The 72,089-nt window shown below is 42.2% G+C and overlaps 1 protein-coding gene across 1 annotated transcript; it reads left to right on the top strand.

The window, feature by feature from the left end:
- The first annotated feature begins 15,568 nt into the window (after positions 1-15,568).
- On the top strand, positions 15,569-56,972 carry LOC123097083 (carotenoid 9,10(9',10')-cleavage dioxygenase 1-like). The gene is made up of 13 exons (XM_044518849.1): positions 15,569-15,628; positions 18,312-18,414; positions 18,758-19,017; positions 19,092-19,271; positions 20,779-20,857; positions 20,942-21,023; positions 23,721-23,783; positions 23,866-24,004; positions 55,047-55,302; positions 55,846-55,860; positions 56,186-56,250; positions 56,348-56,506; positions 56,862-56,972. The coding sequence occupies exons 1-13, from the start codon at positions 15,569-15,571 to the stop codon at positions 56,970-56,972; spliced, it is 1,572 nt and encodes a 523-aa protein (XP_044374784.1).
- The last annotated feature ends 15,117 nt before the right edge of the window (positions 56,973-72,089 follow it).

Raw genomic sequence — 72,089 nt, forward strand, 5'->3', positions numbered from 1 at the left:
AGGGCGGCGGACTCTTCAGCACTTCTTCGGTACTACGCATGAAGGAATGTGGAAGTTATATTTCGGGGAGCGAGAGCAATGGCCGGACACCACCGAAGACGTCGGCCTCGACTGCAATCATCTGGACACTCCGGTAAATATTCAATCCCCGCACACCTTTCATTCAAGCATCTCTTGAGAAGACACTAAACAACCTGCCATTATACAGGACTGGATAAAGAAAGCGGTGTTAATCTGGTGTCCGGCGCCCCTTCCCGAAGACCCTGCGTCCGCCCTACTGACGCGGATGTTGATCCCGACACTGTACCTGGTGTTTACAGAGGGGGGCGAGAGCGGGGAGCCCAGAGGAGATCCCCATCCTAAGGGCGATTTAGGCGCTGAGTTCGGGGAAACCGAAACCCTTTTGCCCAGGGGTAAAGGTGTGGAGGGAGCACTTCATGGCAAGAAGAGGGCCGCTTCTGGAGGTTAGGAGGGGAAGCCTTCCAAGAAAGGGAAATGCCATTGTCGGGCGGCTTGAGCCGGGAAAGCGATGGCGTCGTTGAGCTTGATGATGAGGACGAACCTCCGGCCAGACCATAAGTGGAGCAGGGCACTTTAACCCTACCTCATTCCTTTCTTATTACTGAAATAACCCTCCGACGTATGTGTATCCTCGCAGGTTAACGTCTGGTGTTTCTCAATCGTCCTCCTCCTCGGGAGACCTTCTTCCGGAGATGATGGAGAGTGACACGCCTTCTCCGGCCTCCTCGCCTAACAGGGCGGATGATCTCGAGGTATCGTCCCGGAGGGCTCCTCCCAACCGGCAAGTAGCGCAGGAAACGAGGAAGGAGCTACCCGAAGGTGGTGCCTCTGTCACTCAGGGTTCGGGGATCAAGAATGATGGCCCCGAACTGTCCGGTTTATAGCCGGAGACAATGCTGGAGGCGGGTACACGGATTCCTTCAAAGGAACGTCGTGCTCCGGCAGCGGTGTCCGAAGACCCAGGAGTGCCGGAGACGCTGACGGACATGCTGCGACGAGCGTCCATTTCAGAGGAGCACCGTGCCTTAATGGTTACGGTGGTCGAAAAAGTTGTATCCGCGAAGAGCGGGTTGAATGAGGCCTTTACGAGCCTTCTAAGAGGTTTTGAGGTTTGTGATGTAATGTTGCCAATTGAATAATATTGACAGAATGCACCTGTTGTGTACGCAGTAGCCCCTAAGACTCAGATCGCCTTCCAAAGGAAGTGATCAGAGGATCGAAAAGATATTTTCAGTTACTAACCTTGGTTTAATTTGGAATGCAGGCTGTCTCCCCTCCTGCCACTGCCCGAAATTCGGAGGTAACCGAACTGCAGCAAAAGCTGGATATTGCGGAGGATGACATTGCTTTGATCAACAGGCGTCTTGACGACTCGCAAGGTATATATTTCGAGCATTCCTTACACCAATATGCTTGTAATGTAAGCCTGACTCTGAAGAGAGGTTGATATGAAATGTGCATCAATGCAGATGGTGCTGCCGCCGTGGAAGCCCTTCGGGCGGAGCTAGCCCGGGCCAAGGAGCAGGCCCGGTTTAGTAATGCGGCTGCCGAAAAGGCATCGGCTGAATTGAAGGCCGAACAAGCCGCGCGGCGCCAGGACAAGGAGGCAATGTCCACCATGGCGCGCGAGTTAGAGAATGCGGCTGGCCGCTGTAAACTTCTTGAGAAGGAAAATGAAGCCAAAACGGCTGAACTTGACAAGGCCTTACGAGAGGCGAGAGAAGCGCGGTCTGAATCCAGAGCAGCCCGTGAGGAGATCCGGCAAGCTGGGGAGATTGTGGCTGGCAAGCCCTTTTTGCTACAGGCTAAGTTCGGCGATCCGAACTATGCTCAGCTTAACCAAGTATGGAGTTCTCCGGACAATTTTTTAGACTTGCCGAAGAGTTCTTCCGATGCGGCGCAGTTTTATCAGGCGCAAGAGGGGTATGCAACGGAGAAGCTTTTCTGGTCGCAATTTGGCGCGTCGAAGCGCCCTCTGTTGCTGAATGAACAGATGTCCCAGTGGGCCGAGCTGCATAGGATATCCGGCGCTGCCATGAAGAACGTCGTTGTCCGTTTGTGGCCGACTGAACCTGTTCCGAGTAGTTACTTCGGCCTGGTGCAGCGGCTTGCTGACGCGGTGCCGCGTATCGACGCTGTGAAGCGGTCGGCGTGCATTGAAGGTGCACGGATGGCCTTCGCCCGAGTCAAGACATTCTGGGGGAAGATGAAGGCCATCGATGTTGCGACGAAGAGTCCACCCAAAGGCAAGGACCGTCCGGAACCGGAGCATTATTTTGGAGACGTCCTAGAGGCCGCCCGCTTGATAGAGGGTCAATGCTCGAAAGACATAATATTCGAGTGATGTGTACAAGGGTTGTAACAGACAACTTTATAGTTAATCTATTTTTTGCTCGAAAGCTTGTATTCCTCCTGTGCGGCCGTTTTAATGTAATTTGAAAGTTTTCCAGTCGTCGGCTTCAGCCCCCTCGTAGGAAATACGGGGGTGTTCGGAAAAGCATTGAATCACTCTTTATCCAACGTCTTGGTCCATAAAGGAGGTGATAATGCGGCGAACCAGGCAATCGGACTATAGGGCGTTAACACTTTCACTTAGCCATAGGAGTTTTATGGTGGGGCTACGACATAGCCCCTGGTATGTATGCGGCGTATCGTAATATTGTGCCTTACATGTTTTGATCTGAAAAAGATCCTTCGTGTAACACGGAGAATCGCTAAAGATTCGAATAAGTCGTCAAGTGGTTGACCAGCTCTCGCCGCATCATGACAGTCAGTTTTCGGCTTTCTCTACTGAGGTGCTCATCCGGTCAAAGCCAGGGCACAATCGCAGTAGTTCTCCCTTTACTACCCTAGCCGATAGAGCGGAACGTAGGGTAGCAAGCACAGGAGCCGGGCAACCCAACTATTGACCAAAGACAATGATTCGGAGCTGATGCATATAAGGCCAAACTTGCGACGCCGAAGTACGCTGTAGAGCTGTTCGGACTTTTATTGGCGACTCATTTGTTCCCATACCGGGCCTCTGGCATGTTATGCCGAGACGCTTCTTGTGACACAGCCGTTGCGGCCGTACTCATTGTAGCAAGAGTATTTTAAGATTAGCTCGGATAAAATTTACTGGGAGTGGAGCAATATGCCAATGATAAATTCATATATAAAAAAGAAAAACCACAACCCGGCTATTTGACATGCTCGGGGTCGGGAACGGAGGAAAAAGGGCATAGTACAGGCTCAAAATAAAGAGTGCGGTCTACAAAAAGCTATTTTGGACCTCCTGTCGCACGTCTGCGCCGCCCGTCCTCTGGGAGGGGAATCCTTAACGGAAGTAGCCCCTTAGGTGAGTGTACGGATCCGAACTTTGATAGAGTCCGTTGTAGGTGTTGTCCTGTTGGTCACCTGTTTATAATAAAGAAAAGTGAAGAAAACGGATAAAAAACGTTACGGGAATTCTTGCAGGGGTGCCCGTACTGGGCTGCCGTCGATGCCCATGGTATCTTGAACGCGTAGTGATGTACGCGTGGTGTAAATCTTGCCAGCATAGTGGGTGGGTGGCGGAAGCCGAACTGCTATTTCCGCTCCGGTAGTGGTCGAACGTCGGAGGGAAACTGTTTCTGGCCCCTGGTGTTCGGCTGGCGAGCCGCTCCGTCGTCTTTATCGCTTGGTGGCTTCCTCCCCTTGTATTCGACGTTAAGTTTGCCTGCCTACTTAAAGACCCAACAGTTTCTGTTGGTGTGATTGGCTGGCTTATCAGGGTGATCGTGAATCTGACAAGGTCGGTCCAGTATCCTGTTGAGGGCGGATGGTCCATCCTGGCTGGCCTTAAATGGCTTCTCGGATTGTGAAATCCGGCGTTGACCGTTGTGTCGCGTAATCCTTCATTATTGTTGCGACTGTTGTGTTCTGTTAGTCGTGGCTTTCCGTTGCCCTCTCGGATTTCAGAAGTGCCCGGGTCGCTGGCGTTGTTGCTTTTACGAGCGAGCCAGTTGTCTTCTCCCGCACAAAAGCGAGTCATTAGAGCGGTAAGGGCGGTCATGGATTTAGGTCTTTCCTGGCCGAGGTGGCGTGCTAGCCATTCATCCCGGACGCTATGTTTGACGGCCGCGAGGGCTTCCACGTCCGGGCAGTCGACAATTTGGTTCTTTTTGACTAAGAACCTGGTCCAGAGCTCCCTGGCTGACTCGCCGGGCTGTTGGACAACATGAATTAAGTCGTCGGCATCTGGCGGCTGGACATATATTCCTTGGAAGTTGTCACGAAAGGTGTTTCCCAAATCTTCCCAGCTGCCAATAGAATTTTCTGACAAACTGTTTAGCAAGTACCGTGCGGGCCCCTTAAGCTTGAGAGGCAGGTATTTAATGGCATGAAGGTCGTCTCCGCGAGCCAGGTGGATATGGAGGAGATAGTCCTCAATCCATACTGCGGGATCTGTTGTTCCATTGTATGATTCGACGTTGATGGGTTTGAACCCGTCTGGAAATTCGTGCTCCATTACCTCGTTGGTGAAGCAAAGCGGGTGCGTGGCTCCTCTATGTTGGGCCGCACTGTGAAGCACCTCCTTTGGATGCCGTTGGCGGCTTCGGGCGTGGTTGGCTTGGTTGAGTCCGGCTGATTGATCATCGTAACCGGTCGGGGCATATCCCCACGATCTGTACGTCGATCTTGTCTGTCCTGCTCCGCCCACTAAACTTTGGCGGATGTCGCCATTGTCTTCCCGAACCGTCTTGTTTTTGTTCTCACGGCCGGATTGTTTCGTATGGTATTCTGCTTGGGCTGCTGCTTTATCCGGACCGAACTGTGGTCGACCTGCCGCATTATTCGATGGTGGAACGGGCTCCAGCGCCTTGCCATCATGTGGAGGGAGCCACCTGCACTTGGGGTGGCTTTTGTCCGGGCCACTAGGGCCGTACTCTATGGCGGCTAGGACCTCGGTCCATTTATCATTGAGCAGATCTTGACTTGCTTGAAGCTGCAGCTGCTTTATTCTTAGATTCCTTGTTGTGGCTATTAGCCAGCGTTTAAAGCGCTCCTGCTCGAGAGGTTTCTCCGGCACGATGAATTCTTCGTTGTCGAGGCTCTCCTCTTCCTCGGAGAGGGGAAGATAATTGCTATCCTCCGAGTCTCCATACATGACCTGTTCATCGGGGCTATCTTGCCCGCTTTCCTGGTCCTCCTGTTCGGATCCTACCTCAACAGGGTCTTTGTTGTCCGGAGTAGTATCACCTCCGTTGCTAGTATTGTTTTCTCTTGGGCAACATGACCTGGAGCGGCGCCGGGGGCGCCGGTGTTTGGATTCTGTACCAGGAGGTTTATCCTCAATTGGATCCTCCTTGTTATCGCCGATATCGTCGTTGGGTGTGTCTACCATACACACGTCATACCAGGAAGTGGTCGTCCTGCGTCTAGCGAATAGTGAGCTCTGGCCTTGCCCCACATCATCGTCCATGCCGTCGATGTCTTCGAGGCGGAGGTCAAGCATGTCGGTTGGGTCTTCGACAGTGGCTATGAAGTGGGTGGCGGGTGGGAAGCAAAATTCTCCGTCATCCGCCGTAAGGTCGAACCGGACATAGTTCGGCGACGAGCCATCTGCCAGGGATAGGTTTTTTAGTGAGCTTAGTAGATCGCCCATAGGCGAGTGCTGAAAGACATCTGCGGCGCTGAACTTGAATATCGATAAACGATCGAGTTCGGTATCCGCGAGCTCGCAGGGTTCGGAACTCGATATCGGAGACGAGTCCGGGGTTCCGTTGATGCAGGTATCGTACGAAGTGGGATCTACGCGCGGCTCCAACGCCGCAGACTCGGTAGCCCCCGTGATGGGGTTGAGTCTCCCATCTTCGGACGTCTTGATCTGCTCCGGATCTAATGCCGGAGTTTGTTACAGGAGCTATCTCCTGGATGCGGCCCGATGACAGGTTTAAGCCATGTTCAACGGGGCGAAGGGGAGCGGTTGCCGCGGTCTCAAATCCGTCGAAGATCAAGTCCCCGCGGATGTCCGCGACGTAGTTCAAACTTCCGAATCTGACCTGATGGCTAGGGGCGTAGCTATCGATCTGCTCCAGATGGCCGAGCGAGGTGGCCCGCGGTACGAAGCCGCCGAACACAAAGATTTGTCCGAGGAGAAAGGTTTCTCCCTGAACAATGCCACCACCGACGATTGAAGGGGCCATCGAGCCTTATGTCGACGGCACAGTGGAACTCTCAATGAAAGCACCAATGTCGGTGTCAAAACCGGCGGATCTCGGGTAGGGGGTCCCGAACTATGCGTCTAGGATCGATGGTAACAGGAGACGGGGGACACGATGTTTACCCAGGTTCGGGCCCTCTCTATGGAGGTAATACCCTACTTCCTGCTTGATTGATCTTGATGAATATGAGTGTTACAAGAGTTGATCTACCACGAGATCGTAATGGCTAAACCCTAGAAGTCTAGCCTATGAGTATATGGTCATGAATCTCTGTCCTATCCGGACTATGCTCTCCGGTTTATATAGACACCGGAGAGATCTAGGGTTACATGAGGTCGGTTACATAGGAGGAAATCTTCATAATAGGTCGCCTAGCTTGCCTTCCACACCAAGTAGAGTCCAGTCCGGACACGGACATAGTCTTCGGTCTTCATGTCTTCACGGCCCATCAGTCCGGCCCATGGATAACAGGCCGGACGCCCGAGGACCCCTTAGTCCAGGACTCCCTCAACGGGCAAGGAAATCGCCTACTTCGTGAAGATCTACCCTAGTGAGGCAAGTCCTTCATGGGCGATGGCCATGGTGGGATAGACAAGGTTGCTTCTTCGTGGACCCTTCGTGGGTGGAGCCCTCCGTGGACTCGCGCAGCCGTTACCCTCCGTGGGTTGAAGTCTCCATCAACGTGGATGTACGATAGCACCACCTATCGGAACCACGCCAAAAATCTCTGTGTCTACATTGCGTTTTCTCCCTCAAACTCCTCCCTTTACCTTCATATGCAATTGTTTTACATTCCGCTGCTATACTCTTAGAATTGCATGTGTAGATTGATTGCTTGACTTGTGCGAAATTGTTAAAATCTACCAAGACTTAAAATTGGGAAAAGGAGATATTTTTATTTGGTTAAGTAGTCTAATCACCCCCCCCCCCCCTCTAGACATACTTTCGATCCTACAATGGTTTTGGTAATTAATGAGAATCCCTATGGACTAATGATTTCATTGAGATATATTTGAAGGAATTTTCCATAGGCAATGCATCGAGAATATTTGATGAATTCAAGGTTGAAGCCATCAAGCTAAATGTATGCATTGAGATTTGGTAGTGAATGACAATTCCTATGGAGCAACAATTGTATCAAGCTATATATGAAGATATATTCCGTGTGAGATGGAGGAAGGGGATTGAATGAACTTGGAGTGAATGCCATTAAGATCCAAGATCTTCAAAGAATGTATTAAAGAGAAGAATTCAAGACATGACGCCAACTCGCCAAGATAAGGTCATAGTGTGCTCATATGTTGAGCCATGTCTGATCAAGTCTTGGTGCAAACATTGAAGTGAATTACTATCTCAAGTGACTGTTTTAAAGGATGAAAAAGATAGAGTGATGACCAAAATGATAAAAATGCGAACCTCAGCAAGGTCAATGCAGTCAAAGCCAAAGTTTTCAGTTGGCCAGAGTCGCCGAGCGACTCGAGCCGGAGAGAAAAAAAGCAGCGAAGTGGTCTTCTTCAGGAGGCCGGTATAACAAGGACTTTTGGCCTAGCGTAAAAGGTCAGGTAATTCAACACCGGTGCGACTGTTTTTTCTAACCGGTTCAACCGGCGTTTTCATACGTCCCCTCTTGGGCCAGAGCCGGTTACACCGACATTTCATTTGGTAGCTAATACGCCTCAAACGTATTTACAATTTTTAATTGTCCCATACTATTATATTATCATGTTTGTATGCTATTTATATCATTTTATATTATTTTTCTGGACTACTATTGATTTAGTGGTCATTGTCAGTTCCTGTTTTTCGCATGTTTTTGGTCCTAGAAACATGCCCAGTAACAAAGTAGAGAGCATCACAACCATACATCACGCCAGGATCAATACATGCCTGGAGAGACCAACGTGGTGTGACCATTAGGTACTTGAGCTCCTCGACACCTCAAAGAAGGTGACGAAGCAACCCGCTGCCACCGCCGAGTCCAAGAAGTCGAACTATGGTTTTCATCCGGAGCTCTGACATGGACAGGGGACCCACAACAATGCCCCTTATAAAACTTCCACATTATCAAAACAGCTAATAAGTCGGATCTTACTCTGTTACTTCTGAATTTATTGGATTTAGCTGCATTGCTCACATTCATGTAAAGCTTGATCAAAACAAGCAACTTTGGTCCTAGAAACCCCACAAACAGAGTAAGATCCGGCCTTTATTCAAGGGTTTACAGGGTACACACCAGGAAGGTTGAACAACTATCAATGCAACAACACAAATAAAGTCTTTTTTTTTTGCGGGGAACACGGTAGAGCCGTGGCTTCCATTCATTGAGACAAAAAGTCTGAAGAATTACAAGAGAGAGGTGAAACATTTACAACAACATGGCATATAGGTTCTGCAACAAGAGAGAGGTGAAACATTTACAACAACATTTACAACAAGTCTGAAGAATTACAGGGTGCCAACTCTTAGTTATGATTGTGCTACTACTCTTGCGTGCTCCCAGGAACAAAGCTCTTGAGTGATCCTAACAGACATCAGGCACGTTCCAGGCCACACACCTTGCTGAATGTTGATGCAAGAACTAGTCTTTAAATCCTCCTAGTTTTGTGACCCGTGTCTCTGCACACCTTAGTTTTATACATGGCAGCAATTGGTTGAATCTTTTGAACAAAGAAGCAGTGCAGGTTAGTTAACTAAGGGCAAAACAAACACCAAGCACTTGATAAACCAAAGAGCAGACTGCAACCTTGGTCTCAGAAAGTGTAGTGCGGTTTTCATGGCCGAATGGCTCAAAACTTATACCTTTTCACTTTCTCATCATCGGCACTGCAACTGCAAGCTTGTCAACAGAAACCATCTCCATTATCATCACCTCTACACGATGCAACTGAAAACGAAGTAAGAAGGACCAAAAGTATACAAACACTGAAAACAGCAACGAACAATTGCCAGCCATAGGTGCCTCAGATAACCTTACAGAACTTCCACATGATTGATGGAACCTTTGCAGAGGTCCATTTCAGAGCACAAATCAGAATTTCATCATCACCGGCACAAATAATCGACCGACACACCCGCGTACATCAAGAAACACCAAAAACTTGATAAACCAAAGAACAAACTGCTTCCTCTGCCTCAGCAAGATAGTGCAGTTTCAACGAACAAATTGATAACTCTTTTCACTTTCACATCATCGGCTCTGCAGTTTGTCATCTCAGATACAGGATATAACAGAGAACAAGAGAAAGTAGAGACAGAAAGAGCAAAGAAAAACCATAGTGGATCTGAGAACAGAGCAAGCAGAGAAACTGAAACCCAAGTGCAATCCCAGCATCCTTCCTAGAATCTAAAGTTGTGGCATGTACCTCCGGCCTGCCCTCTGTGCTAGAGATCTGCAGATACTAAATTTCGGAGGAACCTTCGTGACATTGGCCTCAGCAAGCCAATGTGCATTATCATGGCCGAACGGATAGGTTCCATGCATCGGCTCTGATTTGAACTGTGTTGTTTCACATCATCGGCCATAATGGATAGGAGCAGACAAATAATAGGGAGGAAATGGTAACAAGCAATTTGAAAAAAAAAAGGAGCAATGTGGCGCCTCGGATACTAGATAATAATTTGCTCGTCATTTGAATTTTTTATTATTATCTGAAAAGCAAGCAATGTCGTCATCGGCGCACGTCACCAAAATCAAAGAACCACCTGCCCTACATAGCTACAGTATCAACCATGCATGCATGGCAGATCAGTCAAGTCCAAGAGCACTAATAAATAGTAAATAAATATATGTGTCTTGAAATATAACTGGGTCTCAGATACTTTGAAGAAATAAATAAATTAGCTCTTGTCATCTGTGAATATATATATCACATCTCAAAAGCTGTTGATGTGTCATCATCGGCCCGAACTAAATGGTGAAATGGAAATAACATGTACTGAAATATTCTCGGACTAAGGTGAAAAGGCGTCGCAAAACAACCGTGCTAGCGTGTTAAAAAAAGGCGCTGGTTAGCTCCCGGCGTCTCAGAAATTGTTTTCACGGAACCTATGTATGCAGGAGAGAAACCATCACCGGCACCGGCCCCGTGAAACGCAGGAACAACAACACAGGTGCCTCAAAACGAAGGCGGAGATCGATTCATGACGTGCCTACCCAGCGTGCGTGCGTGCGTACTGCACGACTACTGGATCATCGGCTCGGACAAAACATGCACGAAGAAAACGATGGATCGAGAGAGATAGGCAGCCGCGAGTGCTGCAAAGAAAGGAAGATTCTGGCGCCTCACGAAAATATACATGTTGCTCGTCATCGGCCGGCGTGACTGCAAAGCACAGAAGATCCAAACCTCAAAAGGATGGACTCAAATGTGTGCCTCGGCATCTGCGAACGGAACCTCCACAGGCAGTGGAGTTGGTCCGGGAAAGATGCATCTCATCGGCAGGCACGTCAAAAACACCAGAGGAGGATGCAATGCAAAGAAGAAACGAACGAAACCAACAAGACGGAGACAAGACCAGAGAAGTTCATCACAGCAAAGCAAGCGAAAACCAAGAAGGAAGGAGTCATGGCCATGGGAGAGGGCCAGATCCAAGAAACGCCAACTCTGCCACAAACTACACTGCACTGCTAGCTTGGGTAGTTGGGTGGATCGGACCGGAGAAGAGAAGCTAAAGAATGGCAAGAGCCGAGGGCGAGGCGCCCCCGTATAAATAGCCGGGGTGGCAGGGCCACGGACGGCTGCCCTCCGTGCTCATCCCCAACCGACGGCCCAGATGCCTCCCTGCACAGTCCGAGGCCGGGAAGGTTCTTTCCTTTCCACGCAAGGCAGGATGGAGAGCTGGAGGGATCCGCTCTCTCTTTTCAGTCTCTGATTCCTCTGTCAGGGAAGCGGTTACGCTACCCGACGGGCTGCCACATAGCTGGGCGCGCCTTGATGGAGTAATTAAAAATTTAACCATATGGTTTACTGCTGCTTTTCTGGTGCTTTGTTTTGAAACTGCATCATATGGGCATATTTTGAAAGCAAGGAGAAGGTACTACCTCGGTCCTGGTTTATAAATCCCCTTTGTATTTTGTGTCAAATTTTAATTAAAGATGTAACTAAAAAAACATTAATTCCCTTTGTATTTGAGCATATTTTCAAATTATATTTTTTTATGACATGCATTTACATTTTAATAGTTAAATTTAAGGTTAAATTTTGGCATGGAATACAAATGGGACTAATAAACCAGGACATAGGTAGTGTGCTGGTTAATTACTACTGTAGTTGTAATATGTAAAACGGCAAAGTTAATTTGTGGTAAGGACAGGGCATTGCATTCTGGGGTACGATTTGCAGCCTGCGTGTAAAAAGAGAGGGCAGGAAAAAGGATGGGTTGAACAAGTTCAAAACTAAAGCTTAATTTCTCTTTTTCGTTTCAAAACCTCAAGACCAAATTTTAACGTTGTGGATGCACGCATCCAGTCTCCGGAATTCAACATCAGCCCCGTCGAGCATGCTGCAAAACCTGCACTTCAATTTGAACATCATTTCCTCTCTTTTTTTTTGTTTACCGGAAATCCCATTCTCATGTAAAGCTTCTATAAAATCTGTGCGAACTTGTGTATTCCGATACACTAACAGCTCCCATGATTTAACCTAACCACCGCTAGAATAAACTTGTACGTAAAACTTTTTGTGGAACCCGTACGCTAGGACTATCATTGCTCATAGTACATGCATGTTATGCAAGCGCAGGGGCTCATTTTCGCCCGCTTTTACTCAAATGTGACATGTTCTTAGCCTCAACATGAAACCTCTTATTTGATGATCTTTCTGTCAAATTATTGAGCTAACACACATAGCCCTTGGTTTTGGGTACCCTCGCCTCAGCGTTCCATCGGCCATTCGGCCACATGGTGCAATCATCAGAGAAATCAAGTCCCACGCGTAGGAATTCAGACTTTCTAATTTCATCCATGAAGGCAGAAAAGCACGAATTTTGAAGCAGATATTTACCAAAGTTTTCCTTTTCTCTAGATTTTGGTAGACATGTCGCACTAATTTAGCCGCATGGAAATATACCCATTCCTTTGGACCTCATTGATCAATAAACCAATGTAGTTTTCCCTAAAATAAAATAAACATGGACAAAACTTAGCTGGGGCCGAACTGGGCTATAGCCCGCCTATGTTGTTGCACTTTTTGGCCTATGCTTTGGAGCCAACCCAGCCCACTACCGGCAGGCTGCAGTCCACTAAGCACAAATCACTGTGCCTTCATCGACACACCAATTCATAAATCGGTTCTTGGCCGATCTAAAGCTCCTTTCGAAGAAACGAGAATAGCTTCCATCTACGACAAGAGTAAGGACAACGCGCCCCAAAGCGCCACCATCCGAGTTTGCAAAAGTCCATGTAGATGCAATAGTGTCAAAGATACATAATTGAGGTGTGGCGATGGCTGTTTGCAGAGATACCACAAGCAATTTTGTGGGCAGTTCAGTGTTGGTGCTGCATGGAATAACAAATGCAACAAATTTGGAGGCAATTGCATGTCGCGAAGGTCTATCTCTCGCTCAAGATTTGATGCTGCAAAATTTTGTTATTACTTCTGACTCCAAGCAGGTGGTCAACGACATCGAGAGAGCAAACCGTGGAGGCTATGGTGCTGTCATCATAGAGATTAGACAGTGTTTATTAGCATTTAATTGTATTATAACTTTCAAGGGCACAACTGCTAATAATGATGCCGATATGTTAGCCAAGTTTGCTCATTCTTTAGGTCATGGCCATCATGTATGGCTAGACGCTCCCCATGATCCATTATGTATCCCACACCATGTGGACTTTGAGTAATGAAGCTTGGTTAGCCACTAAAAAAAAATTGCATCACTGCACCTCATCCCCTTTATACACATGATTGATGCAAGCATATGCATCACATGTAAATTTCATTTCCACACAAAATTACCATTATCAGTCGATGCCAATTTTCCAATAGGCTGTTGGCTATAACACTGCGAATAGTTTGAAAATTCCATCATTTGACCAATAAATGTGATCATATGCACCGACTAATTCCTACTGAAACTTATAGTAAGTTGAGAAATAATAAAAATTGGTTTACTCCTGTGGGCTGGCCCACCCAATTTTTCCTGCCACTTCCATTCCAGTGAAAGTTGTTTTCTCTGAAAAACCATTGCTGCATTTGAAGTGACAGATTAAGAAAAATATTATTTTAAGCTCAAAACAATGTTCAATAATTTAAACATTCACAAAATTTAGAAAATGTTACTGGATATTAAAATATATTCATGAATTTTAATTGTTCACAAATTGTATAAAATATACATGAATTGTTAAAAAAGGATCCAATATAAAAATGAATCCGAATTTATCTTAAATATTAAAAAGTTAATGTATTGTTAAAAATATTTTCATATTTAAAATATTCATGTATTTAAAGATCCTGAATTTTCAAAATTATTCTGGAATTCTAAGAATGTTCATTCATTTTAAAATAGATTCACTAATTTAAATAAATTATATGGTTTATCAATATTTTTCTGTTGTTTAAATAATTTTATATGATTTTTAAAAATTATCGTGCATTTAAAATTTATTCTGGTATTTTAAATTTTTTCATGAATTTTTAAAAGGTGGACAGGGACGAAAAAGGAAAAAGTACAAGAAAAAATCAAAACTAAAAACAAGTGAAAGAAAAGAACCTCCCCAGAAGAAAAAGACCGAAGTGGAAAACCTGACAAAACCAAAGACTAAAAATTACAATTAATAAACAGTACATTCCCTGTTAATAATAGAGGAAACCGAAAAAGATGTTTACACATGCACGGTAAATGGGTCTGGTCCATAGACCTTGTTCTCTGGGATTGCTCGAGAGAAAACATCGCAGTAGGCGTGAAATAAGGAACTCCTCGAGAACATGTGTAACTCCCTTGATGCATGTTGTAAGACGCGGTTTCCTATTTGTTGCATTATGCGGCAAACTGCCGTTGAATCGCACAGGAGCGACCGAGCTGGGCTGGCCCATTTAAAGCTAGGAAAGGTGGACGTTACTTCCGGTTTTGGGGATGTTCCAGAAGGTTCTTAACTGCTTCAAATCTTGTTTTTTCTTCTTATCCTGTCGTTTCTAGTGTCGGTTTTCTTTCCATTTTTTCTTTCTTTTTCTTTTTTTTTTTAGAAAATTTACCTTGTTAAAAAATTGTTTGCAATATCAAAATTTGTTCGCGTTTAAAGGAAAGAAGAAGGTTTTGTGGTTTTCAAACGTTTGTGACATTGTTAAATGGTGCGGGAGTTAGATGTGACATTGTGAACTCTTATCTATTAAATAAATGGGAGCTGGTCAGACCCAACATTTGCTTACACAATCCTAGAATATTTATATCCCGTTGCAACGCATGAGAAATAATAAAAAATAAAACAAAAATTGACAGTAAGCGGCCGAGACCAACGAAGTCAAGAAAGATAATGCTGGTAAACAGCCAAGACCAACGGAAGTCGTCTTGTGCAACCAATCAGCGACCAGCCGCACACGCACGCATCTCCATAGCCGTACGTCATGCATGAGCCTCATGGCAGGCCGCAACCGAGGACGTCAATCGATTTGCGCCTGGAAACCAACATGGTTTGCTTTTCTTCATTCATTCATTCGCATCGTAGAAGAGAGGCAGCTGGTTCAGCAACACATTATTTTAGCAGACCGACAGTCAGCAGTCGGGTAGCAGCTGTTTACACGTTCCTGCATTGCTGGTACTGCTGCCATTTTTTCACATCACCATGTGCCTAGCTAGTCTACCACGAAGACGCAACCGGAACCGGTCTATTTACGCTGCAGAGAATATGATGGATGTGCCTGGTGGATAAAACTACAACAAATGCCGGCAGGAAGCGTAGCTAAGTCCTGTATGTAGCAGAAAACACCAGAGGGACGACGATCCAAGCTCCAGAAATGAGGACCTCCATCCATGGCTGCTCTCTTCGTCAGCCAAACATGCGCGCCGGCCGACGGCAGCCCTCCTCCGTCTCCGCGAGCGCCACTCCTCTCCCTCGGCAGATCATATCGGCTGCAAAGGTTTCTCGCCTCTCTCTGAGCCCCACTACTTGATCAGGACGCACCGAAAGATATATATAGGCCTATATTGTTATGTCTTGTGTGTTTCAAGGAGCTTCACCAGCAGTTTGCTTTGAGAATTGGGGATGCATCATCAAAGAGTTAAATACACTAATGGTGCCTCAACTTGTCTAGCACGGTCACTTTGGTACCCAAAGTTGTAAAATACCTGAAACTGATGCTATAACTTGTCTCGTTGTGCAAATACGGTGCCTCTGTATGTATCTCGGCATACGCCCTGCCCACATGGCGTACCAACGTGTTGTTGGCCTGCATGTCAGTGGCCGGAAGTCGGCAATGCACTGGGTAAGCCCACGCGGTGGATTAATTTTTTTTTTGCAGAAAATCCCTAACGTTATATTTAATTACACGAAAATGCACTGGCTTTAACATAATCCAGAAAAATCATTTGTTGCTCAATGCTGGGCCCTGCATGTCAGCAAGTGGGATGAAATAATATAAAGGAAAAGGGCGAGCCTACAGAGATTCGAACAAAGCACCACAGAGTACAGCATGTGCACGTTAGCCACTCCAACAAGCATAGCCATATGTTCACGACAAGATGCGATTCTATTTACAAGGGAAAAATTGAGTCGCATGAATTTGAAAGAAGGAGCGCAGGTGTGACCTGGGTTTTTTTCGGCCAAATTTTTGGGCAACCGGAAAATCCGCTGGCCCCTGAGAAATTATGTTTTTGATAGGGTTTATTTTTTTGAAAATTTTGAACTTGAACCTGAAGTGTTTGCAAAATAGGTTATGTATGCCAATTCAAATATCTAGTGTGCGTTGGCGTAGTGGATAGGCAGGCGTCCTGTACTCGTCACATCGCCCCATCGACTCCCCCTCTGAATTTTTTATAAAAAAATTAACTATTGTTTGGGTGCTTCAGAGGTTCAACTTTATATATTTTTATGATCTTAAAATATTTTAAATCCAAAAATCCGTTGAGCAATAGCGGCCGAATTTTTTTTCCAAAATTTTCGTGATTTCATGGTTACCAGTTTTACCGGCCCATCTAATAAGAAAAACGAGTTCTTGGGTTTGAACCCCGTGACTCAAATTTTCCTTGTGTAATTCTCTTTATTATTCCCGCTAAAAATATTTCTCTTTATTATTTTCTCTGGTAATCATATTATAAATACGATTCTATCTCCATACTGACTATACAAATGTGTTTGGCCTATTGACTATTACTAGCAAAAGAGCCCGTGCTTTGCAACGGGAGGGAAAACATAACACACGCTCTTAACCCAACAACCATCACTCAAGACCACAATAGGTCCATCTCCTTTATTTTTGTGAGGCATCATATTTGTGTTGCCGCTTATCCTCCTTCTCACCCTCGCCGGCGATGGCCTCAGTGTTCACACAAAACAAAAGAATGTGTTTGAATATAGTTAATCGTAAGGCGTCTCTCTCTCTCCCTCCCTCTCTCTCTCTCTCTCACTTTCTCTCACTCTCGCGATAACAAATCTGTTGTTTTCCCTTGCGATATTTTTCAGAGGTATGCATGTGTAGTTATCGATGTTTTCTTTTCCCTATATGGTTATAGTGAGGTGTTTATTTGCAATCCGGATCGCCGCCGGTATGGAAGAAAAACGGATCTTGCGCTATAAATTATAAGTTTGCTTTCAAAAAAATATTTTTAAAGATATTTAACAGGTAAAATTAACAACATATTTAGATTCCACACATTTTTCTAATAAAGTTTCATATATAATATGTTATAATCGAAGTTACGGTTTAAAAGATACGGATAATTTAGAAAATCATTTGTTTGACTTAAATATATTCTAAAATAATATTTAAAAATACTTAACAGGTAAAAATAATCTTATATTCATATTCTACATATTTTTGTAATCAAATTTCATATATAACATGTTCAAATCAGAGTTAGGGTTTAAAAGATATGGATGATTTAAAAAAGCATTTGTTTGACTTAGATATGATCCGCGGATGAATTACCTAAAACATCAGGGGGGTTTTGAAAAATGTAAAATAACGGTTCGGGTGTGACTTAAATCCAGACTGCAGGTTGATTTCATCAAAACACAGGACTTTTGTGTAAAATACGAAAAAACGATTTGTTTTAACTTAAAACAGGACTGCAGGTTGAATTCTCTGAAATAGAGGGACTTTTCTAAAATATGTCATGACGGACGAGCAGAAACCCAATTTGCTTTATTATTAGGTAAAGATTCCACATCGAGTTGCTCGTGAGGCAGAGTTCGAATACTCCCATCTCTCCTTTATTGTACTTCTTATTACTATAATTTCATTACATGTACCAACTTGTGGGCTCATACACGACACACATAAGTATTTGAAAACAGTTCTGAGTAATTAAATAAATTTTTAGGTGTTTTTTCCTGAAATTTGATTAAAATTCAAGGAGTTTTCTGTAAAAAGAAAAACTCATGAGCGTCACACACATAGCAGGCTCCACTGACATGTGGGCCACCAGCCAATTGGCACTCCAAACGGGCATCTCATACACTCATACGTACAGAGGCACCGTATTTGAACGCTCGAACAAGTTATAGCACCAGTTTTGTGTATTTTACAACTTTAGGCATCAAAGTGAACATAGCGAACAAGTTAAGGCACATGTGATGTATTTAACTCATCATCAAACGCTCTCAATTATGCCTCCCAAAGGTTGCTGGATGCATTTGTGGGCACCGTTTTCACATTAAGTCACCAACCTTTACGTCCCACCGAGGTAAGTAGCTAGGGATAACACCAACTGCATTATCAGCTAGCTAGATAATAAAATATAGAGGGTTGTGTGCATCGATCGGTGCAGAGGCGGGGGGTTTATCCTCTTCGGAAAAAAAAGACTACAACATCCATCTTTTTCTTTCACTCAGTTAACAATTGAGGAGATCACACAATTGCAGAATAATGTTTAGGAGACCAAATTTAGAAAGGTTTGTGAGTGCTTAACTACCTATTGAATTGATAAAATCCTCAATCCTTGTTCCAGGGTAATTTTGCGCCGGTCAAAGAGATCGGCGATGTGAGAGAGATATTTGATATTGCAGGAGAGATTCCAGCAGATTTTCCAGAGGGTGTTTATATAAGAAATGGTAAACGTTCTATGCTCCTACTACCTCCGTCCTAATTTATTGGTCCTCCTTATAGTTTAGGTCAAATTTGACCTTTGATTTAAGTATCAAAAAACAAATTATATATCCTAAAAAATATCATTAGAAACCTCTTTGAAATATATATTCAACAATATAAGTTTTGTGACATACAATTTATAATTTGTTGGTCAAATCTACGGTCTAAGTTGGACAGAAAATACGAAGGGGACCAAAATAAACCCAGACGGAGGCAGTATCGTCTTACTAACTGAGAGATCACAAGCATGCATGCATGCATGCATGGAGCAGAACCAAAAGTCATGCCGGTGTGGGATGCATGCAGGTTCCAACCCTCTCTTTGGAGCCCTCCACTCGTCAAGCTCTATCTTTGGCAAGTCCCATGACATATGGATCGAAGGAGAAGGCATGCTCCACGCCGTGTACTTCACCAAGAGCAACAACAACACATGGTCAATCAAGTACACCAACCGCTATGTGCAGTCCGATACATTTAGGGTTGAGGATGGACTGAAGAAACCATGCTTCCTCCCTGCCACTGACGGTGACCCTCTTGCGATGCTCATAGCGGGTAACCTTAATACTGTAAGTACATGATTGGCAACTTTTTTCCTTCTTCTGGTAGTTATGGAATGCTGAAATACGCTGCATATGAGCAGCTGAGGTTCGGAAAGGCTTTCAAGAACATGAGCAACACCAGCGTGTTTGAGCATGCTGGGAGAGTCTTCTCAGCAGCAGAAAATGATAACCCCCATGAGATTGACTTGTATAGTCTTGGCACACTGGGTAGCTGGAATGTTGATGGAGGATGGAAGATGCCATTCACTGCGCACCCCAAGGTTTGTCCTCCCGCTTACTTTCTCAAAATGATAGTTTATCAATTTACACACACAGGTCAAGTCTATGATGGTGATGCGTTAGAGGTGATAGTACCAAATAGCAACACCATCTAATTTGAAATAGTATTGTGATCACTTATTAGACAAGTCATAAAATGTGTTAACTAAGAAAATAAGTGAATGCATATTATTAGTTGTCTTCTGGTTTAGATGCAAGAGAATATTGTTAGTTAAGAAGGACAACAAACTCTTTTTTTTACCGGAAACAGTAGGAAATTCCTCCTTTGTATCTTTTTATATTTTCTTTTAGGAGTATCCTCTAGATGCAAAAAATAAGACTATTATTCCAGCATAACACGTATTCCCTCCTTGCCAAATTATAATGCATATAAATTTGTTCAAAGTCAAATTGTCTAAACTTTGACCAAGTTTATAGAAGATTAAATGACCATTCACAATACCAAATATATACCATGTGAAAATAAATTTCTTAATGAATCTAAAAGTATTGATTTAGTTCTGTAAATGTTGATAAATTTATCAATAAACTTGGTCCAAGTTTACAAAGTTTGACTTTAACCAAATCTAATATGCACTTTAATTCAGCACCAAATTTTATATGTACTATAATTTAAAAAATGATACAATTCATATTAATACTGCTTCTAAGACATTTTTAGTTTGATTACCATATTGCACTAGTTCTTTTTCGAGAATTTATCATGTTGAGTTGGTACTTAAACTGAAGTCTTGCTCATGGATCTGAACTATGTCTCTCATGATAATGGAACATGACCACATCAACGCTCATGTTATAGTAGCATTGGCGGAAATCCACGACAAAATAGCATGCACTCGTTAACTAGCACAATCCTAACATAGTCACCCACTATAAAGTATGAACAAAAGAAACTAGAAGCTATGCATAAGCGATATTAGATGAATCATAGCACCAACAATATTATTACCGAGTGGAATCGCAATGATAGTTTTGGAACCAGTGGAATTCAGACAACTCACCCGCACTGAATCTGTTGAGCTATTGCCCTATGTTTCATGCTCTGCTAACAAATTACTTGTTACAAACATATGATATAAGACAGCCTCATACATAACATACATAATCTACTGAATTTTAATCCGAGCAACATTTCATTGTCCAAGCAACACTCTGACAAGTGTTATGCAAATGTTTGTTGCAACTCAAAGCGCTGAAAATGCCATTGAAATAGCTCATCCCCAGTGCTAAATGTTCATCGTGTGATTTGCAGCGTGAGAAGCATTATTTTAATATATGAACAAAAGTGTAGGTGGATTCAGCCAAGACAAAGACAATTCCAAGATTCATTTATGTCAAAATTTCAGTGTCTTTTATGAAGTCCGTGACTCCTAATTGAACCTAGAGTATTTTAACATGTAGGACTTAGGATGATAAAAAATTTAGTGCAGTTAATTGCTTCATCATTTCCATGTTTTGTTAATTCATCGATGTTGTCTATGAGAATAGGTAATCCCTGGAACAGGAGAGTTGGTCATCTTCGGGTTCAACGTGGATGCGCCTTTTCTAACGGTTGGAGTCGTCTCAGGTATCACTATTTATAAATCTGTTGCATGTTCTATGTGATTAATAGAAATCAGCTCAGAATTTGATTTCATACTACCATCTGTAGATGACGGAAAGAAACTACAGCAGAAGGTTGCTCTCGAGTTAGACAGATGCACATATTGTCATGAAATAGGAGTCACTACAATGTAAGTTTTTCCATGATAGGAGATTCACTAATGTGATGATTACTCAAGATTTTTTTTTTATTTTCCATAGAGAAAATACAATTTTATTTTAACATTTTGCAAATTATTCCATTTAATATTAAGAAAGTTGCAAAGAGTAATGTAATAAAATAGCATCCAGTAAACTTTAGCGGACATTGTCGCACATAAAATAATTCATTGAAGCTATTTCCCAATGAAAATTAATATAATAATAAGTTATACTAGTATAGTGAGTTCTTTAGGGTGGCTTCCTTCTCCTAGAGTTTATTGGCCATTCCTTTTTTTCCGAGAAAATCGTAGGAGCTTTGTGTTTCTTTATTTGAATGGAAAGGTAGAGAAACTTGAACAAGCTTTGAGAAAGGCCTGGTACAACGGACACAACAATTTCGCTCCCGAGCTCATCTACTCCCTTGGAAGACCAGTAAAATCGAAAAGGTACTACAAAAATAAAAATATAACTGAATTTTGTATCATGGAAAATGTTCGAGTGCGTGATGTTCGTGCCAAATTTGGTGGTGTTTGGACATCTCAGTAGCTCTCGGCAAAAAGGAATTAGGGTATGTGAGAAAATTTACTATTCACGCATTGTTCGGGCCAATTTTGTCTTTTTTGCCACGAGCTCCTCAGATGTCCAAACAAGATAAAACTTTGCACGGACATCATGCATTCAAGCGTCTTAGTTGACAAAAGAATTCAAGATATTTCAAATTCTTCTAATATATTTTTTATTTTACTGTTCACCGAGAGCTGATGAGCCCGGGTTCAGAAATGAATATTCGTGGTAGAACTCACTTCAAAGACAAAAAAGTGCCCGTGTGGCAATAACACCTTGAGGGTAACTCTAACCCATCCAAAAACTTAAGTCCGAAAAACTCATTTCCAAAACCTAATTCCAAAAATTCATGGGTATTTGGAGGGTGGCATCTAATCCATTACTTAAGCTTAATTCCCGATGATAATTTCCTTGATATTTCTGACATCATTTTGCGTACATAAATCTCATTTTGATAAAATATTTATTTAAACCTTTATATTTCTAACGCATATGTTTTAACAACATTTAAAATTCATTTTGTTATTCAAATTCAAACCACATTTTTCTCATCCACACTTGCATTCCTCTCCTCAGTATTGTCATATGTGCCATAGAAATAACCTTGATTCTCTTTGAGCACCATCCACCTTGACAACTTCCTGTGCTTCCTTTTGGCGACTAACTCATTCCTTGCCTCTACCATTCCTTTGAGTGTTTCCATGTAAATCCCATCTCTACACCATTACTTCTCCTCTCCCTCTTTTTTTTCCTCCCATCTGGACTAGATCTAGGACTAGGATTTCTTCTCATATCCTCATCATCACCCTCACTTCCTCCTAAAGATAGAAGATTATATGATCAATCTTGACCTCATTTGTGTTGCCTTCCAAGTATCATCGCATGCCATTTCTCATTTCTTTGAATAGCCCCATAATGCGAGAAAGTAAAGGGCTTTTGTCGCTTCCTCGTGTTCCATTTCTTGTATAGTTCTTGAGTACATGTTTGATGCACGTTAAGTGCCACATCACTCGGAGGTATACAACCCACTTGATCAACATGACCCAAGCACTAGTTCCAACAATCTTTAATTGTACCTGAATAGTGTGGTACTGAAATTTCTGTTCTGTTGGACTCACCTTTCACAGTTTGGTGATAGTACTCCTGAATCCTCATCTAAAATGTGTCTTTGATTTGTTCAGTGAAAATAGAGGCATCAAGAGAGGCACTCATACATGCATATAGAATTTCTCATCCTCCTTTACTTTGTAATTGGAAAATCTTGAATGTTTCTTCTTGATTGTTGGAGACTCAATCTCAACCACATCTGCTCATTCACTTTGACACTCTCATTTATCATCGAGAAGGCAATATCATATAATAAAGTTTTGTCATCATTCAACGTTACACCACCATGAAATTGTCCATCTTTCAAGCCCTTCTACACACAACAATGTCAAATTGCACAAATTAATCCTCAAACACATAGAAAAAAATGGATGCAACTGCATTGGATTGTGATTAGTAACATAACAACCAATGCATTTGCAACAATGCGGAGAGAAAAATCAAGAAAGAAGACATTGTTGCATTTGCATAACTTCTGAACACATGGGAGAACTATTGCAAGATATGAAGCGGCACACCCATAGGTCAATTTCCAAATTTAGAAGTTCGGATGGTTTAGACTAGGAGGGGGCAGAGGACACGGATTGAGTCAGAGGATGCACATTGGGTAGGAGCCACCGCAGGGGAAAATGATTTGTGGATTTATTGGTTCGTTCACATCCTAGAAGAAATATTGCCTATAAAATAGTTTCCCAAGCAAAACATGAGTGTGGAAAAGTTTTTGGGACATCAATTTTTGGAATGGGTTTTTGGGCTTAAACTTTTGCGCATGGATAAGAATGTCCTAAACAATATACATATTAGCGAATGATGGATAAATTCCTCATTTATATTTATATGTGAACAAATTATTTATAATTTAATGGTTGTCTTAGATGATATATTCACCAAAAGAAAGATTCGTGTGCATAAATATAGTCAAGGATTTAGCAAAAGAAGATGCAATTTCTGGTACATTACATTAATCATGCCAACAAACAAAATTGATGGAATCAAATATCAACTTGTGAGTGTAGGTACAACATTATTTTAGATTCTCCACTTACAATCAACAAGGAAAGGATGCTCAAAGGTGCTCTGTAAGTACTAATAACAAAATTAGTCTTGAATCCAAAATTATTATCAAGTGTCTAATTTATCATTTCTTTGCCCCTCATGTAGGCTGATTGAATTCGAAAAGGATAGCTATGCAAGAATAGGTGTCATGCCCCATTATGGTGATGCAAACTCGATAACATGGTTTTACGTACAACCATTCTGCACGATCCATCTTGTCAACTGCTTTGAAGAAGATGATGAGGTACAAATATATAAGCAATCACAATATACTTCATGTAGATGTAAAGGCATCACAATATACTTTATGATGCTGTATATTAAGGTAGACGCAAGTCTACTATAGTCTTAAATATCTCTAGAATTTCATTTTCTCACCCTAAAGGAACACTGAGTTTCTATTTAGTACATACCATAGATCCCTCAATGATCAAGAAGTTATGAACCTCTTTGATTCAAGGAATACCCAAAGGTCATGACTACAAAAATGTGGGAATTGGATGTCAATACATGTTGTTTCCTACAAGAATTGAAAACATATGAATAAGGAATGGAAGTTCTTTGATTGAACCAAAAGGAAAACATGCAAAAAAATGAGTGGTAGGTGCATGTCATAGTTGTCATAGATATAAATTCAATTTCCAAGAGTCTAGACTCAATGAAAATTTTCATTTGGAATATAGTACAAAGTGACCCATAGGAAACATTCAGATGGATTCTAATCCTAGGAATCAAACAAACTCCATCAGGTGAAAGAACGAGGATGTCGCCTAGAGGGGGGGGGGGTGAATAGGCGCTTTAAATAATTACGGTTTAGGCTTGAACAAATGCGGAATAAACCTAGCGGTTAATTTGTCAAGCACAAAACCTACAACAACTAGGCTCACCTATGTGCACCAACAACTTATGCTAAGCAAGATAAACTACTAGGTGATAGCAAGACATATGACAAGAAACAATATGGCTATCACAAAGTAAAGTGCATAAGTAAAGGGCTCGGGTAAGAGATAACCGAGGCACGCGGAGACGACGATGTATCCCGAAGTTCACACCCTTGCGGATGCTAATCTCCGTTTGGAGCGGTGTGGAGGCACAATGCTCCCCAAGAAGCCACTAGGGCCACCGTAATCTCCTCACGCCCTCGCACAATGCAAGATGTCGTGATTCCACTAAGGGACCCTTGAGGGCGGTCACCGAACCCGTACAAATGGCAACCCTTGGGGGCGGTCACCGAACCCGTACACTTTGGCAACCCTTGGGGGCGGTCACCGGTACCCGTCAAATTGCTCGGGGCGATCTCCACAACCTAATTGGAGACCCCGACGCTTGCCCGGAGCTTTACACCACAATGATTAAGCTCTGAACACCACCAACCGTCTAGGGCGCCCAAGCACCCAAGAGGAACAAGCTCAAGGGTACCAAGCACCCAAGAGTAATAAGCTTCTGAACTTGCAACTTCCACGTATCACGTGGAGAACTCAAACCGCTGCACCAAATGCAATGGCAAGGGCACACTGAGTGCCCAAGTCCTCCTCTCCAAAATCCCACCAAAGCAACTAATGCTAGGGAGGAAAATGAGAGGAAGAACAAGAAGGAGAACACCAAGAACTCCAAGATCTAGATCCAAGGGGTTCCCCTCACATAGAGGAGAAAGTGATTGGTGGAATGTGGATCTAGATCTCCTCTCTCTTTTCCCTCAAAAACTAGCAAGAATCCATGAAGGGATTGAGAGTTAGCAAGCTAGAAAAAGGTCAACAATGGGGGAAGAACACGAGCTCAAGAGATCAGGTTCATTGGGGAAGAAGACCCCCTTTTATAGGTGGGGAAAAATCCAACCGTTATGCTCACACCCCGCACCAAGCGGTACTACCGCTCCAAGGAGCGGTACTACCGCTAGGGCGGCAGTAGCCCTTTAAAAAAACAACAACGCGGAGGCAAAAGGCCAGAAGAACCGTCCTCCCGGTACTACCGCTTGTCCTCACGGTACTAAAAAAATACATCTGTGCCTGTAGTAGCCGCGGTAGTACCGCTCTGGAGCGGTAGTAAAAAATTACATCCACTCCTGTCCGAGGTAGTACCGCTGCAGCCTTTTCAGAATACCAAAACTGCCACAACTTCTGCAAACGGACTCCGAATTCAACGAAACCAAGTTTGTTGGAAAGCTAGCGACAAGGGCTAACACAATCTTGATAGAAATAACAATAATAAGCAAATTAGAAAAGGCCCAAAAGAAAATGGTGAGAACCCTTCCTCGAAAAAGACCGGTAAAACTCCAACACCGAAAACGCAATAGAAGAAGCTTGTGAACTCCGTTTTCGATGAACTTGAGCTTGTCAAGAAGATGACCATAAGCTCTAAGATGCACAAAGAGAACCAAACAAGAACCAAGAAAGATGATGCAAGGATGCAATGGTTTGAGCTCTCTGCGATACGATCAAGCTACTCATCAAGAGCCCCCTTGATAGTACGACAATCGATCCTATAACCCGGTCTCCCAACTACCACCATGAGACGGGTAAAATAGAAAACCTATCAAGGGCAAACCTTTGCCTTGCACAAAGTCCACTTGAGCTAGATGTAGACGATCTTGACTTCCTCAAGTTGGACCACCTTTCTTGATTGCGTTGGCTCGGTGAAGACTAGTAGATTGCTCCCCCATACTCCACTATGGGTGAGCCACTCTTCGGCACATCTTCACAAGTCCATTGTCACCACAATGGATGGAAAGCTTCAAGCACTTGATCTCTTCGTGATGCATCACTTGAACGTGCACACCGCAACCTAACCCCACAAAGAACCCTCACGAAGACCATGGGTTAGTACACAAAGCGTAATTGACAATGCTTACCATACCATGGGATCACTTGATCCCTCTCGGTACATCTTCTACGCTTTGTGAGTTGGTCAACTTGATTCACTCTTGACTTAGTCTTGATCAACCTTGAACCTTTCCAACTCTCTTCATTTGGATGATGCCTTGAAGGTAAGCATGAATGATCACACAATCTTCTTCTTCAAGACATGCTTGCAATAAGCTCAACACTCACATGACCAATCTTTGGATAATTCCTTAATAGCACCTTGGTCAACTCATAAACTCCTTGAAACCAACACACGGACTTCAAGAAATGCCTATGGACAAATCCTTCAAACATAACTCAATGCAACCATTAGTCCATACAGAATGTCATCAATTACCAAAACCACACATGGGGGCACCGCATGTCCTTTCAATCTCCCCCATTTTGGTAATTGACGACAATCACTTTCAAGAGAGTTTATATAAGGAATTATGCATCACCATGCAATGCAGCAACCAATAATGCATGCGAATGAGATGCAAATGCTAAGGAAACAGAAACCAAAGCTTCTCCACAAAACTCTCTGAAACTTCTCCCTGATGACCCACAAGTATAGGGGATCTATCGTAGTCCTTTCGATAAGTAAGAGTGTCAAACCCAACAAGGAGCAGAAGGAAATGATAAGCGGTTTTCAGCAAGGTATTCTCTGCAAGCACTGAAATAATAGGTAACAGATAGTTTTGTGATAGGATAATTTGTAACAAGCAACAAGTAACAAAAGTAAATAAAGTGCAGCAAGGTGGCCCAATCCTTTTTGTAGCAAAGGACAAGTCTGGACAAACTCTTATATAGAGAAAAGCGCTCCCGAGGACACATGGGAATTATCGTCATGCTAGTTTTCATCACATTCATATGATTCGCGTTCGGTACTTTGATAATTTGATATGTGGGTGGACCGGTGCTTGGGTGCTGTTCTTACTTGAACTAGCATCCCACTTATGATTAACCTCTATTGCAAGCATCCGCAACTACAAGAAAAGTATTAAGGTAAACCTAACCATAGCATGAAACATATGGATCCAAATCAGCCCCTTACGAAGCAACGCATAAACTAGAGTTTAAGCTTCTGTCACTCTAGCAACCCATCATCTACTTATTACTTCCCAATGCCTTCCTCTAGGCCCAAATAATGGTGAAGTGTCATGTAGTCGACGTTCACATAACGCCACTAGAGGATAGACAACATACATCTCATCAAAATATCGAGCGAATACCAAATTCACATGACTACTAATAGCAAGACTTCTCCCATGTCCTCAGGAACAAACGTAACTACTCACAAAGCATATTCATGTTCATAATCAGAGGAGTATTAATATGCATATAGGATCTGAACATATGATCTTCCACCAAATAAACCAACTAGCATCAACTACAAGGAGTAATCAACACTACTAGTAACCTACAGGTACCAATCCCAGACTTGGAGACAAGAATTGGATACAAGAGATGAACTAGGGTTTGAGAGGAGATGGTGCTGGTGAAGATGTTGATGGAGATTGCCCTCTCCCGATGAGAGGAGCATTGGTGATGACGATGGCGATGGTTTCCCCCTCCCGGAGGGAAGTGTCCCCGGCAGAACAGCTCATCCGGAGCCCTAGATTGGTTCCGCCAAGGTTCCGCCTCGTGGCAGCGGAGTCTCGTCCCGAAAGCTTGCTTATGATTTTTCTTTGGCCGAAAGACTTCATATAGTAGAAGATGGGCACCGGAGGGCCAACAGGGGGCCCACGAGGCAGGGGGCGCGCCCAGGGGGTAGGGCGCGCCCCCACCCTCGTGGATAGGTGGAGGCCCCCCTGACGTATTTCTTTCGCTCGGTATTTTTTATTATTTCCAAAAATAACTTTCGTGGAGTTTCAGGACTTTTGGAGTTGTGCAGAATAGGTCTCTAATATTTGCTCCTTTTCCAGCCCAGAATTCCAACTGCCGGCATTCTCCCTCCTTATGTAAACCTTGTAAAATAAGAGAGAATAGGCATAAGTATTATGACATAAAGTGTAATAACAGCCCATAATGCAATAAATCTCGATATAAAAGCATGATGCAAAATGGATGTATCAACTCCCCCAATCTTAGACCTCGCTTGTCCTCAAGCGGAAGCCGGTAACGATAAATATGTCCACATGTTTAGAGGTAGAGGTGTCGATAAAATAAAATACAGACATGAGGGCATAATGATTATTCTCATAACAGCAACATATATGGATATTATCATATGATTTCTTATGCTCAAGTAATAATCTATTCACAATGCAAAGTATGAATCAGAAACTTTATTGAGAACTAACAAACTATAATCTCAGTCATTGAAGCAATTGGAATTTATCATAACATCAGAAAGAGTCTACGTCAGAGCTTTCTAGCAAGTCCGCATACTCAACTATCATTTAGTCTTTCATAATTGCTAACACTCACGCAATACTTGTGGTTACGGAGTTTTAATTGGACACAGAGAAAGATAGGGGCTTATAGTTTCGCCTCCCAACCTTTTACCTCAAGGGTAACGTCAACAATAATAACTCATGCTACCCTACATCCAATTAGATATATTTATCAGGATCTTTCCAACACCCTATGCTTGCCAAAGGATAAAATGTAAAAGGGAAAGGTGAATATCACCATGACTCTTGCATAAGGTAGAAGATAATAATAAAAGATAGGCCCTTCGCAGAGGGAAGCAGAGGTTGCCATGCGCTTTAAGGGTTGGATGCACAAAATCTTAATGCGAAAGAACGTCACTTTATATTGCCACTTGTGATATGACCTTTATTATGCAGTCCGTCGCTTTTATTTCTTCCACATCACAAGATCGTATAAAGCTTATTTCCTCCACACCAATCAATCATACGTATTTAGAGAGCAATTTTTATTGCTTGCACCGATGACAACTTACTTGAAGGATCTTACTCAATCCATAGGTAGATATGGTGGACTCTCATGGCAAAAACTGGTTTAAGGGTTTTTGGAGGCACAAGTAGTATCTCTACTTGGTGCAAAGAATTTGGCTAGGATGAGGGGGAAAGGCAAGCTCAACATGTTGGATGATCCATGACAATATACTTTATCTCAGATATAAGAAAACATAACCCATTACGTTGTCTTCCTTGTCCAACATCAACTCTTTAGCATGTCATATTTTAATGAGTGCTCCCAATCATAAAAGATGTCCAAGATAGTATATTTATATGTGAAACCTCTCTTTCTTTATTACTTCCTATTAATTGCAACGATGACCAAAGCTATGTTTGCCAACTCTCAACAACTTTTAATCATCATACTCTTTCTATGTGAAGTCATCACTCTCAATAAGATCAATATGATCTTTTTATTCTTTTCTCTTTTCTTTTATTCCCTCAAGATCATGGCAAAATAATCAAGCCCTTAACTCAACACTAATCTTTATTATAAAGCTCATGGACTCGATTACATAGAGGGATCATAAAGCAAAACTGAAAACTAGATCATACCAAAACTTTTATTCTACTAGATGAAGATACTACTAATAGGATCGAACTAAGAAAAATGGTAAAGAAAGGAGATGTGGTTGTGATACGATACCGGGGCACCTCCCCCAAGCTTGGCAGTCACCAAGGGGAGTGCCCATACCCATGTGATTATGTCTCCTTTGCTGGTGAAGAAGGTGATGGTTTAGTTGATGGCGTACGCTTCGTCCTTAATTTGCACTTGATGACAGAATTTTGATCCCTCAGGTCATCAATCTCCTGCTCCAGGCTTAATATCTTTTTGCATAGTTCCTGCTTCTTTTCCTGCAAGAGACGAAAAGGGATAAACTCGATCTTAAGTTTCTTTGCTCTATCAGGGAGGCTTGACTTTTTGAGCTCCACATGCATGTCCCCAGGTTGAGGTAATCAGCCACATAGCTTTCTCCTTCAGAATCCTGGGACGACATGTTGCTCTAATCTGCAGCAGGACAGCTCGAAACAAAGACAGGAGATATTTGCGTGATATGGAGGTCAAAACCTTCGGGAGATTATATAATGAATGTTTACCAACCAAAATACGTATCGTGCAAGAAAACAGAGTCCGGAGAGCGCACGAGGTGCCCACGAGGCAGGGGGCACGCCCAGGGGGGTAGGGCGCGCCCTCCACCCTCGTGGAGGCCTTGTGTCCTTCCCGGACTGCTTCTTATTTTTCTATTTTTCTAAATATTCCAAAACGGAGAAAAATTGCCATTGGAACTGTTTTGGAGTCAGTTTACTTACCGTACCACATACCTATGCCTTTTCGGGGTCTGAAACGTTCCGGAAAGTGTCCCTTATGTATTCTTCCGGGTTTACGGTTTCAATAACATTGGTTTCAACATTTAATGGATTACCGGAGATATAATGTTTGATTCTTTGACCGTTCACCACCTTCGGATTTGTGCCTTCGAAGTTGTTGATTTTTATGGCACCGGAACGATAGACCTCCTCGATAACGTAAGGACCTTCCCATTTAGAGAGAAGTTTTCCTGCAAAAAAATCTTAAACGAGAGTTGTATAGCAAAACATAATTACCTACATTAAACTCACGCTTTTGTATCCTTTTGTCATGCCATCTTTTAACTTTTTCTTTAAACAACTTGGCATTTTCATAAGCTTGGGTTCTCCATTCATCAAGTGAGCTAATGTCAAATAACCTCTTCTCACCGGCAAGTTTGAAATCATAATTGAGCTCTTTAATGGCCCAATAAGCCTTATGTTCTAGTTCTAGAGGTAAGTGACATGCTTTTCCATAAACCATTTTATACGGAGACATACCCATAGGATTTTTATATACAGTTCTATAAGCCCATAATGCATCATCAAGTTTCTTGGACCAGTTCTTTCTAGATCTATTAACAGTCTTTTGCAAAATTAACTTAAGTTCTCTATTACTCAATTCTACTTGATCACTAGACTGCGGGTGGTAAGGAGATGCAATTCTATGATTAACATCATACTTAGCAAGCATTTTACGGAAAGCACCATGAATAAAATGTGAACCACCATCAGTCATTAAATATCTAGGGACTCCAAACCTCGGAAAAATAACTTCTTTAAGCATCTTAATAGAAGTGTTATGATCAGCACTACTAGTTGGAATAGCTTCTACCCACTTAGTAACGTAATCAATAGCAACTAAAATATGTGTATATCCATTAGAGGCAGGAAAAGGTCCCATATAATCAAAGCCCCAAACATCAAATGGTTCAATAACAAGTGAATAATTCATAGGCATTTCTTGACGTCTACTAATATTACCAATTCTCTGACATTCATCACAAGATAAGACAAACTTACGGGCATCCTTGAAGAGAGTAGGCCAATAAAAACCGGATTGCAATACCTTATGTGCAGTTCTATCTCCAGCGTGGTGTCCTCCATAAGCCTCGGAGTGACACTTGCATAGGATATGTTCCTGTTCATGCTCAGGTACACAACGTCTAATAACACCATCTACTCCTTCTTTATAAAGATGTGGGTCATCCCAAAAGTAATGTCTCAAATCATAGAAAAACTTTTTCTTTTGCTGGTATGTGAAACTAGGTGGTATAAATTTAGCAACAATATAATTAGCATAATCAGCATACCATGGAGCAGTTCGAGAAGTATTTATGACATTTAATTGTTCATCCAGAAAGCTATCATCAATAGGTAGTGGTTCATCAAGAACATTTTCTAACCTAGACAAGTTGTCTGCAACGGGGTTCTCAGCTCCTTTTCTATCAACAATATGCAAATCAAATTCTTGAAGCAAGAGAACCCATCTAATAAGTCTAGGTTTAGCGTCTTTCTTTTCCATAAGATATTTAATAGCAGCATGATCCGTGTGAATAGTTACTTTAGAATCGACAATATAGGGTCAGAACTTATCGCAAGCAAATACGACTGCTAAGAATTCTTTTTCAGTGGTAGCATAATTTCTTTGAGCATTGTCTAGAGTTTTGCTAGCATATTGGATAACATTTAATTTCTTATCAACTCTTTGTCCTAGAACAACACCTACAGCATAATCACTAGCATCACACATGATTTCAAAGGGTAAATTCCAATCAGGTGGCTAAACAATAGGTGCAGAGATCAATGCTTTCTTAAGTATTTCAAATGCTTCTACACAATCATCATCAAAGACAAATGGTATATCTTTTTGTAATAAATTAGTCAGAGGCCGAGAAATTTTTGAGAAGTCCTTAATGAACCTCCTATAAAATCCGGCGTGACCAAGGAAACTTCTTATACCTTTGATGTCCTTGGGACATGGCATCTTTTCAATAGCATCAACCTTGGCTTTATCAACCTCAATACCTCTTTCAGAAACTTTATGCCCCAAAACAATACCTCCATTAACCATAAAGTGGCACTTTTCCCAATTCAGGACAAGATTAGTTTCTTCACATCTCTGCAAAACTCGATCAAGATTGCTCAGGCAATCATCAAAAGAGGATCCATAGACGGAAAAAGCGTCCATAAAAACCTCACAAATCTTTTCACAAAAGTCAGAGAATATAGCCATCATGCATCTTTGAAAGGTAGCAGGTGCATTATATAAACCAAAAGGCATACGTCTATAAGCAAAAGTACCAAAAGGGCAAGTAAAAGTAGTCTTTGATTGATCATTGGCTGTCACAGGTATTTGAGAGAAACCAGAATAACCATCTAGAAAGCAAAAATGTGTATGTTTGGATAATCTTTCTAGCATTTGATCGATAAAAGGTAAGGGGTAATGATCTTTTTTAGTAGCCTTATTTAATTTGCGGAAAGCAATTACCATCCTATAACCTGTAATAATTCTTTGCGGGATCAACTCATCTTTATCATTAGGAACGACGGTAATACCTCCCTTCTTAGGAACACAATGGACAGGACTTACCCACTAACTATCAGCAACGGGATAAATTATACCTGCCTCAAGGAGCTTTAGTATTTCTTTCCTTACCACTTCCTTCATCTTAGGATTCAGCCGTCGTTGATGATCACGAACTGGTTTGGCGTCTTCCTCCAAATTTATTTTGTGTTGACATAGAGTGGGACTAATGCCCTTAAGATCATCAAGAGTATATCCAATAGCAGCACGGTGCTTCTTGAGAGTTTTCAATAATCTCTCTTCTTCATGCTCTGAAAGGTTAGCACTAATAATAATAGGATATATCTTTTTCTCATCAAGATAAGCATATTTAAGAGTATCAGGTAACGGTTTGAGCTCAAACACGGGATCACCCTTGGGTGGAGGAGGATTCCCCTAGGATTTCAACAGGCAAGTTGTGTTTCAGGATCGGTTCCTGTTTAAAGAATACTTCATCTATTTCCCTTCTTTCATTCATAAACATATCATTTTCATGGTCCATCAAATATTGTTCTAAAGGATCACTAGGAGGCATGGCAATAGAAGCAAGACCAATAATTTCATCCTTACTAGGCAATTCCTCTTCACGGTGTTGTCTACGAAATTTAGAGAAATTAAACTCATGAGACATATCACCCAAACCAATAGTAACAACATCCTTTTTGCAGTCTATCTTAGCATTAACAGTGTTCAAGAAAGGTCTACCAAATATAATGGGACAAAAACTATCTTGTGGGGAACCAAGAACAAGAAAATCAGCAGGATATTTAGTTTTCCCACACAAGACTTCAACATCTCTAACAATTCCCATTGGTGAAATAGTATCTCTGTTGGCAAGTTTAATTGTGACATCAATATCTTCTAACTCAGTCGGTGCAATATCATGCTTAATTTCGTTGTATAAGTCGATAGGTATTGCACTAGCACTAGCACCCATATCACATAAGCCATGATAACAATGATCTCCTATTTTAACAGAAATAACAGGCATGCCTACCACAGGTCTATGTTTATATTTAGCACAAGGTTTGGCAATTCTAGCAGTTTCATCACAGAAATGAATAGCATGCCCATCAATATTATCAGACAAGAGATCTTTAACAATAGCAACATTAGGTTCAACTTTAATTTGCTCAGGAGGTGAATAAGTTCTAATATTGCTTTTATGAACCACAGTTGAAGCTTTAGTATGATCCTTTATTCTAACAGGGAAAGGTGGTTTCTCAACATAAGTAGTAGGAACAATAGGATCATTATAAGTGATAGTCTTTTCTTCAACTTTAATAGGTGCAGCTACTTTTACTTCTATGGGAGGATGATATTTAAACCACTTCTCCTTGGGAAGATCAACATAAGTAGCGAAAGATTCATAGAAACAGGCTACTATCTCAGAGTCAAGGCCATATTTAGTGCTAAATTTACGGAAAACATCGGTATCCATAAAAGATTTAACACAATCAAACTTAGGTGTCATACCTGACTCCTTACCTTCGTCGAGATCCCAATCTTCAGAGTTGCGTTTAATTCTATCCAATAAATCCCATTTGAATTCAATAGTCTTCATCATAAAAGAGCCAGCACAAGAAGTATCGAGCATGGTGCGATTGTTATCAGAAAGCCGAGCATAAAAACTTTGAATAATTATTTCTCTCGGGAGCTCATGATTGGGGCATGAATATAACATTGATTTAAGCCTCCCCCAAGCTTGAGCGATGCTTTCTCCTTCGCGAGGCCAAAAATTATATATATAATTGCGATCACGATGAACAAGATGCATAGGATAAAATTTCTGATGAAATTCCAATTTCAATCGTTTGTAGTCCCATGATCCCGTATCATCACATAGCCTATACCATGTCAATGCATCTCCCTCCAAAGATAAAGGGAAGACCTTCTTCTTAATAAAATCACCGGGTATACCTGCAAGCTTAAATAATCCGCACGACGGCGCCCCAGAGTGCGGACCGCGGGAGTCGGGCCCACCACCAGCTCGCCACCGACTGACGGCACTTGCGGCGCCTCAGGCTGACTGGTCTGAGCGCCGCCAGCCAGCATGGGCGGGGGCACTTTGATAATTTGATATGTGGGTGGACCGGTGCTTGGGTGCTGCCCTTACTTGGACAAGCATCCCACTTATGATTAACCTCTATTGCAAGCATCCGCAACTACAACAAAAGTATTAAGGTAAACCTAACCATAGCATGAAACATATGGATCCAAATCAGCCCCTTATGAAGCAACGCATAAACTAGGGTTTAAGCTTCTGTCACTCTAGCAACCCATCATCTACTTATTACTTCCCAATGCCTTCCTCTAGGCCCAAATAATGGTGAAGTGTCATGTAGTCGACGTTCACATAACACCACTAGAGGAGAGACAACATACATCTCATCAAAATATCGAATACCAAATTCACATGACTACTAATAGCAAGACTTCTCCCATGTCCTCAGGAACAAACGTAACTACTCACAAAGCATATTCATGTTCATAATCAGAGGAGTATTAATATGCATATAGGATCTGAACATATGATCTTCCACCAAATAAACCAACTAACCACAAGGAGTAATCAACACTACTAGTAACCTACAGGTACCAATCCCAGACTTGGAGACAAGAATTGGATACAAGAGATGAACAAGGGTTTGAGAGGAGATGGTGCTGGTGAAGATGTTGATGGAGATTGCCCTCTCCCGATGAGAGGAGCGTTGGTGATGACGATGGCGATGATTTTCCCTCCCGGAGGGAAGTGTCCCCGGCAGAACAACTCTGCCGGAGCCCTAGATTGGTTCCGCCAAGGTTGCGCCTCGTGGCGGCGGAGTCTCGTCCCGAAAGCTTGCTTATGATTTTTCTTCGGACAAAAGACTTCATATAGCAGAAGATGGGCACCGGAGGGCCAACAGGGGGCCCACGAGGCAGGGGGCGTGCCCAGGGGGTAGGGCGCGCCCCCACCCTCGTGGACAGGTGGAGGCCCCCCTGACGTATTTCTTCCACTCAGTATTTTTTTATTATTTCCAAAAATAACTTTCGTGGAGTTTCAGGACTTTTGGAGTTGTGCAGAATAGGTCTCTAATATTTGCTCCTTTTCCAGCCCAGAATTCCAGCTGCCGGCATTCTCCCTCCTTATGTAAACCTTGTAAAATAAGAGAGAATAGGCATAAGTATTGTGACATAAAGTGTAATAACAGCCCATAATGCAATAAATATCGATATAAAAGCATGATGCAAAATGGACGTATCACTCCCCCATTGGCATCGATTGCCAAAATGGGCGAAAAGCTTAGAAGGCCAATATAAATTGTGGTCCTCCATAAATTGTGTATTTCTCAACAAGAGAGTGGAATGCAATACACATATCCAACAGTAAATACTTGGAGGAAGACAAACTATATTGAGGCCCAAAGATTACAAAAGAATGATATGCCACAAAGACATAACAAAGAGAGAAACAAGGAATCAAGCAATCAAAAGATACCAATTGAAGCAAGCTATCAAAAGATACCAATTGAACCAACTAGATCAATGATCCTACGTGCCACATGAATAAAGGATATTATGATAAGAGCAAATGAGTGATCTAAAGAAACTAGAGAATCTCCCCATTATTTGTGCACACATAAGAATTTTTTTGTATTAGGATACCAAGTGCACAAAATAGGATCATAGCGCCCCCAAAATCAATAGAAACTCACAACAAGTGTAAGTGGGAATATAGGAAACAAAGCCTAGCACTTGCAACAAACACATGGTTGAGCAACATGTAAAAGAGGCAACTTAAGAATAGGCTCAACCAACATGATGTGTGTGAGTCATGGCAAAGCACTTGCGAAGACTAAAATAAGGATGAGCATTAAGCATCAACATAGTCTTGGATAAATGAGATACACGGTGCATGACATTGCTTCCCACACACACCCACTAGCAAATGGGTTCACAAGCACACTAAAAAGATAACAACAAAGCTTGCGACAACCCATGGTGAAGATAGAAGATGAAAGCCTCATCAAGACGAGGGATATCAATTAAGATGGCAAAAGTCTCATAGAGATAAGCATGAGGAAAATAATCCTCACCACACAAGAGTGCATCAAGATGCAACGAGATAAGACACGCACTGAAGTCAAAAGCTTTCACGGAGCCACCAAAGAAATAACATAAGAAAGACAAGGTGGACGTGAAAGAAAGGATATCATCTAGAGATGTAATTTCTTTCAAGTGTTTAAGGTTCTAGGTAGACGAAATCATGATGATATATATCTACAAAGTAGGATGTACACCCGAAATAGTTACAACACGAAGGAACAAGATATCCAAAAGGAAGTCATACATATACCAATAAGATATTTGCTTGGAAGCATAGCACATGGCTAGATATGGTCTTATAGTATAAATGAATTCCTACCACACACCCATCAAAGACATCACAACTAGCAACATGAGATCATCGTTGAGATGCTTTGAGAAAGGAAACAAGTATCACAAGATGGAATGAATATCATGCCAAGATGCAACCTACACAAGGTTGAATGCAAGAAAAGAATGCATGAATAGATACTTGTTACCGAGATATCATTGGAGGGATGTAAAAGAAACCAATTGAAGGTAGTAGATAGTAGTTCATTGAGCATCCTAGCTTGACTCCAATAAGCACATGGTGACACCACCTTCCTTGTGAGTGAGCCGAGCATCCAATGCATCTCCAATTGTTCCTAGAACAACAACACAAACAAAATGGTACCCAAACTCATTGGGACCAAAGAGTTAGAAACTCCAATATACATAGGACGAATTCCACATAAATATGTGCATATAGATATGAAAATGAATTTCATGCACATCTCATACAATTTGAGACTTGGTGGAGTTTCCCCTATATATTGGGTTAAAGAAACAAAGCATGCCAAAGAGACTACATGAAGTTAATATGCATGCTCAAGACTTTCAAGAACCAATACCAAATGACAAAGAAATACCAAGTGAAGAAGAGACACCAAATGAATAAATCAACACTTGGAGGATATCAAATGAAAGATACATCAAGGAATGAGATATCCAATAATGCACGCAAAAAGAAAGATGTCAAACTCCCAAAAGAGAGAATGGTTCCAAACAAACCAAGTGCTCTACAAAGTTTCATGATGGCACAAAGTACCAAAAAGAAATGGTTTGCATTCCACCAACACACACTTGATAAGGATCACAAGGTGAGTGTTCTAAGAAGAATAGGATAGCTCCCCCAAGCATTATGCATTATAGAGAATTTGCATTTGAATACAAAAAGCACAAGATGGGATCACCACTTTCACTATATCTATACAAACACTAGACAAACTCAAGGAAATAACAAGATCCACAAGTGTATGGAATACAATGGGAGTTGACACAATCCTAGGCACGAGATAAGGCAAATAAAAGTAAAGGCCAATGTAAAGATGATCAATAATTTCTACCACACATAAGTGAGTACCAATTTTCATAAGACAAGAAGTATTTGGAAATAATTCCCGTTGGTAGATAGCAAGGATATGCAACATCATCTTCACACCAAATACAAGCAAATTGCAACTTGTAGAGCTAACATGCCACCTAGGAACAAGATAATTTACAATATCAACTCCAGGTGACAATATCTCAAATGTACACATTTTCTAGGCTAGTAATATACACATAGCATATTGCTCCCCCATAGTGTGATACCAATTAAGGATAAACAAGAGGCAAATAAAAGGATCCAACAAGAGATAATTAATGGACTATTTAGAATTTGAATTTCACATGAGAAGACATACCACATAACGACTAGATAATCTTGAAATATAAATACTAGATGGTATTACTCATGTACACACATTTATAGGATTGTGAGGTGCACAAAGCACATCACTCCCACATAATGGGATATTCCATTAATCTCTCACAAGAGCCAACTAAGAAATAAACAAGATGCAAAAGGCTCAACGCATGACACACACGTACATGATGTGCAAACCAACACACACATACTTGATTGCTCAAGATAATCAAGTTGGAAGCACAACATATACAAACACATGCAAGGAACGAAACCAAACATGCAAAGGGGCAAGTAACTATCAATGTAAACACTTTAAGCACGAGTTACCGCAAGGAGGAACATTGGATATAAGATACAAACTTGATAATCCGAATGACTTGGCTTGAGACAATAAGAATGATGAAGTCCCTTTAATTCTTCATAATGTAGCCAAGTCTCCAATGCCCTCCAACAACACCTATTGATCAAGTTTGAGCTAGTTGGTCCCCAACCAAGTTGGATCCTAAGAGATTAGTCACAATAGGCTTGGCTACCCAAATGGTTCTTTTCTTGACACCACTTTGAGTACCAACAAATTTGGCAAACACATTGCCAACCTTATCCTTCCCAAGAGAATAGATATCATCAATAATAATTGTGTTGGATAAGTTACCACTAGTGCATGAAGAAGCGAGGTGGCCTTTCTCACGACATAGGTAGCAACGTCTACTCTTCACTTTCTTCTCACTTGATTTCTCAACTTGAGAACCATTAGCTTGATTTTTCTTGGGAAGAGGCCTTTCTTCAACTTGAGGTTGAGCATGAGAGTGAACTTGTGGCTGCTTCCCTTGTTTCTTGTCACTAATGGCCTTCTTCTTCAAAGAGCAAGATCTAACATGATGCCCTTCAATTTTGCACTTGAAGCAAACAATCTTGGCCGAATTCTTGACTTGTTTTTGGCCCTTCTTCTTGTTGCTCATGGACTTCTTCTTCTTATTGGAGTTGAATCCAAGTCCAACTTTGTCATTGGGGGATTTTTGCACTCTCAAGATGTTGTTGAGTGTAAATTTCCCTTCATGACTCTTTTCCAAGTCTTTCTTCAAAGAAGTGACTTGGGCCTTGAGCTCTTTGATTTCCTCTACATGGTTAGTCTCAACACAAGTACTAGAGGAAGTATAAGCTTCATCGTTAGAGTAACAAGGCAAGGAAAGCAATTCATCACAAGATGTACTAACATTGTGAGTAGATGAATTACAAGGACTAGCACATGGCAATATAGCATTTTGACTAGAAGTAGTGCTAGTATCCACATGAGGCTCACTAGATGTTACCTTAGCAATCATGGACTCATGAGCTATCTTTAGCACATTATGAGATATTAGAAGATCATCATGAGAGCTTGAGAGCTTTTCATGGCTTTCCTCCAATTTCTCATAATTGCTAGATAGCAACTAAAGTTGAGCCCGAAGCTCAACATTCTCCTTCAAAATGGATGCCTCACAAGTAATAGAGTTAGTAGCACAAGCATCATCAATAATAGCAAGAGGAGAAGGCAACTTTACAAGCTCTTTTGAATATGAAGCTTTAAGTTGTGCATGGGCTCGGTGAGTTTGATGAGCTCACCCTTGATGACCCTTGAGCCATTTTCGAGGTGCTCAAAATCCTTAAGGAGTCTAGCATGAGTAACTTCAAGCTTAGAATTTTTAGTTTCAAAAACATTGGCCACCTCAAGAGCTCTATCATGAGATTCCTTCACTCTAGATAATTCTCGAGCAAAAGTCTCCTCAAGAGATTCCTTGGTGGTTTGTTCAAGTTCAAGAGCTTGAGAGAGGTCTGCAATCTCATTAGCGTAATCACGCTCATGACTTTCCATTTTATCAATGGTGACCTCATGCTCCTCAAGACGAGATTCCAACTCATCAATATATTTCTTGCCCTCAATAGCAATAGACATGATTTCCATGAAGTTGGAGCAAGCAATTTTATTCTTAAGAAGAGCTTTAAAAATCATTTCCCCCTTAATTTTTAAGGAGGCAACATCATCATTCTCTTCATCATAATCGACATCATCATCACAAGATATATTGGTATTCAAGGTGGGAGATATCTTTGAAGCCTTGGCCATAAGGCAAAAAGCAATAGATGATGATGTAGGATCCCTTGAAGCACCATTCAAGACCACATCTTGTTCCATGGAGTGTTGGGTTTCCTCTACATTGTTGGCACAACAACTCGAGGAAATGCATGCATTTTTATCATGGCAACAAGATATAGCAAGCATATAATCATGAGATTTAGTCAAGCAATTTCTACATGATATGCAAGGACTATTAACACAAGCATGTGGAACATTTGGAGTGCTCAAAGTGCTAAAGTCCAGAGATGAAGCATTGAAATAAGAAAGTGATGAAGGATTATCAACAATAAGCCCACTATCATCATTGCAATGAACACCACTACTCACCATGTCATTACCTTGTGGCAAACCACATGTAGGTGAAGTAGAAGAAGTTGAGAACGCAACACGGCCGGAGGTGGAGGGAGAACAATCATCCTTACAAAACTTGGACACACCATATTTATCTTGAAGCTTTGTCCACAACTCATGAGCATCCCGGAACGGCATGAGTTGAAATATAACTACATTGCTCAAAGCATCGAAAACCACATTAGAAGCTTGAGCATTGTGATAAGAGTTTTTCTCATCCTCTAAAGATAATCTTTGGGGATCCTTTGGAGGAGAAAAACCCATATCTACAATTCGCTCTAAATTTGGGTCCATGACCCTAAAGAGATTAAGCATGCGAATTAACGAAACATCAAAATTTGTGCCATCGAAACTAAGAGTGTCAGAGAATCCTAAACCCCTAGTTGGCATCCTTACTCTCTAGGCGGTAAAGCCCAATAAAGAGAGAAGAGGCTCTGATACCAATTCAAAGAACGAGGATGTCGCCTAGAGGGGGGGTGAATAGGCGCTTTAAAAAATTACGGTTTAGGCTTGAACAAATGCGGAATAAACCTACCGGTTGATTTGTCAAGCACAAAACCTACAACAACTAGGCTCACCTATGTGCACCAACAACTTATGCTAAGCAAGATAAACTATTAGGTGATAGCAAGACATATGACAAGAAACAATATGGCTATCACAAAGTAAAGTGCATAAGTAAAGGGCTCGGGTAAGAGATAACCGAGGCACGCGGAGACGATGATGTATCCCAAAGTTCACACCCTTGCGGATGCTAATCTCCGTTTGGAGCGGTGTGGAGGCACAATGCTCCCCAAGAAGCCACTAGGGCCACCGTAATCTCCTCACGCCCTCGCACAATGCAAGATGCCGTGATTCCACTAAGGGACCCTTGAGGGCGGTCACTGAACCCGTACAAATGGCAACCCTTGGGGGCGGTCACCGAACCCGTACACTTTGGCAACCCTTGGGGGCGGTCACCGGTACCCGTCAAATTGCTCGGGGCGATCTCCACAACCTAATTGGAGACCCCGACGCTTGCCCGGAGCTTTACACCACAATGATTAAGCTCTGAACACCACCAACCGTCTAGGGCGCCCAAGCACCCAAGAGGAACAAGCTCAAGGGTACCAAGCACCCAAGAGTAATAAGCTTCTCAACTTGTAACTTCCACGTATCACGTGGAGAACTCAAACCGATGCACCAAATGCAATGGCAAGGGCACACGGAGTGCCCAAGTCCTCCTCTCCCAAATCCCACCAAAGCAACTAATGCTAGGGAGGAAAATGAGAGGAAGAACAAGAAGGAGAACACCAAGAACTCCAAGATCTAGATCCAAGGGGTTCCCCTCACATAGAGGAGAAAGTGATAGGTGGAAATGTGGATCTAGATCTCCTCTCTCTTTTCCCTCAAAAACTAGCAAGAATCCATGAAGGGATTGAGAGTTAGCAAGCTCGAAGAAGGTCAACAATGGGGGAAGAACACGAGCTCAAGAGATAAGGTTCATTGGGGAAGAAGACCCCCTTTTATAGGTGGGGAAAAATCCAACCGTTATGCTCACACCCCGCACCGAGCGGTACTACCGCTCCAAAGAGCGGTACTACCGCTAGGGCGGCAGTAGCCCTTTGAAAAACAACGACGAGGAGGCAAAAGGCCAGAAGAACCGTCGGAGCGGTACTACCGCTTGTCCTCACGGTACTACCGCTAGGTGTAGCGGTACTATCGCTAGGGGTAGCTGTACTACTGCTTGCGAGCGGTACTACCGCTAGGGGTAGCGGTACTACTGCTTGCGAGCGGTACTAAAAAATACATCCGTGCCTACTTCCGATGGACTTGGGACGAGTTTTTGGTCCGGAGCGGTACTACCACTGTAGTAGCCGCGGTAGTACCGCTCTGGAGCGGTAGTAAAAAATTACATCCGCTCCTGTCCGTGGTAGTACCGCTGCAGCCTTTTTAGAACACCAAAACTGCCACAACTTCTGCAAACAGACTCCGAATTCAACGAAACCAAGTTTGTTGGAAAGCTAGAGACAAGGGTTAACACAATCTTGATAGAAATAACAATAATAGCGAATTAGAAAAGGCCCAAAAGAAAATGGTGAGAACCCTTCCTCGAAAAAGACCGGTAAAACCTCCAACACCGAAAACGCAATAAAAGAAGCATGTGAACTCCATTTTCGATAAACTTGAGGTTGTCAAGAAGATGACCATAATCTCTAAGACACACAAAGAGAACCAAACAAGAACCAAGAAAGATGATGCAAGGATGCAATGGTTTGAGCTCTCTGCGAACGATACGATCAAGCTACTCATCAAGAGCCCCCCTTGATAGTACGACAATCGATCCTATAACCCGGTCACCCAACTACCACCATGAGACCGGTAAAACAAAAAACCTATCAAGGGTAAACATTTTCCTTGCACAAAGTCCACTTGAGCTAGATGTAGACGATCTTGACTTCCTCAAGTTGGACCACCTTTCTTGATTGCGTTGGCTCGGTGAAGACTAGTAGATTGCTCCCCCATACTCCACTATGGGTGAGCCACTCTTCGGCACATCTGCACAAGTCCAGTGTCACCACAATGGACGGCAAGCTTCAAGCACTTGATCTCTTCGTGATGCATCACTTGAACGTGCACACCGTAACCTAACCCCACAAAGAACTCTCACGAAGACCATGGGTTAGTACACAAAGCGTAATTGACAATGCTTACCATACCATGGGATCACTTGATCCCTCTCGGTACATCTTCTACGCTTTGTGAGTTGATCAACTTGATTCACTCTTGACTTAGTCTTGATCAACCTTGAACCTTTCCAACTCTCTTCATTTGGATGATGCCTTGAAGGTAAGCATGAATGATCACACAATCTTCTTCTTCAAGACATGCTTGCAATAAGCTCAACACTCACATGACCAATCTTTGGATAATTCCTTAATAGCACCTTGGTCAACTCATAAACTCCTTGAAACCAACACATGGACTTCAAGAAATGCCTATGGACAAATCCTTCAAACATAACTCAATGCAACCATTAGTCCATACAGAATGTCATCAATTATCAAAACCACACATGGGGGCACCGCTGAAGGAAATATGCCCTAGAGGCAATAATAAAGTTATTATTTATTTCCTTATATCATGATAAATGTTTATTATTCATGCTAGAATTGTATTAACCGGAAACATAATACATGTGTGAATACATAGACAAACAGAGTGTCACTAGTATGCCTCTACTTGACTAGCTCGTTAATCAAAGATGGTTATGTTTCCTAGCCATAGACATAAGTTGTCATTTGATTAACGAGATCACCTCATTAGGAGAATGACGTGATTGAGTTGACCCATTCCGTTAGCTTAGCACTCAATCGTTTAGTATGTTGTTATTGCTTTCTTCATGACTTATACATGTTCCTATGACTATGAGATTATGCAACTCCCGTTTACCGGAGGAACACTTTGTGTGCTACCAAACGTCACAACGTAAATGGGTGATTATAAAGGTGCTCTACAGGTGTCTCCAAAGGTACTTGTTGGGTTGGCGTATTTCGATATTAGGATTTGTCACTCCGATTGTCGGAGAGGTATCTCTGGGCCCACTCGGTAATGCACATCACTATAAGCCTTGCAAGCATTGTGACTAATGAGTTAGTTGCGGGATGATGTGTTACGGAACGAGTAAAGAGACTTGCCGATAACGAGATTGAACTAGGTATCGAGATACCGACGATCGAATCTCGGGCAAGTAACATACCGATGACAAAGGGAACAACGTATGTTGTTATGCGGTCTGACCGATAAAGATCTTCGTAGAATATGTGGGAGCCAATATGGGCATCCAGGTCCCGCTATTGGTTATTGACCGGAGACGTGTCTCGGTCATGTCTACATAGTTCTCGAACCCGTAGGGTCCGCACGCTTCAAGTTACGATGACAGTTTTATTATGAGTTTATGTATGTTGATGTACCGAAGGAGTTCGGAGTCCCGGATGAGATCGGGGACATGACGAGGAGTCTCGAAATGGTCGAGACGTAAAGATCGATATATTGGACGACTATATTCGGACTTCGGAAAGGTTCCGAGTGATTCGGGTATTTTTCGGAGTACCGGAGAGTTACGGGAATACGTATTGGGCCTTATTGGGCCATACGGGAAAGAAGGAAAAGGGCCTCAAGGGTGGCCGCACCCCTCCCCTTGGTCTGGTCCGAATTGGACTAGGGAAGGGGGGCGCCCCCTTCCTTCCTTCTCTTTTTCCCTTCTTCTTTTCCTATTCCATATGGGAGGTGGAATACTCCACACTTGGTGCGCCCCCTCCTAGGGCCGGCCTCCTCCTCCCTTGCTCCTTTATATACGGGGGCAGGGGGCACCCCATGGACACACTTGATATACGATATTTTAGCCGTGTGCAGTGCCCCCTCCACCAGATTACACCTCGGTAATACCGTCGCGGAGCTTAGGCGAAGCCATGCGTCGGTGGAACATCATCATCGTCACCACGCCGTCGTGCTGACGAAACTCTCCCTCAACACTCGGCTGGATCGGAGTTCGAGGGACGTCATCGAGCTGAACGTGTGTAGAACTCGGAGGTGCCGTACGTTCGGTACTTGATCGGTCGGATCGTGAAGACGTACGACTACATCAACCGCGTTGTGATAACGCTTCCGCTGTCAGTCTACGAGGGTACGTGGACAACACTCTACCCTCTCGTTGCTATGCATCACCATGATCTTGCGTGTGCGTAGGAAATTTTTTGAAATTACTACGTTCCCCAACAGTGGCATCCAAACCTGGTTTTATGCGTTGATGCTATGCACGAGTAGAACACAAGTGAGTTGTGGGCGATATAAGTCATACTGCTTACCAGCATGTCATACTTTGGTTCAGCGGTATTGGGGGATGAAGCGGCCCGGACCGACATTACGCGTACGCTTACGCGAGACTGGTTTCACCGTTCGGAGCACTCGTTGCTTAAAGGTGACTGGCGGGTGCCTGTCTCTCTCACTTTAGTTGAACCGAGTGTGGCTACGCCCGGTCCTTGCGAAGGTTAAAACAGCACCAACTTGACAAACTATCGTTGTGGTTTTGATGCGTAGGTAAAAACGGTTCTTGCTAAGCCCGTAGCAGCCACGTAAAATATGCAACAACAAAGTAGAGGACGTCTAACTTGTTTTTGCAGGGCATGTTGTGATGTGATATGGTCAAGACATGATGTGATATAATGTGTTGTATGAGATGATCATGTTTTGTAACCGAGTTATCGGCAACTGGCAGGAGCCATATGGTTGTCGCTTTATTGTATGAGATGCAATCGCCATGTAATAGTTTTACTTTATCACTAAGCGGTAGCGATAGTCGTAAAAGCAATAAGTTGGCGAGACGACAACGATGCTACGATGGAGATCAAGGTGTCGCGCCGGTGACGATGGTGATCATGACGGTGCTTCGGAGATGGAGATCACAAGCACGGTGCCTCGGAGATGGAGATCACAAGCACAAGATGATGATGGCCATATCATATCACTTATATTGATTGCATGTGATGTTAATCCTTTATGCATCTTATCTTGCTTTGTTTGACGGTAGCATTATAAGATGATCCTTCACTAAATTATCAAAGTATAAGTGTTCTCCCTGAGTATGCACCGTTGCAAAAGTTCTTCATGCTGAGACACCACGTGATGATCGGGTGTGATAGGCTCTACGTTCAAATACAACGGGTGCAAAACAGTTGCACACGCGGAATACTCAGGTTAAACTTGACGAGCCTAGCATATAACAGATATGGCCTCGGAACACGGAGACCGAAAGGTCGAGCGTGAATCATATAGTAGATATGATCAACATAGTGATGTTCACCATTGAAACTACTCCATCTCACGTGATGATCGGACATGGTTTAGTTGATATGGATCACGTGATCACTTAGAGGATTAGAGGGATGTCTATCTAAGTGGGAGTTCTTAAGTAATATGATTAATTGAACTTAAATTTATCATGAACTTAGTCCTGATAGTATTTTGCAAATTATGTTGTAGATCAATAGCTCGCGTTGTTGCTTCCCTATGTTTATTTTTGATATGTTCCTAGAGAAAAATTATGTTGAAAGATGTTAGTAGCAAAGATGCGGATTGGATCCGTGATCTGAGGATTATCCTCATTGCTGCACAGAAAAATTATGTCCTTGATGCACCGCTAGGTGACAGACCTATTGCAGGAGCAGATGCAGACGTTATGAACGTTTGGCTAGCTCAATATGATGACTACTTGATAGTTTAGTGCACCATGCTTAACGGCTAGAATCGGGACTTCAAAGACGTTTTGAACGTCATGGACCATATGAGATGTTCCAGGAGTTGAAGTTAATATTTCAAGCAAATACCCGAGTTGAGAGATATGAAGTCTCCAACAAGTTCTATAGCTAAAAGATGGAGGAGAATCGCTCAACTAGTGAGCATGTGCTCAGATTGTCTGGGTAGTACAATCGCTTGAATCAAGTGGGAGTTAATCTTCCAGATAAAATAGTGATTGACAGAATTCTCTAGTCACCATCACCAAGTTAGTAGAACTTCGTGATGAACTATAATATGCAAGGGATGACGAAAGTAATTCCCGAGCTCTTCGTGATGTTGAAATCGACGAAGGTAGAAATCAAGAAAAACATCAAGTGTTGATGGTTGATGAGACCACTAGTTTCAAGAAAAGGGCAAAGGGAAGAAGGGGAACTTCAAAAAGAACGGCAAGCAAGTTGCTACTCAAGTGAAGAAGCCCAAGTCTGTACCTAAGCCTGAGACTAAGTGCTTCTACTGCAAAGGGACTGGTCACTGGAAGCGGAACTACCCCAACTATTTGGTGGATAAGAAGGATGGCAAAGTGAACAAAGGTATATTTGATATACAGATTATTGATGTGTACTTTACTAGTGTTTATAGCAACCCCTCGGTAATTGATACTGGTTCAGTTGCTAAGAGTAGTAACTCGAAATGGGAGTTGCAGAATAAACAGAGACTAGTAAAAGTGAACAAAGGTATATTTGATATACAGATTATTGATGTGTACTTTACTAGTGTTTATAGCAACCCCTCGGTAATTGATACTGGTTCAGTTGCTAAAGAGTAGTAACTCGAAAACGGGAGTTGCAGAATAAACAGAGACTAGTAAAAGGCGAGGTGACGATGTGTGTTGGAAGTAGTTCCAAGATTGATATGATCATCATCGCACACTCCCTGTACTTTCGGGATTAGTGTTGAAACTAAATAAGTGTTATTTGGTGTTTGCGTTGAGCATGAATATGATTTGATCATGTTTATTGCAATACGGTTATTCATTTAAGTTAGAGAACAATTGTTGTTCTGTTTACATGAATAAAACCTTTATGGTCGTACACACCAACGAAAATGGTTTGTTGGATCTCGATCGTAGTGATACACATAATCATAATAATGAAGCCAAAAGATGCAAAGTTAATAATGATAGTGCAACTTATTTGTGGCACTGCCGTTTAGGTCATATTGGTGTAAAGCGCATGAAGAAACTCCATACTGATGGAATTTTGGAATCACTTGATTATGAATCACTTGATGCTTGCGAACCGTGCCTCATGGGCAAGATGACTAAAACGTTGTTCTCCGGAACTATGGAGAGAGCAACAGATTTGTTGGAAATCATACATACAGATGTATGTGGTCCGATGAATATTGAGGCTCGTAGCAGGTATCATTATTTTCTGACCTTCACAGATGATTTGAGCAGATATGGGTATATCTACTTGATGAAACATAAGTCTGAAACATTTGAAAAGTTCAAAGAATTTCAGAGTGAAGTGAAAAATCATCATGACAAGAAAATAAAGTTTCTATGATCTGATCGTAGAGAAGAGTATTTGAGTTACGAGTTTGGCCTTCAGTTAAAACAATGTGAAATAGTTTCACTACTCACGCCACCTGGAACACCACGGTGTAATGGTGTGTCCGAACGTCGTAATCGTACTTTATTAGATATGGTGCGATATATGATGTATCTTACCGATCTACCACTATCGTTTTGGGGTTATGCATTAGAGACAGCTGCATTCACGTTAAATAGGGCACCATCAAAATCCGTTGAGACGACGCCTTATGAACTGTGGTTTGGCAAGAAACCAAAGTTGTCGTTTCTTAAAGTTTGGGTTTGCGATGCTTATGTGAAAAAGTTTCATCCTGATAAGCTCAAACCCAAATCGGAGAAATGTGTCTTCATAGGATACCCAAAGGAGACAGTTGGGTACACCTTCTATCACAGATCCGAAGGCAAGACATTCGTTGCTTAGTATGGATCCTTTCTAGAGAAGGAGTTTCTCTCGAAAGAAGTGAGTGGGAGGAAAGTAGAACTTGATGAGGTAACTGTACCTGCTCCCTTATTGGAAAGTAGTTCATCACAGAAATCTGTTCCTGTGACTCCTACACCAATTAGTGAGGAAGTTAATGATGATGATCATGGAACTTCAGATCAAGTTATTACTGAACCTCGTAGGTCAACCAGAGTAAGATCCGCACCAGAGTGGTACGGTAATCCTGTTCTGGAGGTTATGTTACTAGACCATGACGAACCTACGAACTATGAAGAAGCGATGGTGAGCCCAGATTCCACGAAATGGCTTGAGGCCATGAAATCTGAGATAAGATCCATATATGAGAACAAAGTATGGACTTTGATTGACTTGCCCAATGATCGGCGAGCCATTGAGATTAAATGGATCTTCAAGAGGAAGACGGACGCTGATAGTAGTGTCACTATCTGCAAAGCTAGAATTGTCGCAAAAGATTTTCGACAAGTTCAAGATGTTGACTACGATGAGAGTTTCTCACTCGTATCTATGCTTAAGTCTGTCCGAATCATGTTAGCAATTGCTGCATTTTATGAAATATGGCAAAGGGATAAACAAAACTGCATTCCTTAATGGATTTATTAAAGAAGAGTTGTATATGATGCAACCAGAAGGTTTTGTCAATCCTAAAGGTGCTAACAAAATATGCAAGCTCCAGCGATCCATCAATGGACTGGTGCAAGCATCTCGGAGTTGGAATATACGCTTTGATAAGTTGATCAAAGCATATAGTTGTATACAGACTTGCGGTGAAGCCTGTATTTACAAGAAAGTGAGTGGGAGCACTACAACATTTCTGATAAGTATATGTAAGTGACATATTGTTGATCGGAAATAATGTAGAATTATTCTACAAAGCATAAAGGAGTTTTTCAAAGAAAGACCTCGGTGAAGCTGCTTACATATTGAGCATCAAGATCTATAGAGATAGATCAAGACGCTTGATAAGTTTTTTCAATGAGTACATACCTTAACAAGATTTTGAAGTGGTTCAAAATGGAACAGTCAAAGAAAGAGTTTCTTGCATGTGTTACAAGGTGTGAAATTGAGTTAGACTCAAAACCCGACCACGACAGAAGATAGAAAAAGAATGAAAGTCATTCCCTATGCTTCGGCCATAGGTTCTATAAAGTATGCCATGATGTGTACCAGAACTATTGTATACCCTACACTGATTTTGGCAAGGGAGTACAATAGTGATCTAGGAGTAGATCACTGGACAGCGGTCAAAATTATCCTTACTGGAATAAGGATATGTTTCTCGATTATGGAAGTGACAAAAGGCTCATCGTAAAAGGTTACGTCGATGCAAGTTTTGACACTAATCTAGATGACTCTAAGTCTCGGTCTAGATACATATTGAAAGTGGGAGCAATTAGCTAGAGTAGCTCCATGCAGAGCATTGTAGACATAGAAATTTGCAAAATACTTACGGATCTGAATATGACAGACCCGTTGACTAAAATTATCTCACAAGCAAAACATGATCACACCTTAGTACTCTTTGGGTGTTAATCACATAGCGATGTGAACTAGATTACTGACTCTAGTAAACCCTTTGGGTGATGGTCACATGACGATGTGAACCATGGGTGTTAATGACATGGTGATGTGAACTATTCATGTTAAATCACATGGCGATGTGAACTAGATTATTGACTCTAGTGCAAGTGGGAGACTGAAGGAAATATGCCCTAGAGGCAATAATAAAGTTATTATTTATTTCCTTATATCATGATTAATGTTTATTATTCATGCTAGAATTGTATTAACCGGAAACATAATACATGTGTGAATACATAGACAAACAGAGTGTCACTAGTATTCCTCTACTTGACTAGCTCGTTAATCAAAGATGGTTATGTTTCCTAGCCATAGACATAAGTTGTCATTTGATTAACGAGATCACCTCATTAGGAGAATGACGTGATTGACTTGACCCATTCCGTTAGCTTAGCACTCGATCGTTTAGTATGTTGCTATTGCTTTCTTCATGACTTATACATGTTCCTATGACTATGAGATTATGCAACTCCCGTTTACCGGAGGAACACTTTGTGTGCTACCAAACGTCACAACGTAAATGGGTGATTATAAAGGTGCTCTACAGGTGTCTCCAAAGGTACTTGTTGGGTTGGCGTATTTCGAGATTAGGATTTGTCACTCCGATTGTCGGAGAGGTATCTCTGGGCCCACTCGGTAATGCACATCACTATAAGCCTTGCAAGCATTGTGACTAATGAGTTAGTTGCGGGATGATGTGTTACGGAACGAGTAAAGAGACTTGCCGATAACGAGATTGAACTAGGTATCGAGATACCGACGATCGAATCTCGGGCAAGTAACATACCGATGACAAAGGGAACAACGTATGTTGTTATGCGGTCTGACCGATAAAGATCTTCGTAGAATATGTGGGAGCCAATATGGGCATCCAGGTCCCGCTATTGGTTATTGACCGGAGACGTGTCTCGGTCATGTCTACATAGTTCTCGAACCCGTAGGGTCCACACGCTTCAAGTTACGATGACAGTTTTATTATGAGTTTATGTATGTTGGTGTACCGAAGGAGTTCGGAGTCCCGGATGAGATCGGGTACATGACGAGGAGTCTCGAAATGGTCGAGACGTAAAGATCGATATATTGGACGACTATATTCGGACTTCGGAAAGGTTCCGAGTGATTCGGGTATTTTTCGGAGTACCGGAGAGTTACGGGAATACGTATTGGGCCTTATTGGGCCATACGGGAAAGAAGGAAAAGGGCCTCAAGGGTGGCCGCACCCCTCCCCTTGGTCTGGTCCGAATTGGACTAGGGAAGGGGGGCGCCCCCTTCCTTCCTTCTCTTTTTCCCTTCCTCTTTTTCTATTCCATATGGGAGGTGGAATCCTACTAGGACTAGGGAGTCCTAGTAGGACTCCACACTTGGTGCGCCCCCTCCTAGGGCCGGCCTCCTCCTCCCTTGCTCCTTTATATACAGGGGCAGGGAGCACCCCATGGACACACTTGATATACGATATTTTAGCCGTGTGCGGTGCCCCCCCTCCACCAGATTACACCTCGATAATACCGTCGCGGAGCTTAGGCAAAGCCCTGCGTCGGTGGAACATCATCATCGTCACCACGCCGTCGTGCTGACGAAACTCTCCCTCAACACTCGGCTGGATCGGAGTTCGAGGGACGTCATCGAGCTGAACGTGTGTAGAACTCGGAGGTGCCGTACGTTCGGTACTTGATCGGTCGGATCGTGAAGACGTACGACTACATCAACCGCGTTGTGATAACGCTTCCGCTGTCGGTCTACGAGGGTACGTGGACAACACTCTACCCTCTCGTTGCTATGCATCACCATGATCTTGCGTGTGCGTAGGAAATTTTTTGAAATTACTACGTTCCCCAACAACCGCATGTCCTTTCATCAGGAAAGTTTCTAACTATTGAAATCCTACTAAAAACATTCGAATCAATGAGACCTACATGTTTGTCAAATCCCTCAATGATATCATGTTGGGATGTCACTATCAACAACATGCTAAAGCTCAAAAGGGAACAAAACATCATAATGGTAGAGTTTCAGGATCGTAGTATGTGCTTCGTCCTTTCCTAAGGCTACCCCACCATATGTTTGACTAGAAAAACATGTTTGACAAGGTTTCTGCGTACAAGAGTTGGCCAACTGTAGTTAGTTGGTAAAGATCCATTAGCATGACAAAGGTTGGGAACCATCCAAACAATGATTAATGTTTTGGTCCGAGCTAAAAAATTGGTAAGGTACATATTGGGCACAAACTGAACCAATCCTTGGACAAAAGTCATGATCCAACCTCCTATGGGAGCGCACGAGACAACAAAGGTAAATGAAGGGTTGTAGTATGAGACATGATATAGGTGACATTGGCCAACAAAGACTTTAGTGGGATACTTCTTCTTTTTTTGTTTGTTTGACTCCAACGATTAAAACTCCTTTAAAATTTGACGTCCTTTACTAAATCCCCAAGTTAGTCCAGAATTACTTTGAGAATGAGAAATACTTCAGGGGAAACTTCTTTTTTTGATTTTTTTACTCAAACAACTATACCTTTAAAATAGGACAACCTTTATTGAATCCCAAGTTAGTCGTTATCGTTTCCTATTAAGGAAAAAAATGTGTGAATCAAAGTTTTCTAAGATAAGTGAACGGTACGAGTACCCCATAATTATCATGGGATGTCGGCTAGGCCACGCATAGCTGGTGGTACTAAAGCCCCCACAACAAGAGGCTAAGAGACAAGTTTCCTTATTAATTTAGTGCTTTATTTTTGGAGTAATATTGGCACACATAATAGTGTTATCTTAGGAATGCCATGTATGATGATTGCTGAATTAGAAGAGAAAGAGATGGAAAAAGCGGCTTCCCTTATCTTTGCTAATAGATGATTCCCCAGTAATAAAGACATGACATTTGTATACTTTGTAAGATATGTCTTCCATCAATTACATGGTTTCTAGTTTAACTTTAACGATCCTACAATTTTAGAAGCATGCAAACATTAATTACTCAAGATAAGAGAAAAAGATACTCAATTGTATAACATGTTCGTTTAACTTCTATAGGTGGAGTGGAATGCATAATAAAATATCATCTTACAGCCATTGTAAACATACATGGCCTTAGGAAACAATCATTTTAATTAGTAAGTTAACTTGGTTTTTGGATCAAGTTGACCTGTCCCATATAATGGTACTAGAACTACTAAACTAATATGTATTTCTTTTATCAAGCAATCAAGAAAGAACAAAAGGTGAATCCTACCTCAAAACCATATCCACTCCCGCACACTAGCCACAATGGTTGTTCCCAAACCATGCCACCCTTGCCCATGATTCACCCACGGTTTCCCCCTTCGAATGTGTCCTATAGCTGGTTGCAACACCTCTACAACATATGTCTATCTAATTATTAATGGATTTTTCATCCATGCTATAATTTTTCCTTGTCTAATGATTTAATAGGTCGTTGTGAGGGGATTTCATGTGCCAGGTTCTATCATTTTGGGGCCAAGGATCAAATCCAATCAAGGACTAACCAAGGAATGTTTTTCTCGCTTGTATGAGTGGAGACTGAACTTGAAAACAAGGACAGTTGTAGGCAAATGCTTAACTGGAGAAGAGGTTGCCCTGAAATTCCCAGTAATGAATGACAAATATGTTGGCTTGCCTCACAAGTATGCATATGCACAAGTGGCAAATTCTCCGGCAAATTTGGCAGGTGGTCCAGGAATAGCTATTGCTAAACATACATCAGTACATTACTTAATATATGGAACTTCCATTCGAACTTGAGAAAAAATATAAAATAGCGGTTATTGTCCACACATCAGTCAATTGTCCTAACTTACACAAATACTTGTCACAAAACACATGCTAATTTGGATGCCATTCGGGCACAATGGGTGTAGAACAATAAATGGCTATAGCAGTTGACTACCCAAGGTATCATATTACCCATGATGAGCCATAAATCCAACATGTGGAGACAAATATTAGTTGGCCATGAAATCTTGAATGTAATTCCCACAGTGTTTCTTTGACACTCCATCCATTCTTAAATGTGGCCTCATATATGAGAAACAGAAGGATATGACCCGATTAATTTTAAAATATATTAATACATGAAACAGATGATATTTGTTTCTTTTTACACAACTAAACTATATAGAACAAATACAATAAGTGAATAAGGTAGTCACCCTACACTGATTTGGCCACATTAAACTTTTGTCTCTCTAGTCAAATGCAAATATTGTCTTAGGATCATGGAAGAGAAGTGTTTTGACTCTACCTTTCTGAATCTTCAAAGTGGGCACATAGATGGTATGAGTATATTGTCATGAAAATATTTCATAGCTATATTCCTAGATGAAGAAATCGAAAGGCCAATAATACAACCAAACTAAATCAACTCGGGCCTTGTTTGCTTTAATTAGTTGAAAGACCATCGCTCAATAAAAACTAGAGATAATATGGACCAATAGTGTGGGGTCAATACAACAAATGTCATATATTGGTCACAATGCAATGTTATTTAATCAAAATGTCCATCGCATGCAAACTTTATGCAATATAGTTTAATATTATTCTCAATCATGTAGTACGACCGAAATTCGGAGGTTTTGCAAAATTTTGTCTTCATGAGAAAGAGGATGCAACCACCAAGGTAATTATCATATATACAAACAAGTTATTCATTTTGTCCCATCATTTGAAATTACTATATTCAAATGAAATTAACTTCCAATCCGGAACTCTTAAAGAACAAAGGCAGAGAAGACCGCATAAAGGTTAAGTATCATCACCTTGCCAGAAATCAATTCTGCTCTGGAGCAACTTTTGTGCCAAAGGTCAACGGTACAAACGAAGATGATGGTTGGATAGTTTCGTTTGTGCATGATGAAGGGACAAATAAATCAAAAGTAAGTTTTCAATAGATTCAACATTCTTGTGCTATTCTACTATAATGTCCATGTAGAAATTATTGTTTTATGGAAACTAGCACATTCGATGCTTTCTAATGATAGGCATCCGATCATTTAGCCGTGAGCATAGATCCTAGAGATGTTTCAACAAATGTTGAACCTATTTACTCTATATTTTTGCTTAACACCTTAACGCATACAATTATCACCAAGAGTCAAATACTTTAGAAACAAAAATTGGGACCGAAGGAAACATATTATCAATTTTAAAAAAGATTGAATACTGGCAGGAAAGTGTATGCTGCCTTCATGGCCATAGTAAATATTTAATACTATTCTTCTCATTATGTAGGTGCACATCATCAATGCACAAACATTTGAGTATGAGCCTATTGCTAAGATAGCATTGCCGCAAAGAGTGCCATATGGATTTCATGGAGCATTTGTATCAAAAAGTACATGACAAAGGATATGATTTTCCTATAAGCCATGCATTCACCACTTGATGCATAATATATTCATATATAAATTTTATCATTTATTATGACTGTGACTTTAAGACAACCCTATGGTTTTCATAGAAGACTTGTATCAAAAGCTGCATAACAAAGTGACAATTTCTCCTATAAGCATCTATATCACTGTAAACTCCGAAAGACCCCTCGATAGAGGGTTGCGACTAGCTGGAAGAAATAGAGGGGTAACGGAGGATCGGTTCACATAGGTTTGGGGCCTCGCAGTGGAGGTAAAACCCTAATCATGCTCGTATTGTATTGTGATGATGGTGGTGTACAAGGTGCAAGGATGTATCGAGTGATAGATTGTAAGATGTTTATGGACTAGCCCTCCCCTTGCTTATAAAGGGTGTCGGGGGGTCTATGATTTACAGGAATCCTAACCGACCTAAGAAACATGGAGAATCCATATGCCCGCCTACCCATATGAGCACCTTAGGGAGACTGGACTGGCACATCATCTTGAGATTGATGAAGTCTCGTCGACGGGGACGTCTCCTCCCACTGAATGCACATTTCCGGAAGGCCTGGAATAAGTTCAGAAAAAATGCAAGCACCAGTGTCAAGTCTAGGACTTGAATCCTGGTGGGCCGAGGATGCCACTGTCCTCCTAAGCATCTAACCAGAGGTCAAGCCGGCACCGTAGAGGAGTGGCGACAAGTGGCACGGTGGTGACTCGTTCTGACGGCAATAGTGGTCGTTTGGTGGTCTTGAAATTTTTATTATGTTTGAGATGCTTTGTACTTGCAGTGAACTTTTATAGTGGATATGATCTTTTCATCCCCAAAAAAATACACAAGTATGTACCTGTCTTATAATAGCTTTACATAAGAATGGGACTTCCAAAATCAGGGAAATGTTCTTCAGATTGAAGCGTGTGCTGTTACGGCATCTACAGCCAGATACAACAAATATGACCCCTCAAATGCCCGCGTCCGCGAAAAGTGACCGGTCACGTCTCAAATAATCTCTCCCACAACCAGATACCTCAATTAAGAAACCTCAAATCCATACAAGTACATGCAACGTGAAACCTAATCTAAGCGGAGCTCGTCCGTGTGCGTCGTGTCAATGTCCGGCGGCCGGCTGCGTCCTCGAAGTGTTTCTTAGGTCGCTGACGAGGTAGAGTAGGACATCGGATACGCACCGGCTCTTGGGACTCGAGGCGTCGCTGTCAGGCATTCTACTCGTGGGCGTGGCGGAGCGCAATGTGGACGGTCATCTCCTCCTTGGGGCCGACTACACTAGTAGAAAAAGGGTCATTTGTCCCGGTTGGTAAGGGCCTTTTGTCCCGGTTGTTGAACCGGGACTAAAGGGTCGTTACTAATGCCCTAGCCCTTTAGTCCCGGTTCTTACACGAACCGGGATAGATGGGCCTCCACGTGGCCACTGCGGCCAGCCCAGGCAGGAGGGCCTTTGGTCCCGGTTGGTGACACCAACCGGGACCAAAAGGCATCCACGCGTCAGCATTTCAGCGGCTGGGGGTTTTTTTTGAAAGGGGGGAGGGTTTAGGGGGTAATTTAGGGTGTGTAAGCTAGCTAACAGAGAGAACTGTCCTCTCTTATTTCCGTGCTTGATTTACCAACGCTACTGCTATGCCTAAACATGGCTTAGATTAAAGTGAAGGCAACATGTGGTGCATGTCGAAAGTAATATTAATCCTAACTTGATCAAGTTTGGCTTAGTACTACTTTCGACATGCACCACATGCTTGTTGCCTTCACTTCATTCCAATCCATGTATAATAACTCTTCATGCCCGCATCATGCATCATCATAATAACAAGTCCTACTAATCATCATCATACAACTTCTACTCGTTATTAATAACAAGTCATACGATCATCGTCCTCATAGCCATCGAACCAACCCTACTTAATTGTTCTTAGCACATGATCATCAGTATTAGGTAGGACCTAAATACCCTCTTTAAGATAAAATAGCATAAAACAATATAGACCCCGACTCTCCATTATGGAGAATGGAGATCATCCTGTCTCCAATTTTTGCGCTTCGCTTCCTTTTGCTTCCAAGAACCTACTTGCGACTGTCCATACATTTTTTCCATTCTTTGATTTTCATGTCTCCACTTCTTTTAGAAATCCGGTATGGACAGTTGAGATTCGTAGGATGACCTGGTTGTATGTTCAAAACATCAAGGCTGCCATTCTGATACATCAAATGAGGCACACAATCCTCTGGGATTATCTGTTGAAAAACATAGTAATAACTCCATAGTTAGCAATGATGTACTAGTTTTAGAAGTATGCAAAAGATGCACGGATGTCGTAATAGTAAGAAATCTTACCAGGGTATCTCCATAGTAGTTACCGTAGTTCAACACGTGCACCAGTGGCACGTATTGACCATAATGTGGAGGAGTTTTACAATAGATATTGTAATTCTCAAGATCAGTACAAAATCTGACCAGATGAGTTTTCTCCTTATAAGTTAACTCAGAGCCATCGGTGTAGTAGGTTCTGTCTACCATGTTCCGCACATTGTTTGAACAATCAAAATAAGTTGTCAATGAAAATAAGCTGTCAACTATTTTGAAATGAACAATATAAATTAGCTAATAACTATGTTTGAGAAACTCACATAGCGGTAGAATTGGAGGCGTATCAATAAGGACCCAAATGTCCATATTGTCTTGCTCGATGTCAGGATCACCAAGATCCATGGTGACAAGCATACCCTCATCAAAACCATACATCTTGCAAAATGCTTCCCAATTTTTGCAACCAAAATGGGTTACGCTCTCAGAATTATACAGATTTACTTCAAAATCTATATCATGATGGGTCCTTAGGTGAATTTTCTTTGTTTCCATACTTTCATGGTCTTCAAAACCCATCCTCTCCAAGACGTAGCGTCTTGCATGGCATGGGATAAGCTAGTCGAATTATAAAAGATGAAAGTACACGTTGAAATAGTTGAAGTCGTGCTTAATTACGAAAAAATAACACTTGTCGTCGTTGCGTACCATTTCAACATCGAAGGTCTCCTCCAGCTTAATACTGAAGCGCCGATCTTCGTCCGGGTGAGGCCTGTCGCACAGACCTCGGTCGTCGTGGCACCAGTCGCACTCCCCCAGGAGACTTTCATCGTCCGAGTACGACATTTCCTATGTTCATAATTCAAATATTAAACGTCTACAATTAAATATATGTACTAAAAAACCTAAGTTAGATCATTATTATTCATCACGGGTTGACTATCGGTTTGTCGAGTCTTTCTTGAAAACTCTCAGCTCACGTGGTGTATACATTCGACCGTTGGTGATGGTCGCTCCTCCTTTCATCCCCGAGTGCATTACACCAAAATGTCTAGCACACGGGAATGAAGGAGAAGCGACCCCCACGACAACAGTCGGGATTCTTCGTCCTCTCATATATATATGGTGGAACTCTCCCTCACTGATTCCTCTCAGACATTTGCGACCGTCGGTGATGGTAGCTCCTTCCTTTCGTTCCCGAGTGCATTACACCAAATTGTCTAGCACACGGGAACGAAGGAGAAGCTACCCCCACGACAACAGTCGGGATTCTTCGTCCTCTCATATATGGTGGAGACTCAATAGACTTAAAGTCAACCCGAAATGTCGTTTAATTATCTTTCTAAAACCGGTTCGTGGCTGGTCTCACCTCGAGGTCGGAGGGGGTCGGTGACGGGGACGACGGCGGGGATGATGGAGGGGGGCTCCTAGATTTCTGCGAAAACAAAAATCCTATAAGCTATCAACTAATCATATGCATACGCCTTGCATAGTGCTCTCCAATTTTAGCATTCAAAGTAGGAGTAGTTTTCCAATTTGAGCATTCAATAAGCAAAATCAAATCACAAAATAAAGTAGTATTCAAATTAGGATGCATTCAATTATAAGCAAAACTACATCATCTCCATGCGTCTGTACATCGTCGAATATTATCACTAATACACCTCTATCATACATATAGCATCGCTAGTACAGCTAGAACCGTAACGCCCGACGGGTATCGGCGCGGGCGGTGGATACCCAAAGAGAAGGAACCATCACAGGATCATAGCTCCAGTGGGATCCCTGAAGAACCTGCCACGTATTGTCGAACCTGCACTCCAACGCAACCATGTAGCGACGGACGTGCTCGTCCTCCTCGCTGACACGGTGACGTACCACCTCCGCGGTGTCCGGAAGCCTCGGCACCATCACTGGCCCACGCGACCGCCACCAAACAAGGATCGGGTCAATGACGGGCTGGCTCCTCACCAACCTACGCCCCCCGGAAGGTAGCACCTCCCAAAACCAGCCCGGCGGAGCCCAGTCCCGGACATGGCCCCTCTGATCAAGCCGGCCTCCTCCGCCGAGTCGACGACGAGGATGCGGGATTGGCATCGCCGACGTCGATGCGGGAATAATTGCTTTAACTAAAAAAATAAACTAGTTCTATTAATTTTCTTGCTAAAAATAAACTACTTCTATAGTAAAATAAACTAGTTTTATTAAATCAACTAGTTCAACTACTAAGCACTTACTATAAATAGAATAAAGTAGTACTTACTAAAAACAAACTAGTTTAACTAGTTCTATTATTTTTCTAACTAATTCTATTAAACACTTTCTCTTCTTATTCTATGAACAAAATTACAACAGAAAAAAATCATCAAAATCTATGAACAAAATTACAACAGAAAAAATAATAAAAATTCTATGAAAAACTATATGAAAACACAAACATTTGCATATTCAACAATAATATCACAAAAAAATCTATGAACAGAAAAAATTCTAACATTTGCATATTCTAACAAAAAAAATCTATGAACAAATAAATATATGAACAAAAAAATCTATGAACATCTAAGTTAGGAAAATTCATATGAGCTCACTAAGGGGGCGGCGATCGACAAGGAGGCAGGGCACGGGGGCGACGGTGAGGGGCGCGGCCACGGGCGACGAGGAGGCAGGGGCGGCTACGGCGACGGTGAGGGGCGCGGCAACGGGCGACGAGGAGGCAGGGGGCGGAGGTGAGGGGCGCAGCGACAGGCGACGAGGAGGCTGTTGGGTAACGTAGCAGAAATTCAAAATTTTCTACGCATCACTAAGATCAATCTATGGAGTAATCTAGCAACGAGGGGAAGGGGAGTGTATCTACATACCATTGTAGATCGCGATGCGGAAGCGTTGCAAGAACGCGGATGAAGGAGTCATACTCGTAGCGATTCAGATCGCGGTTGATTCCGATCTAAGCACGGAAGAACGGTGCCTCCGCGTTCAACACACGTGCAGCCCGGTGACGTCTCCCACGCCTTGATCCAGCAAGGAGAGAGGGAGAGGTTGGGGAAGACTCCATCCAGCAGCAGCACGACGGCGTGGTGGTGGTGGAGGAGCGTGGCAATCCCGTAGGGCTTCGCCAAGCACCGCGGGAGAGGAGGAAGAGGGAGAGGGGTAGGGCTGCGCCGAAAGAGAGACGTTCTCGTGTCTTGGGCAGCCCCAAACCTCAACTATATATAGGGGGGAAGGGCTTGCGCCCCCTCTAGGGTTTCCACCCCCAAGGGCTGGTGGCTAGCCCTAGATCCCATCTAGGGGGGCGGCCAAGGGGAGGAGAGGGGGGCGCCACTAGGGTGGGCCTTAAGGCCCATCTGGACCTAGGGTTTGCCCCCTCCCACTCTCCCATGCGCCTTGGGCCTTGGTGGGGGGGCGCACCAGCCCACCTGGGGCTGGTCCCCTCCCATACTTGGCCCACGCAGCCTTCTGGGGCTGGTGGCCACACTTGGTGGACCCCCGGGACCCTCCCGGTGGTCCCGGTACATTACCGATATCACCCGAAACTTTTCCGGTGACCAAAACAGGACTTCCCATATATAAATCTTTACCTCAGGACCATTCCGGAACTCCTCGTGACGTCCGGGATCTCATCCGGGACTCCGAACAACATTCGGTAACCACGTACATACTTTCCCTATAACCCTAGCGTCATCGAACCTTAAGTGTGTAGACCCTACGGGTTCGGGAACCATGCAGACATGACCGAGACGTTCTCCGGTCAATAACCAACAGCGGGATCTGGATACCCATGTTGGCTCCCACATGTTCCACGATGATCTCATCGGATGAACCACGATGTCGGGGATTCAATCAATCCCGTATACAATTCCCTTTGTCTACCGGTATGTTACTTGCCCGAGATTCGATCGTCGGTATCCCTATACCTTGTTCAATCTCGTTACCGGCAAGTCTCTTTACTCGTTCCGTAACTCACATCATCCCATGATCAACTCCTTGGTCACATTGTGCACATTATGATGATGTCCTACCGAGTGGGCCCAGAGATACCTCTCCGTTTACACAGAGTGACAAATCCCAGTCTCGATTCGTGCCAACCCAACAGACACTTTCGGAGATACCCGTAGTGCACCTTTATAGCCACCCAGTTACGTTGTGACGTTTGGCACACCCAAAGCATTCCTACGGTATCCGGGAGTTGCACAATCTCATGGCCTAAGGAAATGATACTTGACATTAGAAAAGCTCTGAGCAAACGAACTACACGATCTTGTGCTACCCTAAGGATTGGGTCTTGTCCATCACATCATTCTCCTAATGATGTGATCCCGTTATCAACGACATCCAATGTCCATGGTCAGGAAACCGTAACCATCCATTGATCAACGAGCTAGTCAACTAGAGGCTTACTAGGGACATGGTGTTGTCTATGTATCCACACATGTATCTGAGTTTCCTATCAATACAATTCTAGCATGGATAATAAACGATTATCATGAACAAGGAAATATAATAATAACCTATTTATTATTGCCTCTAGGGCATATTTCCAACAGAGGCAGGGGGCGCGGGGCGGCGACGGCGTCTGGGTGGCGCGGGACGGCGTCCGGGCGACGCGGGACGGCGTCGGAGGCAGGGGCGACGACGGCGACGACGAGGCGCAGAGGGGCAGCCTGGTGGCGTCGTCGGGGCGGGGAAGACGAACTGAATGAAAAATTTCACAAGTGCTAGTTATATAGACGAAGCATTCGTGACAGCAACCGGGACGAATGCGACCTTTAGTCCCGGTTGGTGCCACCAACCGGGACCAAAGGCCTCTTTTCAGCAGCCCAAAGGGCGGGAAGCGGCGGCCTTTGGTCCCGGTTGGTGGCACCAACCAGGACTAAAGGGGGGCATTGGTACCGGTTAGTGCCACGAACCGGTACAATGCACACCTTTAGTCTCGGTTGGTGCCACCAACCGGGACCAAAGGCCTTGTGCTGCTGCCGCCGCGTCGAAAGTTTAGTCCCACCTTGCTAGTTGAGAGGGGCGCGCAGTGGTTTATAAGCCCCACTGCCGCACCCCTCTCGAGCTCCTCTCCATTGCAGGCTTACGGGCTTAATTGTCACTGCTATGCCTGATGGGCTTACTGGGCCTTCTGCGGGCCTGAATCCTGGCCCATCGATAGGTTTCTAATCGTATTCAGGCCGTGGTGGCCTAGTAGGTGGCATATTTTTTATTTTTTGCCTGTTTTTTTGTTTTATTTTTTGCTTTATTTATTTTGTTTTGTTTCTACTTACAACAAAAAACTTATTTATTTTATTTTATTTTGTTTCTAATTACTTATTTATTTTACTTTATGATAATTCTTTTTGCTATTAAATTTTCTAACAAAAAAGTTCTTTATGAAAATTCTTTTTGCTTTTAATGATTTTGAACAGAAAATACTTCGATAATTTTAGTTGCATCAATTTTATATAATTTTAGTTTCAATAATACTAGAAGTTTCTTATAATGTTTTGAACAGAAAATACTTTGTTAATTTTAGTTTCATAAATTTTATTAAAGTTTATTTTATTTTGTTTCTACTTATACATTTTAATAAAGTTTATATTATTTTGTTTCTAATTACTTATTTATTTTATTTGTTATTTTTCATGCATTTACTGATTATTTTGAGCTATAAGACCCTAAATTTGAAAAGCATTTCAAATGAACTCTGAAAAGGTTGAAAGTTGGCATGGTATCACCATTTCATCCACATAGCATGTGCAAAAAAGTTGAGAGGGTTACGGCAAAAACTGGATGCACTTCGTGTACAAAACAGACAATCTCTTTCAAAGTATCAGGATTTCATACGGAAACTCGTCTGTTACAAAGGGATTTCATTTTTTTAAAACTTATTTGAACTCCTGACTTTTTGTGTGTTCAAAATGCACCATTCAAAGCCACATCATCAATTTTCAATCCTTTCTGACTTCATTTGTTATTTTTCATGCATTTACTAATTATTTTGAGCTATAAGACCCTAAAATTGAAAAGCATTTCAAATGAACTCTGAAAAGGTTGAAAGTTGGCATGGTATCATCATTTCATCCACATAGCATGTGCAAGAAAGTTGAGAGGTTTACGGCAAAAACTGGATGCACTTCGTGTACAAAACGGACAATATCTTTCAAAGTATCAGGATTTCATACGGAAACTCGTCTGTTACAAAGGGTTTTCATTTTTTTAAACTTATTTGAACTCCTGACTTTTTGTGTGTTCAAAATGCACCATTCAAAGCCACATCATCAATTTTCAATCCTTTCTGACTTCATTTGTTATTTTTCATGCATTTACTAATTATTTTGAGCTATAAGACCCTAAAATTGAAAAGCATTTCAAATGAACTCTGAAAAGGTTGAAAGTTGGCATGGTATCATCATTTCATCCACATAGCATGTGCAAGAAAGTTGAGAGGGTTACGACAAAAACTGGATGCACTTCGTGTACAAAACGGACAATCTCTTTCAAAGTATCAGGATTTCATACGGAAACTCGTATGTTACAAAGGGATTTCATTTTTTAAAGCTTATTTGAACTCCTGACTTTTTGTGTGTTCAAAATGCACCATTCAAAGCCACATCATCAATTTTCAATCCTTTCTGACTTCATTTGTTATTTTCCATGCATTTACTAATTATTTTGAGCTATAAGACCCTAAAATTGAAAAAGCATTTCAAATGAACTCTGAAAAGTTTGAAAGTTGGCATGGTATCATCTTTTCATCCACATAGCATGTGCAAGAAAGTTGAGAGGCTTACGGCAAAAACTGGATGCACTTCGTGTACAAAACGGACAATCTCTTTCAAAGTATCAGGATTTCATACGGAAACTCGTATGTTACAAAGGGATTTCATTTTTTAAAACTTATTTGAACTCCTGACTTTTTGTGTGTTCAAAATGCACCATTCAAAGCCACATCATCAATTTTCAATCCTTTCTGACTTCATTTGTTATTTTTCATGCATTTACTAATTATTTTGAGCTATAAGACCCTAAAATTGAAAAGCATTTCAAATGAACTCTGAAAAGGTTGAAAGTTGGCATGGTATCATCATTTCATCCACATAGCATGTGCAAGAAAGTTGAGAGGTTTACGGCAAAAACTGGATGCACTTCGTGTACAAAACGGACAATATCTTTCAAAGTATCAGGATTTCATACGGAAACTCGTCTGTTACAAAGGGTTTTCATTTTTTTAAACTTATTTGAACTCCTGACTTTTTGTGTGTTCAAAATGCACCATTCAAAGCCACATCATCAATTTTCAATCCTTTCTGACTTCATTTGTTATTTTTCATGCATTTACTAATTATTTTGAGCTATAAGACCCTAAAATTGAAAAGCATTTCAAATGAACTCTGAAAAGGTTGAAAGTTGGCATGGTATCATCATTTCATCCACATAGCATGTGCAAGAAAGTTGAGAGGTTTACGGCAAAAACTGGATGCACTTCGTGTACAAAACGGACAATATCTTTCAAAGTATCAGGATTTCATACGGAAACTCGTCTGTTACAAAGGGTTTTCATTTTTTTAAACTTATTTGAACTCCTGACTTTTTGTGTGTTCAAAATGCACCATTCAAAGCCACATCATCAATTTTCAATCCTTTCTGACTTCATTTGTTATTTTTCATGCATTTACTAATTATTTTGAGCTATAAGACCCTAAAATTGAAAAGCATTTCAAATGAACTCTGAAAAGGTTGAAAGTTGGCATGGTATCATCATTTCATCCACATAGCATGTGCAAGAAAGTTGAGAGGTTTACGGCAAAAACTGGATGCACTTCGTGTACAAAACGGACAATATCTTTCAAAGTATCAGGATTTCATACGGAAACTCGTCTGTTACAAAGGGTTTTCATTTTTTTAAACTTATTTGAACTCCTGACTTTTTGTGTGTTGAAAATGCACCATTCAAAGCGACATCATCAATTTTCAATCCTTTCTGACTTCATTTGTTATTTTTCATGCATTTACTAATTATTTTGAGCTATAAGACCCTAAAATTGAAAAGCATTTCAAATGAACTCTGAAAAGGTTGAAAGTGTGCATGGTATCATCATTTCATCCACATAGCATGTGCAAGAAAGTTGAGAGGGTTACGACAAAAACTGGATGCACTTCGTGTACAAAACGGACAATCTCTTTCAAAGTATCAGGATTTCATACGGAAACTCGTATGTTACAAAGGGATTTCATTTTTTAAAACTTATTTGAACTCCTGACTTTTTGTGTGTTCAAAATGCACCATTCAAAGCCACATCATCAATTTTCAATCCTTTCTGACTTCATTTGTTATTTTCCATGCATTTACTAATTATTTTGAGCTATAAGACCCTAAAATTGAAAAAGCATTTCAAATGAACTCTGAAAAGGTTGAAAGTTGGCATGGTATCATCTTTTTATCCACATAGCATGTGCAAGAAAGTTGAGAGGCTTACGGCAAAAACTGGATGCACTTCGTGTACAAAACGGACAATCTCTTTCAAAGTATCAGGATTTCATACGGAAACTCGTATGTTACAAAGGGATTTCATTTTTTAAAACTTATTTGAACTCCTGACTTTTTGTGTGTTCAAAATGCACCATTCAAAGCCACATCATCAATTTTCAATCCTTTCTGACTTCATTTGTTATTTTTCATGCATTTACTAATTATTTTGAGCTATAAGACCCTAAAATTGAAAAGCATTTCAAATGAACTCTGAAAAGGTTGAAAGTTGGCATGGTATCATCATTTCATCCATATAGCATGTGCAAGAAAGTTGAGAGGTTTACGGCAAAACGGACAATCTCTTTCAAAGTATCAGGATTTCATACGGAAACTCGTCTGTTACAAAGGGATTTCATTTTTTAAAACTTATTTGAACTCCTGACTTTTTGTGTGTTCAAAATGCACCATTCAAAGCCACATCATCATTTTTCAATCCTTTCTGGCTTCATTTTTTATTTTTCATGCATTTACTAATTATTTTGAGCTATAAGACCCTAAAATTGAAAAGCATTTCAAATGAACCTGAAATTGAAAAACCCTACAAATGAACTCTGAAAAGGTTAAAAGTTGGCATGGTATCATCATTTCACCCACATAGCATGTGCTAAAAAGTTGAGAGGGTCCCGGCAAAAGCTGGATGCACTTCGTGAACAAAATGGACAATCTCTTTCGAAGTATCAGGGTTTTGGAGGGAAACTCATCTGTTACAAAGGGATTTCATTTTCTTGAACTTATTTGAACTCCAGACTTTTTGTGTGTTCAAAATGCACCATTCAAAGCCACATCATCAATTTTCAACCCTTTCTGACTTCATTTGTTATTTTTCATGCAGTGACGGATTGTTTTGAGCTAAATGACCCTGAAATTGAAAAGCCCTACAAATGAGCTCTGAAAAGGTTGGAAGTTGGCATGGTATCATCATTTCACCCACATAGCACGTGCTAAAAAGTTGAGAGGGTTACGGCAAAAGCTGGATGCACTTCGTGAACAAAATGGACAATCCCTTTCGAAGTATCAGGGTTTCGGATGAAAACTCATCTGTGACAAAGGGATTTCATTTTCTTGAACTTATTTGAACTCCAGACTTTTTGTGTGTTCAAAATGAACCATTCAAAGCAGAGACTGATTTTGAATGGTGCATATTCAACACACAAAAAGTCTGTAAAGATCGTCAACCCCAACATAAAAAAATGAGCATAGATGCGCCTATAGAGAGAATTCAACCTAAATTCATAATAAATTTCTATGAATTTCAGAGAAATTCACTCTGAATGTAGGTCAAATTCCCTGTATAAGGGCATCTATTTTCATTTTGAGAGGAGCTCAACAAGGCAGAGAGGGACGGGCTTATAAACCGGTGTGAGCGCCCTTCGGTTGGCGAGGTGGAACTAAACTCTGACCGCAACGAGGAGCAACCCTTTAGTCTCGGTTTGTGGCACATTGGTCCCGGTTCGTGCATGGAACCGGGACCAAAAGGTCCAGACGAACCGGGACCAGTGGCCCACGTGGCCCTGCCGGCCCCCTGGGCTCACGAACCTGGACAGTTGCCTCCTTTGGTCCCGGTTCGTGAGCGAACCGGGATTAATGGTATTACGAGGGCCGAACCAATGCCCTGTTTTCTACTAGTGCTAGGATGACATCTTAGTTCACGGATCGACTGACGAAGGACTCGGATCCGCTGCCCACCATGTCGGAGAAGATCGGAGATCGCCGGACGGTAGTTAGTGCGGAGTGGAGTGGCTAGGGTTTGGTCCGGAAAGCAGATATGGATGAATATATGTGGAGTCAATTGGGCTGGGTCCAACGTGGCAGACGTGCCCGAGCCTCCCAATATCTGCCCCCATATTTGGGGTGGATATGGGGATGCCGGTCAGCCTGGACGTTTGAGCCCCGTTTGAGACCTCCATCCTGATCAGGATTTTTTTATCGGTCTTAGTTCAGCACGTGCCGTCCGGGCGCGGTTTGGGTACCCGGTGTAGATGCTCTTAAATTCCGGAGATTGCATGCACCATGCGTCGAAATTGAGAAACGATTACCGTAGCATGGTCTACAACGTTAAAATTCGGTCTTCAATTTTTTTGAGAAACAGAGAAATTAAGTTTTGGTCTTCAACCTGCTCAGTTTGTGGCAGAAAAGCAAACCCATCTTTGTGGCAGTTCGTCCTTCGTCGCGTAGCGTAACCGCTCCCCTGACAGAGGAATCAGAGACTGGAAAGAGAGAGCGGATCCCGAGGCGCGCCCTCCAGCTCTCCATCTTGCCTTGCGTGGAAAGGAAAGGAACGTCCCCGGCCTCGGACTGTGCAGGGAGGCACCCGGGCCGTCGGTTGGGGATGAGCACGGAGGCCAGCCGTCCGTGACCCTGGCACCCCAGCTATTTATAGGGGGGCGCCTCGCCCTCGGCTCTCCCCATTCCTTCACCTCTCCCATTCTTTTGCTTCGCTTCTCCGGTCCGATCCACCCAACTACCCTAGCAGTAGCAGTGCAGTGCAGTGTAGTTTGTGGCAGAGTTGGCGTTTCTTCCTTGTTGGTTTTCGTTTGCTTTGCTGCGATGAACTTTGCTGGTGTTCTTTCCCGGTTCTTGGTTTCGTACGTCCCTTCTTTGCACCCTCTTTTTGTTGTGTCGATGAGATGGATCCTTCTCTTCTCATGGATGTATCTGTACAGACCAACTCCATGTGTTGGTCGCATGCATCCAGAGAGTCGAGGCACACATTTGAGTCGATTTTCTTGAGGTTTGCATGTCCGTTCTTGTGCAGTTCGTCCTCCCTTTGTAAACTTCCATTCACGGGTCCTTCTTTGATTCTTACTACAATAAGGCCGGTTTCCGATGACGAAACATCGATGGCTTTTGAGATGTGCTTTATATATGCACAGATGACAAGATCGAATCAGTTTCTTCAAAGTATCCGAGGCCTGCCTGCTAATTAAACTCCTTTATTTGAGACGTTGCTAGCTTCTTGGATCTGGCTGAACCCTCATGATTTGCGTTGCGTCCTTGCATTGTGTCCCCGAATCATTCATGCAAGGGTTTTTTGATTTTTGACCAGGCCGATCGATGACGACGCATATTGGCTTTTGAGATGTGCTACTGCATGCTATGCATGCACAGATGACAACACCTAATCATCTTTCTTCAAAGTATCCGAGGCCGGCCGGCTAAGTATTTTCTTGAGAGGTAATTCGGTTCTTGGATCTGGCTGGCCTGCCCTGCACGGTTTGCTTTACTTTGGCTCTGCTTGATTTCTTGCGTCCAGACCGTACGTGCATGCGTTTCTTGAACGCTGCTTTTTTGAAAGTTTTTCTTGAACGCTGCTGATCCTCTCTTGTTTAACCCACTCCATCTTTTTTTTACTTGGCCTCTGTTATTTGATTTCGGGTCATGGCGCCGATGACGACATAGCTTGCTTTTCTGATATTATCAATGACGAGCAAATTAACCCGATTCTGGGACGCCTTTATTTTGTTTTGTGACACTTTTTTTCACCTCAATCTGAGAACATTTCTCCACTATTTATTTGGGCAGATGATGACACATATGCAGCTTATGAGATGTGCTATGCACAGGTGACGAGAGCTAACTTATTTCTTCAAAGTATCTGATGCCAGCAAGCTAGTAATATAATTTTCGAGACATGCATATACTGTTATGCTCCTGGATCCAGATGAAGTAGTAGTTGGGCTTTTGGATCTGACTGATCTGCCATGCATGCATGCTTGATTTACTTTGGTTTCGATGAATTTCTCGCTACCTTGACGTACGCGGCATGGTTTCCCGGCCCGTTTTGGCCAAGAATTTTTGGCTTTTGGTTGCTACTGTAGCGATGTACGCTTTGATTTCCATGACGTTCGCCGATGACGACATTGCTTGCTTTTCAGATAACAAATACTGTAAATGACGAGCAAAGTATCGAGCACCTTCTTCTCAATCTGCATGTTATCTTTTCATACCTCTCTTTGATTTGTACGTGAACCTTTGTTATTTGGCGAATTCGGCAATTAGCCATCTTCCTGTGTTTTGTGCTTCTTCGATTTTGACCAGCCCGATGACGACGCATCGATGGCTTTTGAGATGTGTTACATATATGCACAGATGACAAGAGCGAAATGTTGTCTTCAAAGTATCTGAGGGGCCGGCTAAATCTTTAGAGAATTATCATTTGAACATATATAACAGGTTTTCTTTAAGTTTCCCAGCAGCTTCTTTTTAGGTTAGTTTTCTTTTGTTAGGTTTAAAATCATTCTGAATTTACGTACGTTTCTCCTGTGCCGATGATGAG

Source organism: Triticum aestivum, chromosome 4D (genome assembly GCF_018294505.1).
Source record: "Triticum aestivum cultivar Chinese Spring chromosome 4D, IWGSC CS RefSeq v2.1, whole genome shotgun sequence".
Classification (NCBI taxonomy): domain Eukaryota; kingdom Viridiplantae; phylum Streptophyta; class Magnoliopsida; order Poales; family Poaceae; genus Triticum; species Triticum aestivum.

Excerpts from the sequence above, each read along its gene's own strand:
- LOC123097083 (XM_044518849.1), top strand. The coding sequence starts at position 15,569 with ATGGCGTACCAACGTGTTGTTGGCCTGCATGTCAGTGGCCGGAAGTCG. Across the intron at positions 23,784-23,865 it reads AGGATGCTCAAAGGTGCTCT|GCTGATTGAATTCGAAAAGG; the intron begins GTAAGTACTAAT and ends CCCCTCATGTAG. Across the intron at positions 56,251-56,347 it reads AAGAGGATGCAACCACCAAG|AACAAAGGCAGAGAAGACCG; the intron begins GTAATTATCATA and ends GAACTCTTAAAG.